Below are 72,089 nucleotides of genomic sequence, written 5' to 3' on the forward strand. Positions count from 1 at the left end.
TGGTAATTAGAGGCTGCTAAAGTTTGAAAGGGGAGAGAAGAAAAGGCTGGTAATCAGCATTTACCTCGGCAGCTGCCCTGTGCAGTGCAGAAAGGAAGAGCTGACATCAGAGCTCAGAGTGAGTTCCTGGTCCTAAGAAAACATTCATGTAAACAGCATTTGGAACTTGGCCCTTCAGAAGTTATACGTGCCAAAGTCAAATGCTTTGTCACAATCACGTTTCAGTTAAAGTTTGTGTGACAACTTTTGACATGAATCACAAAGTTATATAGGCAAAGTACATTCCCTAAGATTTATTTCTAGTTTATATCCTTACTCCTCTTTGAGTGCAAGGATCACTGATATTTATCATATTACTTTAGAGACTATTAAGCATAAACACAGTGCTGCTCACTCAACTTACGCATAAGTACATTAAACCTAACCTGTGCACAGGGCACCTTGACAGAGAACATTCCATTCATCTGGAGGTTGTTGTTCATTTGTAGGATGAGAGCTTTGAGGAGAAAGGGCCAACTTGCAAATCTAAACTTGTTAAATGTTGGCATGTCTTAGGAGGAAGTCGAGATGTATTTGGAGAGGTTCACAAAACAAGCTTGAACTACCCAAGACATGAGCAAGCTAATGCGTTGTCGGTTCCATTTACTTGTTGGACAAATATTCACTGAGTGCATCTGTGTCAGAAAGTGGTCAAGACTCTGGAGACACAGCAGTGACAGAAATGACGAGGCCCTCTGCCTTCAGGAAGTTCCCTTTCTACATACGGAATAACGGGTTTCAACTTCATTCTGAACTCCTGAGAAGAAGGAAATCAAACAGAACTTAGAGGAGTTAGGTAAGGCTTGGGAAGATAGAGGAGAAGATGTTATTAGACAAGGAACTCCAGAAAGAGCACTAGATGGTGAAGAGACAGGGCTGTGGGCAATGAGTGAGCCACAGAGCTGAGCAGGGAAGGGAGGCCGAGTGTGAAGTGCCATCCTGAAAATGTCTATAGCTCCTATGCAAAATAAACCTTAGGGCCATTTTGATACTAATTTCACACAATTAGAGAATACTAGAATCAATACAGGTTTTTAGGAAACTGCTTAGAATATATCAATATTAACAATGTATTAATATTAAATATTAATACGTTTTAAATATAAAATTGGTATAGTCCATTATTAAGGAAAAAGCTCATTTTTAAGAAATGTTACATTAAGCTCCCATGATCATTTTCATGCAAATTAGTAAAGAATATTAATATGTCTTGTTCAAAAAGTAAAAGTTAACATTATAAAAAATGGGGATAATTTCAATAAACTTGAACAATTTAATTTTATTAGAATGTATCTTTGAAAAGAAAAGCGTATCCATGCTGTCCTGGTTAGTTTTATATAAATTCTCTAGCTCAGAAAAGCTCTTTAAACTCCGCTTTCTTACCTTACCGTGGGCAGATGAATAGAAAGAAGGTAATATGTATATGTATATGTATAGGTAATAAATATGTATAAGGCAAGTGTAAATAGCTGTAAGTGTAAATAGCTGACTTCAACTTTTTATGCTTCAAATAATTTTATCTCTGCCTTTTCATAAATTTTGAGGAGATATTTTGTGAAAAACTGTCTCCTGTGTTATGTTTTTCTTAAACAGCAAACAGATTTTGTTCTAAGAAAAGCATTCCTAGTTTATTCTTCTTCTTTAATCGTATATGAAAGCAGATCCTCAAGCACAATAGGTGTATTGATCTCAAAACCCTCCTATTTGTATCAGCCTTATTTGGAAAATCTTTGAAAAGATAAGAATTATTTTTATAATAAACACTTTACTTTATCAATGGTCATCTTCTTACATTTTAGTTTTTGAAGAATATTTTCTAAGTAAGTTCACTTTTGCTAAATTCCACATTTTACGATGGCTAACACTGGAGTATGTCTCAAGATTAAAGTGGTTCTTTTTTTCTTTTTTTTTTAGATGCCAAGTTTTGCTATAATTACATATAATATGGTAAACGGGAATACCCCAAATGATCAATGTAATTGCTGCTGGCCTTGTTGAAGTTTAGAATTTGGTGCCATTGGAAATAAAATGTAATTGAAAATATGTGATTAGGGAAATAATAATATCTTTTTAGAAGTGTTTGTAGACAACTAATCCTGCAATACCACATTAGGTGAACTGGAGAGAAGAAAGGAAGGCCAATCAGAAAATAAATAGGACAGCAAATATGGGTGGTAATCTATGATACATATATATGTTTTAGATAAAAATGTGCTTTAAACAGCTTAGTCAGTTTAGGTGATATTGAGGGCTGCTCAATATACACTTTGGTAGGTGTATAAATATGTCCGAGGAATCCCTCATCTCTATTGTTACATGATTTTAAGATGAAATAGAGAAAAACTCTCAGGTCAAGTTACTTTATGTATAGTTTAGTCACTGCATTTTTGTCCTGTCTTTTAGTTGTCTAATAATAATTATAAATATGTATAAGGATGATATATATGTGAATATATAAAATAATCTAGGTCGTTGATATTTGCTATTCCCATGGAATTATGTAATTCACATTGTTCATCTAAAGCACCAGTAGGTTTCACTTACCACGTATCAGATATGGTGCTGAGATGCTGGGTATTTGAAACACCAAACAGATTGATCCCTGGCCATTTGTGAGACACAGATAAATACAAATACGCAATTAAACGTGTGTATAATCATGAATTACGGTAAGAGTGATAAAGAAAATCATAGGGTGTTATGAAAGAGAATGCTTAGAGAGACTTTCTTAGGAAGGGATGATCGAGCTACCATTGAAAGATTCGGTAGGAGTGAGTAAGTGAGGAGTAGGGGTGGTGGTAGTGATGGAGAAGGGCACCAAATGTTCCAAAAGGTGTTCACGACTCTAGGCTATTAGTTAAGCTGAAAAAACAAGCAAACAAACCCCAGACTACCTGGAACATGGTAAGTGAGAGGAATCAAAACAGAATTTGAAGAGACAGTTGCCAGATTATGCAGCTTCTTTAGGTGACAGTAAATGTCTGGAATTTATTAGAAGTTATTAAGTGTTTTTATACAGGAGTGATATAATCCTGTTTGTGATTTCCTTTACTAAGAAAAGAATGGATTGATGGTTGAAAACATTAGATGTAGAAAGACAAGTGAGTTGGCTGGGTATTTACCCTAAAGATACAAATGTAGTGATCCAAAGGGGCATGTGCACTGAATGTTTATAGCAGCAATGTCCACAATAGCCAAACTATGGAAAGAACCTAGATGTCCATCAACAGATTAATGGATAAAGAAGATGTGGTATAGATACAATGGAATACTATGCAGCCATCAAAAGAAATGAAATCTTGCCATTTGCAATGATGTGGATGGAACTAGAGGGTATTATGCTCAGTGAAATAAGTCAAACAGGGCAAGACAATTATCATATGATCTCTCTGATATGAGGAATTTGGGAATCAGGGCAGGGGGTTTTGGGAATAGGGAAGAAAAAAATGAAACAAGATGGGATTGGGAGGGGGACAAACCATAAGAAACTCTTAATCTCACAAAACAAACTGAGGGTTGCTGGGGGTTAGGGAGTAGGGAGACGGTAATTGGGTTATGGACATTGGGAGGGTATATGCTGTGGTGAGTGCTGTGAAATTGTAGGCCTAATGATTCACAGACCTGTATCCCTGGGGCAAATAATGCATTATATGTTAATAAAAATAATTTAAAAAAATGTTAATAAAGCTGTCACACTGTTTACAAACAAAAATTAAGGTTAGAATTGAATTATGTCTAAAATATCACATTTTCAAATAATTTATTTTTATGTTCCTTAAAATATATAGAGCAAAGTTATTGATCCAATTTTATTATTGTCAAGAGTTGTTAAAGATTACCTTAAGTTCTGAGAAATCTTTTGAGAAAACCAAATTTTTTTAGTATCACCATTCTTTTGCCTAATCAAAGTAAATACACTTTCCACATTTCCCGTGTTCATAGCTAAAGGTTAAAATATTGGATTGCTGAATACATTGATCTTTGATGTGTAAGTTAAATGTCTTGGAGAGAATTTACTCAGGTGGAAAACACATTAATTACAATATTTGGCAAATTTCACATATAAGAAGTAGAGGTGAAAGTTCAGGGCTTATCTCTGAGTTGTGGGCTTGGGCTTTTGTATATACCTCCTGTATTTTCGGCTGCCTTTGGAAAACAGAACACCTGGAAAAGCAGGCAATTACCTTATTATGCTAATTGAGAAAATGAAATTCATTTGCCGTCCCAAATCCACTTTGAAGATTTGTATTATTTGGAAAGTTTATATTATCACATTAAGCAAGACACTGCTTCTAGTAGCGGTCTTCACTCTTTATTTTTGCTTGGGCATTGCCTAATAGAATTTTGAAAATACATGTTCTTTTGCACACTTTTAAGCTGACCCCTAAAATTTCATATTATATTTTTAAAATGCAAAGATATAATTTACACTGTATTACAAATATTGAGACTTTAATATAAATTTGATAAAGCTTTTTTATAACTGTATCCAATGAAATCTAAGAATCTTTATGATTGGTACTCATCAACATGCTTTTTAAAAATATGTAGAAAATATAAAAATAAATAAAAGTACATAGACAGGTTTTCTCTAATAGCTGGGAAATTTACATTGGTTCTTTGTTTCCTGGAAGTCATATTTACATTCCACTTTCTTAATGGACTTTTGTTTAACTGTAATACAGATTTTTATGGCCGAGAGTATTTTATCAATTATCTTATCATAATTTCTTTGCAGTAAAAATAATGTGTTTATTTTGAAGTTTTAAAAGAATTTACTTCTTATGATAAAAAGACTGCAAAACTTTTAAATGGTTAGGTTATAATAAGAATTATTAGTAAGTACACACTATTTTGATTTTTATTAAAAGTGCAAAGCAGTATTATTGGAAATACTTCTTGAAATGAAATTAACTGGAAGAGATCTTATACTAATTTGATTAAAGGAGATTGCTGTTAGCAGTATTTCAGTTTCTCTATTTGTTTGATGACCTAGAGATGTTTAGACATTTGACGAATGCAACATAGTTAGGTGGGTGGGTTATAAACATCCTTTCTGGAGGAAGAGAGAAACAGGCCATTATTAATAGTGAGTTGGAAGAGTAGATCCATGGCAAATCAGATCTCAAGTGCATCAGTTTTAGGAAAATGCACTAAGGGAAGGTGGGTGCTCTAAAATTAACTCCTTAAACCCAACTCTTTGTCTTGGGAAGTCTCCTGTCTACAGAACACAATTCTCCAGCTGTTGCTAAATTAACAATGTAATTTTTACATTCACCCTTTCCACTGTGGTTTTTGGTCACAAGGAAATGACTTTCAAAACTGTAATTCTTGTGATGTCACAGAGAAAAGGTGTAAGTATTTTAAAATGCAGGGATTTTGATTTAATACTTCTGGTTCAATTTTTAGGATTTAAAATAGGTTAATACTTTTCTCATCTATGGGAGCAGAAACACATTTTGTTTTAGTGAAAATCATGAGCATTATTAAGCTTCCTGTAATTTTGCATGAAGAATTATTTTGTTATTTTTTATATTTAATGCTAGCATTGTTCATGTCGTACAGAGCTGTGTATCTGTGGCTATGGTTCTTGATTCTCTGCACAGTACTTTTAGTCTCCATCTCATTTCACTACCCCACACCTCTCCTCAATCCCTCATTTCCTATTCTCCTTGATATAAAAACAATAAGAATGTGTACACACATTGCAGACATACTGTGAAGTGTCATTCTTTTTTATGAGTTCCTAAATATTTCTTGTCTTGAAAAAGAGATTATACTTAAATATGGTTTGTTTGTCCTATATGTTTCTTTTTTCAAATTTCAATCCGATCAATATATCTCTTGAATTTTCACAGATCTCCAATATGTTTGATGAAATGTTAAAAAAAAATTTTGTTCACTAGCTATTACTCAGAGGGGGAAATTTATAGGAAGCCCACTGGGTTTTCCCCAGGTTCACGAGTAGAGAAATAGCTAATGGTTATGAAATGAGTGTTTAGAAGATAAAGTATAGAGACTTAAATTCCAACTAATTTAGTGAACTATAAATTTAACTTTAAAAAGTTCTTTTTATATGGCTTTTGCTTTATCCTTTTCTCCCAATACCCTAATGTAAAACTCTATTTTTTTTAAAGATTTTATTTACTTATTAGACAGGGAGAGAGATCACAAGTAGGCAGAGAGGCAGACAGCGAGAGAGGAGGAAACAGGCTCCCCGCTGAGCAGAGAGCCTGATGCGGGCCTTTATCCCAGCGCCCTGAGATCATGGAAGGCAGCTATGCTCACCACTATACCACCAACGCAGACGAGATCATGACCTGTGCAAAAGGCAGAGGCTTAACCCACTGAGCCACCCAGGCACCCCCAAAACTCTATTAATAAGCAGAAAGTAAAGGCACAAAAAGCGTCCTTACTTATCTGACGATCATTTTTACCTCTCTCAGGCTTATTATGTAACTGTATAGGATGGCATAGTTTTAGATAAAACAACATAATATTTTTTAAAAGGAGCAATTGTACTTGCAAATAAGCTTGAGGGCATTCTTACCTATGGTAGTTCTTTGGAATTTAAAGTTAATTCTTAAATAAGTGTATATGGCTGCAGATTTAGATATAGGAAAAAATGATGATACACTACAGAATTCTTAGTATAAAGGAAAGGAGAAACAACTACAATGGTAGAAGTCGAACCCAATTCACTGCATTTTTTTCAGGACAGTGCCCCAGTGTGTCACATAAGAGACAGTCAGGATATATGTCTTAAAGCTAATTGATAGTCATTCCTCTCTCACAACCTATTTCTATTTAAATATGAGGAAAATATAATCAAGTTGACAACACTAAACTCAAGCAAGACAAAGAGAGAGTAATAGCCTAGTAATCAGCAGTTATCAGGGCAGTATGGAAACATTTCTACTGAGAAATTTCCAGTCATTAAAGCCACTGCACAATAAACATGCAGATAAAAGGAACGAGATCAGCAGTAATAACAGTTGACAACTTTTACATTTTATTGGTAACTATTCAACAACAACTATTTTTCACCTTCTTTATCTCATCATTTTAACCAGCAGAAGCATTTTGTTTCTGTCTCCACTGAGAAAGATAAATGTTTATTACTGAGAGGAAGGATTTTCACTTTTGTTGTATTTTTAGCTCTGAACACTGCCAATGGCACCGTAAATCTGCCGTGACAAATCCTTGTATAATACTTTAGGTACCCTGCCCTCTTGCCTTCCCACCCAGGGAAACATCATTGCGGCTGATCACAGCAAAACATCGAGGCAATCTTTGAAGCTTCAGAGATAGAGATGAATGGGTTGCACCTCGGGCATGTTTGTGCCAATCCATGTATTGCCTGCTGTCCAGGTTTAATATCCTTTTACTCTCTGGAGTTTCTTCATTTGGGCAATAAATGATATGATCATCCTACTTATAGGTGTAAAGAGGAACATTACCTGGCCCGATTAAATTCAAAATGTTTAGAAATCCTTTTTTCATAGATTATACTATATGAGAATTAGTTGAGCAATAAAAATAAGTACTAACTATTCTCTAATCTACCAATATGGCCTCTCGATCTAATTTAAATAAATTGACTTATTTACATATGTATATAAACCCTAAAGAGTTGTTTATTTCAGATCATAAAACAAGACACCACAGATTAGGACACTACTGTTAATGTGTAGAGTGGAAAATTTCCCATCCTTTATATTCATGAACAGTCATACACAAGAAACTCATTTTTAAAATATTTCTGTGATAGCTTTTCAAGAATGTGCAGATTTACCTTTCCTCATCATCTAAACAGATCCAAACTCAGAAATGATAAACATGTTTATCTTTTTAAAGGGAATTGTTGTTATTTATATCTTTTATTCACAATTGCTGCTGATTTGTCTCCCAGAATACTATGTATTTTGTTGTATTGAGATAGTAGAGATTAGATAGGTCTTACTTACTATTCTGTTTTGTACATAGAAGGCTATCTGGCACAGAGGTGCTCATTAGGTGTTATTTACATGAAGCTTGATAGAAAGTATCATAAATATTACATTCCCTTTAGACTGAGTATATTACATGTATTATAATTTATATATTATATATGATGTAATAATTATACACATACACACAAACACACACAACCATTCTCAGGGACATCAGTGTAACACTTTGAGTAAGCCCTCAGGCTTTGAGTAGTGTCAACCCATTTAGAATCTTGGTTTTTTCACTTCTTAGAAGTGAAGCTTTTGGCAAATTAGCCTCTCTAAATCATGATTTTTTCTACTTTTAAAACGGAGTGGTTGGAAGGATTATGTACTGAAATTCACATTGAAAGCTAAGCATTGTGTCTGGCACATTGCAAATTTACAATGGTGCCTGTCTTACTATAAATCTTACTTTATCCTCAGATTTGGTTCCAGTGGGAGTATTTCAAAGCCTCACTAAGAAATAGCTTAGTTGTTTTTGGTGCTTTTTCCTCTTAATACTCAAAGGGTGAGCTAAGTGTCAAGAGCTTTCCAAAAGTAAATCTGCCATATTAACAATAAAATAAAAGGCACGAAGTTAAATTGGAATTTCATATAAACAATTTCTTTTTGTGTAAGTATGTTCTGTACTTTTGTTTGAATACCCTATCCTAAAGGCTACTCCAAACACGTCATAGGATTCTTCAATTGTGGTCTCCATCACGACTTGGACAGTGATGGATCAGGATAAGAGAACTAAAATTGGAAGAGCAGAGTTTAGTCATTTATTTGATCTGATATAGTGATATCTGATATAAAGATAAGTGACTTTTATTTAATTAATTGAGTATAATCACTATGATGATAAATTGACTTGAAATAGCCACTGAATTGTGAAATAGAACAACACTTTTTACTATTATTAAGGAAAATTAGAAAACTAGAAAAGAAATAAAGGTTATTATAACAATATGATAATGGCCAAAGAATAAATGTATTCCTTTAAACAACTATAGAGAATCTAATACTCTTTATGTATGCTTGAGACTTCAAGATGTCCTTTAAAAATTAAGGAGAGATAAAGACTCTTCTTAGATAAACAAAACTTGAGAGAGTTCATCAACTCTACACCTGATTTATAAGAAACGCTAAAGAATCCTTCAAGTTGAAATGAAAAGATGATAAACAGCAACATGAAGACATATGAAAGTATAAAGTTCACTGGTAAAGATAAATATATAGATAAATACAGAATGCTATAATACTGTAACAATGGTGAATAAAACATTTTTAATGAGATACAGGAGTTAAGGATAAAAGTACAAAAATAGCTGTAAAATATGTTAGTAGATATATAATAAAAATATTTAATTTGTGACATCAATAATATAAGTGTGTGTGGGGAGAAGAAAAAGTGTTATTTTTGTGTATGCAATTGAAGTTAAGAGGTTATCAGATCAAAATTGATTGTTACAACAACTAGTAGTTGTCATCTTTGTTGTTTTAATAGAAGTCCCATGGACCACAAAGGAATTACTTAGAACCTACACAAATGAAAATGAGAAAGGAGTCAAAGCATGCCAGTAAAGTAAACAAAACATAAAGGAAGACAGCAAAAGAAAAGAGGGACAAAGGATCTACAAGATTGGCAAAAATCAGCAAATCAATAGTAGTAAGTCCTTCATTATCAAAAACTACTTTAAGTGTAAATGAATTAAGCTCCCCTGTAAAAAGGCAGACTGACTGAATGGATTAAAAAAAGCAAAGCCAATTACATGTTTTTACAAAAGACTCCTTTTAGATATAAAGACAAAAAAAACTTTAAGTCAAAATGGTCACAGAGGACAAAGAAAGACATTATATAATAATAAAAGTCTCAATTTACTAGAAGATATAATATTATAAATATATACATGCCCAACATTATAGCACATTATGTGAAGCAAACATTGACACAACTGAAAGGAGAAATAAACGGCAACATAATAATAGTAGGAGACTTCAATATCTCAATTTCAGTAATGGTTAGAACATCAAGACAGAAGATTAATATGGAAATACACAACTTAACTATAAAAGACATACACAGGACATTCCATTTGACCATAGCATGAGTAACATTTGTACCAAGTGCATATGGAACATTCTGTAGGACACATCACGTGTAAGGTCACAAAACAAGTCTTAACAAATTTGAGAAGTTTGAAATCATGCCAAGTAACTCTTTTAATCACACCAGAATGAAATTAGAATCAATAGCAGAAGTGGAAAATCTATAAATTGTAAATATTAAACATCACACTCTCTTGAACATCCAATGGATCAAAGAAGAAATCAAAGGAATAATTAGAAAATATAGTGGGACAAATAAAAATGAAAATGCAAAATCCTAAGACCTATGGGATGCAGCCAAGCAAGAATAATAAGAGGGCAGTTCATACTGGTAATAGCATACATTGAAAATGATGAAAAGATCTAAAATAAACAATTTAATGTTACACCTCTAGTAACTGGAAAAAGAAGAACAAATTAATCTCAAAGTTAATAGAAGGAAGGAAATAAAAGATTAGAGAAGAAATAAACAAAACAGAAAATAGAAAAAAACAGAACAAAATCAACAAAATTAGAGTTGGTTTTTCAGAACATCAACCAAATTGAGAAATCTTTAGCTAGACTGAGAAAACAAGAGAGAAGACTAAATTAAAATAAAAAATGAGAGAGGGGACATAACAATTGATGCCAAAGGAATGAAAATAAGAGACCACTAAGAATGTTATATGCTAACAAACTCGATAACCTAGGAGAAATGGGTAAATTCCTAGAAAAATACTTACTGAGACTGAATCATAAGGAAAGAAAATCTGAACAGACATATAACTAATAAGAAGATTGAATCAGTAACCAAAATGTCCAACCAAAGAAAAATGCATGACTAGATGGCTCATTGGAGAATTCTACTGAACATTTAAAGGGGAATTAACACCATTTTCAAACTCTTCCAAAAAAGTAAGAAGAATAGAATGCTTCCAGACTCATTCTATAAGGCCAAAATTACCCTTATACCAAAATCAGACAGTCACAAGACAAGAAAACTTCAGATCAATATCCCTGATGAATATAGATGCAAAATCTTCATCAAAATTTTTGCAAACTGAATTCCAGAGCACATTAACAGAATCATACAATATGATTGATTGTGTTTTATCCCTATGATGCAAAGATGGTTCAACATAAGAAAATCAATCAGTGTGACATACCACATTAGCAGAATGAAGTATATTTTTAAAAAAATCACATGATAATAGATGTAGAAAAAGCACTTGACAAAATTCAACACCATTTTGTGATAAAAACACGCCATAAACCAGGAATAGATGAAAGTTACCTCAACATAATAGAGGTCATATATGAAAAGCCCACAACTGATATTACACTTAGTGCTAAAAAAATTAAAAGCTATTGCAACAAGTTCAGGAACAAGGCAAGGATGCCCACTCTTATCACTTCTATTCAACACAGTACAGGAAGTCTAAGCTAGAGCAATTAGACAAGAAAAAGAAATAAAAAGCTTCCATGCTGGAAAGGAAGAAGTAAAATTATATCTTGTTTGCAGGTATCATGATCTTTTATATAGAAAACCCTAAAGATTCCAATAAAAATGTTAGAATTAATAAATTAATTTAGCAAAGTTGTGGGATTCAAAATCAGCATACAGAAATTAGTTTCAATTCTATATGCCAAAACCAAACGGTCTGAAGAGGCTATTAAGAAAACAGTTCCATTATAAAATTTATTTATTTATTTATTTATTTTTTATTTGACAGACGGAGAACACAAGTAGGCAGAGAAGCAGGCAGAGAGAGGAGGGAGCAGGCTCCCCACTGAGCAGAGAGCCCAATGCAGGGCTTGATCCCAAGACCCTAGGATCATGATCTGAGCTGAAGGCAGAGGCTTAACCCACTGAGCCACCCAGGCACCCCAACAATTCCATTTATAATCCCATCAAACATAATAAAATATATAGTAATAAAGTTAACGAAGGAAGTGCAAGACTTGTACGATGAAAACTGCAAAACATTGTTAAAAACAATGATAGAAGACACAACAACTCAATTGAAAGATATCTCATGGATTGGAAGGCTTAATATTGTTAAAATGCTCATACTACCCCAAACAATATGCAGATACGATGCAATTTGTATTAGAATCCTAATGGCTGTTTTTATAGAAAAGAAAACAATCCTAAAATTCACATGAAATCACAAACGACTCCAAACAGCCCTATCTTTTGAAAGATGAACAAAGCTGAAGGCCTTATACTTTCTGACTTCAAAACACATTACAAAGTTAAAGTAATCAAAACGATATGCTACTGGGATAAAGACAGATGTATAGAGCAATGAAATAGACTATAAAGCCCAGAAAACAACAACAACAAAACCCTGTATATGTATGGTTAAATGATGTTTACCAAAATACACAAAGGGGAAAAAGTCTTCAACAACTGGTGTTGGAAAAACTGAACAGCCACATGCAAAAGAATGAAATTAGACTCTTACTTTACATTATACATAAAAACCAACTTAAAATGTATTAAAGACTTAAACATTCACACTTGAAACTATAAATCTCCTAGAAGAAAACGTAAGGGAAAATTTTCATAACATTGATCTTGATACTGATTTCTTGGAAATGATATCAGAAGCATAGCCAACACGAAGCAAAAATTGACAAGTGGGAACATATCAAATTAAAAAAATTCTACACCGCAAACAATCCACAGAAATAAAAAGAAACCTATGGAATGGTATAAAACACTTACAAATAACATATCTCATAAGGGATTAATATTAAATTGTGTAAGGAATTCCTACAACTCATTATTAACAAAACAAGACAATAACAAAAACTGATTTAAAAATGGACAAAGATTTGAATATACATTTCTTCAAAAAAGACATGTAAATGGGCAGCAGGCATACAGAAAGATGCTCAACATCACTAATCACAAAGAAAATGCAATTCAGAACCTCAATGAGCTATTGCCTCATGACAGTCAGAATGGCCATTATAAAATAAAACAAAACTAAGTAGGTGTTGGGAAGGAGTTGGAGAAATTGGAATCCTTGTGCATTATTGCCGTCTATAGAAAACAATATTAAGTGTCCTTAAAAGAAAAACAAAGCCCAAAAATGTACCGATTGTGTAATTCAGCAATCCCACTTCTGGGTATTTATCCAAAAGAACAGAAAATAGGATCCCAAAGAGATATTTTGCACTCCTGTTTATTGCAGCATTATTCACATAGTCATGAGGTTGAAACAAGCTAAATGTTAGATGAATGGAAAAAGAAACATGGAACATTCATACAAAGAAATATTATTCATTGTTTAAAAAAAAAGAAAAAAAATCTTGTAATATGCTTTGAAAGGACGTTAAGTGAAGTCAAGCATTCACAGAAGGACAAATACTCCTGATTCCACTTGTATGGCAGGTGTAAAGCCGTCAAACTCAGCTGTAGAAAGTAGAATGGTAGTTGCCCACACAGGAGGAAGGAATTGCTGTTCAATGGGTATCAAATTTCAGTTAGGCAAGATGAAAATGTTCTTCAGACCTTCTGTACAACATTCTCTTTCTAGTTAACAGTACTGTACTCCACATTTAAAAATTTGTTGAGAGGGTTGATTCCGTGTTTTGTTTTTTCACCATAAAAAAAAGACTTAAGGGTAAGTAGAAAAGGTTAACTTCCTTCTCATATCCGGTTCCTCTTTTTTAGGGAAGTGAAATTTTCCTCTATTAGGACTTGAGGGTGTCTTCCATGTGATGCTTGTTGAGTCTAAATGGCAGACAGTGACTGTTTACTCTCGGATAATCAAATATGTGTAACTGTAGTCCTTATGACAATATAAAGTGATTTTGTTGCTAATATAAACACATTAGTCACACTCTTTAGTTGCAACTACTGTTATTATTGAATTAACGTAGCTATGAAGAATGGCAATGTTAAAATTTTCCTGTTTTCTGAAGACTGGAATATTTCACAATGAGCTAAAATATCAGTTTGACGTTTATGGGTGTCATATTCCAGTCACATAATATGATAATAAGGGATGTTTTACTTTGTAGTTGAACTTTAATCAGTCTTAATAATTTTGTTGGTAAAAATGAGCACAAATAGACACTATTTAATCTAATTATCCTAATAGAACATTTAAGAACATTTATCTTGTTTAGAAAATAAGAGAGCATAAAAATACATACCAAGTTGATTCAGACGTAAAGTTGAACATGAAAATTCTAATAAATCAGCAATTTATTGCTCTTTCCTAAGCATAGAGACAACCAATAATTCCATATATTCCAAAGAATACAAGGACAATAGTCTCCTAATCGGAGTGACAACAGTCATAGTTTTTGTCTCCAGGAACAGTTCCTTGGAGGACAGGACTGTTATCTGTAGGCAAACAAGATACTTTTGAAGAAAGAAAAGAAGTATAGACATTGATATTACAACTTAGTCATTAAAAAAAGACCTTGGATTTATCTGCAGTTATTCTTAGACCTGACCTAGCAACACAGTACCAGGCTTTTTCTTCTTGTAATCTTAAAAGAAGAGGGAGATGAAGAAAGGGAAGGTAGAAGGGGGGTGTAATTTTCTTAGTACAGAAAATTGAAAAGGAGAGGACTACTTCAAACAATTACAATGCAAAAGATTTCTCCTTTTTTAAGTTGCATGACAGGGCATTGTTGAGGTGATTAAAAAAACAAAAACAGCACGATCACAGATTACTAGGATATTCTCAGCAATTGTTGAAAATAAGACAGATGAGGATATGATATCAGGTCTGAATTTCACCATATTCCTCTACTAGCTGTGTGACCTAGGACATATTACTTAACTGTTCTTAATTTGGAGGGTTTAAAAATTTTTTTTTTCCATCTACAATATGGGATAATAATAGTACTGACTGGATTGTTGTGATCATTAAATGAGATCATGCATACAGAGCACAGAGTAGAGGTTCAGTGAGTCTCTGCTTTTTTGGTAAAAAAAATATTTTTATTAGCTTAGGTCTCAAACTCAAAAATGAAGATTAATCTGAATACTTGTCCTGCCTATCCATAGCCTAGTTAGTAATATCAATGAGATTATTTATGTATATATTCTCTCTTTTTATAAGATTTAGGTGCTATTACTGGTATTTTATAGAAGTTGGATAGGTTTTTAAAACATAATGGTAAAGACTGTGGGAATAGTAAAATAATTTAAGTCTTCATACAAAATGCTCTTATGAATGCTTACCCACTTTCTTCCAGAACATGGCAGGGTCAAACTTATTCAATTAATTACTGCACTGTAGTGCTTCAACTAAGAAATTTATAAAAGTGAACCTTTGCGATATTACTAATAGAAACAACTGTCTTTTCTTCATTTGGATTTATGTCTAAACTTTGAAACACCGGAGGGTCCTCCTTGGATACAATCCATCATCCACTGGCCCACAGACTATGGCAAATAGGCCTGGGGCTGGATTAGACATTTAGAATAAAGATCTCCATGCCTCATTCTCCCTCTCTGTGCCACTTCCACTCTTGGAGGCAAACTCACACATGAAATGATACTTAGCTTTCTGTTTCACAAACAAAACCCTCCAAATCCTTTGTGTGTTTATTATGTCTTATACCCGGATGAATATTCATCTTGCTTTCTGCAGAGATAAATCCCAGTGATGTACTTTACTCAATTAAAAAAATACTTAATGAGTGGCACTTGGATGGCTCAGTGGGTTGAATGTCTGCCTTGGGCTTAGGTCATGATCTCAGGGTCCTGGGTTCGAGCCCCACATCGGGCTCCCTGCTCATTGGTGAGCCTGCTTCTCCCTCTCCCTCTGTTGTCCACCCAGCACTAGTATTTGCCCTCTCTTTCTCTCTCTAGTAAATAAATAAAGTCTTTGGGAAAAATATCTAATGAATTGTGTTTGTTCTGGGCCTATACTTTGCATTTGATGCAGCAGATAACATAGTTGGACACTATGTTAAGTTCCTGACTACAAAAAGTTTGCATTACAGTGGGTGAGTGTAGCCAATACAATAATATAAAGACAGGGGGTACAGAATTATACAGAAGCAAAACCTGGCCTAAATTTAGGACTAAAGACAGTGATCATTGAGATATTCAAGGAAGTAATTTCTGAGCTGATGTTTGAAGAATGAGTCAACATGACTCAAGTAAGAGGTAGTGTGGATGTGTTTTAGGGCCACTGGACTTTGTGGTGGAGAGAGTTCTAGGTCAAGGAAACAGCATGCTTGGAGTTCCAGAGTTAAGAGGGCATGGTGTATTCAAGGAACCAAAAGAACTAGTTCAGGTGGAACAGAGAAGGAAGAGGGGAAGAAGGGATCAAGTTAAGACTGAAGAGAGCTGAAGCCTGAAGACTGAAGGCTGAAAAGAGCAAGTGTCGGAGCATAAAAGATCTTGTGAGGAATGTAAAATTTGGATTTTATCATACAAACAAGGGGGATGGGCTTTGTAAGATTCTATGTACTGTGGTAAAATAATCGGACTTGTATTTTAGAATCTTCAGGTAGCAAAAAGAAAAAAAAAAAACTAACTGTCATGAGTCACAGCTAGGGTAGGAAGCCCCATGAGGAGGAGTTAGGGTAATTCACCTGAGCCAGACTCATGCCCTGAGTTAGGGCAAGGGCTAGAAAGAGCCCCGCAGATGTGAGCGACAACAAGAGGATCAGTTGGAATCAGTAATATTGTGTCTGGCCTGGGAAGAGAAGTCTGTGAATTCTAGCATGAGCTAGACACAGCAGAATGCTTTCTGGATAGGCATGTCCTTAGCATCTAACCAGTGCTCTCCTTACTCTGCAAATCTGTCGATGTGGACAGACACTCTTGAAAATTCTAGCTTTTCCTGCCATTCTTGCATTAGCTTCGGTACAGTCCACCAACTGTTTATTGAGTGTTTCCTGGGTAGAAGGATAGTGTCAGAATGAGTGAGATCCCTTTTTCACAAAGCTAATAGTTTTCTGGGAGATCCTGACAAGTAAGTCAGCAGTAGAGCAAGATAAGAACTACAAATGAAGCATCCGTGGGATTTTAGACAGACCCTTAGCATGTAAGGAAGAGAGCCTGGTCTCAGCTTTCTCACTCATTTACCATGTACTGTCAAGCACATCTCCCAGAACTTGAACTGGAGTCAGCTGCCTCCTCCAACTACATGACTCTGCTGTCACTCTGCACATTCTTGGCTTTGCTTCTTTCTTCATCTGGAAGACAATTCCCTCTCTCCTTAAATACAATTCTTATTTCTGCTTCTTCAAAACTTTGGTTTATTGTAGCCTATCAAAGCCCTTCTCTCCAAATGTCTTATATTTAAAATTATAAACAAAATCTAATAGTCGCATCTAAATGTCTTTACATTGAGAACATCAAAAGACCTATGCTTTTGCTGCCCTTGGACCCTCTGCCAACTTCTGGTCTAATTATAAAACTGGGTTAGATAAAAGCCCATTACAGTCACATGGTCCAGAATTTGACCCCAAAGGACTGGGGTTCTTTGCAGGAGATGGAGGTGTGTGTGTAGCTGTCTTCCTTGGGGTCAACTTATTCAATATATAACACAGAGAATCGTAGCAGAGCCATGGGATAGCCAATATAAAGTACATGTGTGGAGGGGGGAGTATGTGGAGCTAAAGAAGTTGACGGAAGGAAAAATGTCTCAAGGTAGATGATATTTAGTTTGATTCTTGAGCGAAAAGAAGGATGGAGAGGGGTAAAGAAAAGCACCTTTGTTAGTGGTCATTTCCATTGTGAAGGCATGAAGGAGTGAGAAAGCAGGCACCTTCAAGGAATAGGGAAGTCAATATGGCTGATTGTTCTCGCTTTCAGTCAGCTAAGGAAATGTAAACACTTGGCTGTAGCAGGGTTTTTCAAACAGGACTCTGCGACCCTCAGGGAAGGGGTTCAGTTGCTGTAACGGAGCCACGAACACTAGCAAATTTTCACGTAAAGAGAAAATAAAAAAAGATACAGCATTTTTTCTTTTGTATTTCATGTCCTGGGCCTGCCGTAAACAAATACCACAAACTGGGTGACTTAAAACCACAGAAATCTATTTTCACAGTTCTTAAAAGCCATGGTGTTGAGGGCACCAGGATGGCTCGCTCAGTTGGTTAAGGAGCCTACTCTTAACTCTTGATTTCAGTTCAGGTCATAATCTCAGGGTCCTGAGATCAAGCCCCTGCTGGGGCTCTGCACTCTGCTGGAACCAGCTTAAGATCCTCTATCTTCCTCTGCCCTTCCCTCTTGCACTCTTCCTTGCTCACTCTCTCTTTCAAAAACAAACAAACAAACAAGCAAAAAGTCAAGGTGTTGGCAAAGTTGGTTTCGGCTGGAGACTTTATATAAGGGAGAAACTGTTCTAGGTTTCTCTCCTAGCTTCTGGTGGTTGCCTGCAATCCTTGAAATTCCTTGAACCACAGCTGAATCACTCCAATCTCTGCCTCTATCATCGAATGATCTTCTAATAAGGACACCCGTCATGAGATTTATGACCCACTCTAATCCACAATGACCACCTTTTAACATGATTACATATGCAAAGACCCTATTTCCAAAAAATGTTACATTCACAAGTGACAGGTGGTGTGACTTCAACAAATCTTTCTGGGGGATACAAATCAATCTATGATAAGCCATGCTTCTTAAATGAGAGTCCGTGATTCTCTAGGGAGTGATTTGGTCGTTGCAATGGGTTCATGGAGACGACCAAGTTGTAGCCTTCTTTGTTTTTAAGGGAAAGGAAAAGGGAAGGGATATAGCAGGTACTGTATGTACATATGCATGTGTTGCTATTGAATACTTGTTGATTTCCTTTGGCCTTCAGACATGCTTTTCTTTTGATGGCTGCAAGAAGCATTAAAGTAGCAAGTTGGCCTAAGAATGTGCCTTATGTAGACTCTCCTATTTTATTGCATACAGCTATGCCAGCCAGGTCATTCATATGAGAAGCCTGAATGAAACCATGAGAACAACATAAGCACTGTGTCGAGTGGAAGGAGAACAGTTGTAAACATAGAATGTAGAGGAATGCTTCCGAAGCCTATCGGCTCAGAGCTTCCAGCCCTCTGATGTAACTGCTGACAGCAAAGCTACGCATGGAAGACAAACCACAGCAGCGTGTCACTATACAAAGAGAGGTAGCTCAAGTCCAGAAATGGTCTCCAATGAAAACAGAGGCACTCCAAGAAACACTAAGTCTGAGAAGCACAGTCACAGAAGTCATGGGCCTTATGAGCAGTTTCTATAAAATACGCTCTTAGACTAGCATAAGGAGATTAGGAGGGATGCCCAGGGTCTGCTCCCATCTGATTTTCCAGGAAGCGTACCCTGTCTGAGCAGTAGCTCTGTGGCATTAAGGGTTTTCCCTCTGAAGTCTGCTCACAGAGCAAGTCATAGCATAAATACCAAATTAGATGATAGTAATCCTCGTTGACATGCAAAGTGTGCAAGTCTCACAGCTGGTCCTCAGCAACACAACATAAATTCTCCTATCTCTGAAGGAGATTAATCTGCATTTCTAGTTCATAAAGATGTTTTTGGTAGATATTTTGGCTCTCAGAAAAGAATATGCCTCAAAAACTCAAGCAACCAACTTCTGTTAGAAAATGGCTCCCCAGAGTGAAAGAGATAGTGACATTTTATTTCTAAGCATAGTTTTCTGTATAATATTCTTAGAAAGGCCACCCAGCTACAGGCTTTTACTGAACAATGCTCAGTCTCATCAATAATCTATTGATGATTTTATAGCAGGATGCGTGAGCATCATTCTGGAAAGACAAAAAGGGGTAAGGAGGACACCTCTCACATTCAACGCCCTGTGTGACACTCTCACTTGGATGGGGAGTAGCCTTCTCAAACTGAACATTTCTAACCCTGACAAATTTCCTACAGAAGGGCTTTTTCTGAAATTTTGCAAACTCATTCTTCCATTTTCTCAGGCCATAAATCTTGGAGTCATCCTTGACGGCTCTCTTTCCATTAAAGTAGTGTATAATCCATCAACTCCTTCCGGCTCTCTAGCTTTGTTTCTTTTTGGTTGAGGAGTTGAAGGAGAACTCAGCACTAACATCCCTATTCGAAGCCACCATTTTTCTCACCTAAACTCTTGAAACCTTCTGGAGGCTTTCCCTGATTCTGTACATGGCCCCAGCGGGCTTTCTGGCACCGGAAGCCAGAGTCCTTTCATAGCCCACGTCAGACCATGGGGCTTCTGAGCTCGGAATCGTCATCTAACACTTTGTATTGCTCAAAGTACGCTCCAAATTCTTCTTGTGGCCTCTGGGGTCCAGTGGGATTCCGCTATGGTCCTTTTACTCATGTCTCTCTAGTCCCATCATCCTTTGCCCCCACCTTCCTGGCCTGCTCTGCCCCATTCGCATCCACTCCTTGTTTTCTGGCTCTCTTTTAGATATTCCAAAGCATGTGTTTCCCTCAGCTCTTCAGTATTCTCACTGTTGGGGTCTCACGGTCACATGTCTGACTCCCTCAGCTCCCTAGACCTCTCTGCATTAGGCCTTCACTGTGCATCTGTAGTGGGACAGCGATTCCTTCCTTTTCCTTCTGTGTTTTATTTTCCCTCACCCTATTTTATGTTTCTTCTTAGAAACATAAATATTTACTGTCACCTTAACATTTTCTATATATGTGTTTTTTGGTCCATTCGTTTCCTGTCTGCTCACTCGAATGTAAGCAGAAACTTGATTTTGTTCATCACTGTATCTCATTCTTTAGTAACTACAATAGTACCTGGCACAGAGTCGAAACTCAGGTTTCTTGAAAAAAGTGGATAGGGGAATTATTGGTTAAGTAAATAAATATATAAAAGGGAATTTCATACATTTGCTAAAATTGACTATTTCCCCCTCTATTTTAGTGCAACAGAGACATCTAAAGGTGTAAAGAAGACTAAAAAGGCAAGGCTAACATGAGAATATTACAATGGTTGCTGTATTATGTGTTAGAAAATACCCACAAATCTATGAGCCCTGTTCCTATTAGTTGAGGAAGCAAATAGCCTAAAACACAACCTTGGAGGTTAACCATTTACTTAATTGTACAAGACAAATAGAAATTTAATCAATGAAAGGTTTATAGCCATGGTGCTTTTATTTGAATATTTTTGTAACTGATAGATATTGACCGAGTGGGAATCAAATGCACATAAGGTGCAGTTTGAGGAGGCAGAGCAAATCCTTGTCTCCAAAAGATTTCAGCTTGTTAAGGGGACAAAACATGAAACACATGAAGTCATCCAGAAACAGCCCATCTGAATATCACAATGAAAATAACATAAGGAAAAATTAAACCAGTAAATTCTTAAGGAGCTTTCAAAGAAAGAGGTTATCAGCTATCTCAGGTGCATTTTGAGTCCCTCAAACCAAGGTATACATAATAAAGTGGTATGTGAGAGTAAATACACATTAGGGAGGGAAAAACGTGGATGCGTTGATTCAAAATGCATTTATGGGGCGCTCACTGATAGCAATCATATGCTACACACTGGGTAAGAAAACAAAATACAGCTTGTGTCCCCACTCTATGGTGAAATCCACCTCAATCAGTGATTTCATAGCAATGGGAAGTATTCAGTGGTTGGCATTTGACCAGAGTCCTACGGGAGCACAACAGAAGGGAAACTGCCTCTACCTGGGAAGGAGCAAGACCGGGCCGAAATGTCACTGCAGCTGAAACTTAAGAATGAAGAGGAGCTGGCAAGAAAATAAAAGGTGGGAGTGTGAGTGTGTATGCATGTGTGTGCGCATTCATTCCAAGAAGAGAGGCAGCAAGTACTTAGGTGAGGAGGCAAGAAAGAAGTATCATGTGGGGGAAGCTGGGAACAACTGGATGCTGGTCTCTACAGAAATCAGAAAACAGAAGTCACAGGCCAGATTAGGAAAGGCTTTGTTAATATGGCTGGAGAGCTTGAGGATATTTCTTTTTAGTTTTTTTTTTCTTTCTTCTTTGCTTGCTTGCTTGCTTCCTTCCTTCCTCTCTCTCTCTCTTTCTTTCCTTCTTTCTCTCATTATTTTAACCATTTTTGATTGTACAATTTAGTGTCATTCAATACAGTACCATGTTGTGTAACCACCACTAGTAGCTATCTCCAGAACATTTTATCATTTAACCATTTTATCAAATGGAAGCTCTGTAGGTGTAAAATCGTTGCTCCTCCTCACAGGCCTTGTTTTTAGAAATTGAAGTGATATGTGGGATATAAATTGGAATAAGGTAAATGAGAATAATATTGCAAATCAGATTTCAGTTGTTATGTTTTAAGTTGTGCTTTTAAGCTATTTTTGAGGAAAAATCATTTTTTTTAAAGATTTTATTTATTTATTTGACAGAGAGAGATCACAAGTAGGCATAGAGGCAGGCAGAGAGAGAGAGAGGAGGAAGTAGGCTCCCTGCTGAGCAGAGAGCCCGATGCGGGACTCGATCCCAGGACCCTGGGATCATGACCTGAGCCAAAGGCAGTGGCTTAACCCACTGAGTCACCCAGGCGCCCGAGGAAAAATCATTTTTGATGTCAACTTTATTTTCAATGGGATTGTCAGAAAAGTGCCATTTTTAAGCTAGTATAAGCAGAAAATCATATTTAAAAGATTATTTTTATGCAATCATATTCTTCAACTTGTTTTCCGTAGGGAACTATTGCTTTTTAAAATAAACTAGGCTAGTTTGGTGGAAAAACATTTTGATAAGATTTTGAAAAGAAATCATACCTAATTTTATAATTAAGAGACTGGATTTCTGCCAGATTTTATTTGATGTAAATTGGTTTTGATTAAAAATCCAGTTACTCAGTCTTGTTTTTGGAGTGTAAAAGTAGTTAAGCTAGTTCAATTGAAAATTCATATTTATAAACTCTGTTTGTGAAGACTCATATTTTCTGAATTTTCTGATAAAAATTTAAGAATTTTTTTGTTCAGAAATACTAAAGTTTTAAACCATTTCTAATTAAAATTTATTCCCATGAGTTGTTTGTATTAGAATGCATGTATCCAATCACATTTGGTAAAACTTACTTTATTTCAAACGTATATCTAAAAATACTTGGTGATTAAAGAATTAACAGAAAGAAGTTAACTTAGGATTCTAAGTAAAATAACCACTTCTATTAAAATTCAATTCTTAGGATCATAAATAATACACAGCATCATGAAAATTTAGATTGGGATATTCTTTATGACTTCTGTGACTTTTTCATTCTTTCCTAACTTATCTTCCATTTTTTGGTCTTATTTACAGATTTCTCCCTCCTGTTGCTTCTTGGACAGTCCCTCTTTCAGTCCTTATTTTTCCTCTTATTTTTCTCTATTCTCTTTCCCTCAATGGCTAGAGTTGACTCTGATGGATTTGAGTAACTCTCAGGTTACCCCATGGTCAACAAATTAAAGTTTCCTTGATGCCCAACTTTGTATTTTTTTGCTTGGTTGGACATCTTCGTCAGAACATCCATGAATGACCCTGAGAGTATGTGCAAACATGTCAAAATTCTCTCTTATTATCCTCCAAAGCTCCCCTTCTTTTGAGTGCTGTTTTCCATCACTACCTCCTTTACGTAGTTCTCACTAAGGTATTAAGCCCAAAGAGCTTCTGTGATGTCTTTCATATTTATTCCCTCTTTTATTTCCCTACCAAATCTCTGTATGTCACGATCTCAATATTCATGAACAGAGCTCTATCTTCTTAACTTTCTCTATTTCTTTCCTGAATTTGTCCCACCAAATCTATTTTTTTTTAATTTTTTATTTTTTATAAACATATGTTTTTATCCCCAGGGGTACAGGTTTGTGAATCACCAGGTTTACACACTCCACAGCACTCCCCAAAGCACATACCCTCCCCAGTGTCCATAATCCCACCCCTTCTCCCAAACCCCCTCCCCCCAGCAACCCTCAGTTTGTTTTGTGAGATTAAGAGTCACTTATGGTTTGTCTCCCTCCCAATCCCATCTTGTTTCATTTATTCTTCTCCTACCCACTTAAGCCCCCATGTTGTATCACCACTTCCTCATATCTATTTTATTCATTGTAGCTAGAATAGTCTTTATAAAGTATGACTGAGTAGTCCAGAAATTTTTCCGTGCCACTCTGCAGGGAGGAGAACCAAGGCACCAAACTGGTCTCATACCTTAGTCCAAAACCTAGTTCTTTCTCTTGCATTCTACATTTCATGAGATGACATCCACGACAGAACATACATAGCTACGTACTTGTTTTGCTCCTTTTCCTCACCACCTAAGATAGTATTTGTCATCTAACAGGCACTAAGAGAGAATTTCTGAATGACTTTTTAAATTAACATATAATGTATTATTAGTTTCAGGGGTACATGTCTGTGAATCATCAGCCTTACACAGTTCACAGTGTTCACCATAGCATATCCTTTCCCAGTGTCCATCACCCAGCCACCCTATCCCTCCCCCCACCCCCCAGCAGCCCTCAGTTTGTTTTGTGAGATTAAGAGTCTCTTATGGTTGTCTCCATCCCCAGTCCCATCTTGTTTCATTTTTCCCTCCCTTTCCCCCCATGAACCCCTGCCCTGCCTCTCAAATTCTTCATATCAGAGAGATCATATAATTGTCTTTCTCTGTTTAACTTATTTTGCTTAGTGTAGTATCCTCTAGTTCCATCCATGTTATTGAAAATGACAAGATTTTGGTTTTTTTTGATGGCTGCATAATATTCCTTTGCATCTATATACCACATGTTCTTTATTCATTCATCTGTTGATGGACATCTAGGCTCTTTCCATAGTTTGACTATTGTGGACACTGCTGCTATAAACATTAAGTGCACGTGCCCCTTTGGATCACTACATTTGTATCTTTAGGGTAAGTACCCAATAGTGTGATTGCTGGGTCATAATAGGGTAGCTCTATTTTCAACTTCTTGAGGAACTTCCATACTGTTTTCCAGACCAGCTTGCATTCCCACCAATAGTGTAGGAGGACTCCCCTTTTTTGAATGACTTTTGGGATCCTCTTCCATATCTAAGCAATCAAGTTTTATATATTTTATATTCCCCAAATGTTTCTATTTTTCCTTTCTAAGCTTTCTACCACCAATCTGCTCAGTTGTCCTTATTTCTTGCTGAGGGTGTATGTCAATAGCCTTCTTACTGATGACTGTTTTACCTCATGAATAGATAAAACCATGTCATTTTTCTGTTTAGAGTTCATCAGTGGTTCCTGAGATCAGGTCCTAGACTTTTAGCCTTGAATCAAAACTCTCTGATCCAGCATGTGCCTACTTCTACAGGTTTATATTTTCCCACTCCCTGCTTTATCTTCATATTCTGCCTTATGAAAGTTGTAGCCTTCTTCTGTCCATTCCTCCCAACCAACTGTCTCAATTTGTCCAGGACTGAGGGGGTTCCCAGGACACAGAATTTTCAGTGATATTTGGGAAAGTAAGGGGAAAACCAGGATGACCCCAAAACACTTGAGGCAGTTTCCAGCTACTATACCTTTAGGCCGTAAGTCAACTCTCCCTGGAATTTGATTTCTTCCCCTCTTTGTCTAGGCATCACTGATCCTTGAAAATTATGCCAGGAGGCACTATAGTTAGCCCCCCATTAACCATGGGCCAGGGGAATCAGGCAATGACTTCTTCCCAAAATGCAAACCCTGTCATGTTTCTCTTTAAATTCCTAGAAACTTTTTATTGCTCAATTTTTTTTAAAGATTGTATTTATTTATTTGAAAGACAGAGATCACAAGTAGGCAGAGAGGCAGGCAGAGAGAGGGCGGGGATGGGGGAAGCAGGTTCCCTGCTGAGCAGAGAGCCTGATGCAGAGCTTGATCCCAGGACCCTGAGATCATGACCTAAGCAGAAGACAGAGGCTTTAACCCACTGAGCCCCATAATGCTCAATTTTTAAAAGCGATTAATACATATGCATTAAATGAGTAAATTACTCACAACAGAATAAATTCTAAAACTTGGACAATTTGACTTTCAAAACCTCCCTGAATAAGCCCATTTTAACAATTAATTCATTTCTTTCTTTTAGACTTGATGTAATTATTTAATTTATGGAAGATTTATTGAGTGTCTACCGTTTTCAAGGCTTAATTCTCTTCTGTATTACTTTCTATTATTTACTCTCAATGGAATCTTTTTTTTTTTCAAATGTGCCATGTTTCTTTCAGTTTTTTACCTTTTATTGTAAGACCATACTCAAAATATATTTATCTATATCTTTACCTCTCCAAATTCATTTTATTTGCTGAGGTTCAGATTAGATGCAATTTTCTCTATGAAAACTGATTTGATTAGCAGTCCAAAATAATTTCTGTAATCTTGGGCTATACATCGCTTAGGTCATTTTTACATTCTTTGATACTTTTTGAATTGTGCTGTATTATTTGTACTTTTTGTCTCTTCTTCCTTACTAGATTGGAAATCCTAATCTCTGTATCTTCATCATGTAATTCAGTGTCTTGTGTATTCAATGAATTAAATATTAATTTGTTTTTTATGAATATAACAAGAATGTGGCATAATTTTTGAAATCCAAATGAATAGTGGAAATGTCTATGCCCATTGAACATGGAAATTATTATGTTCCAGACCATCTGGTGAGAGGTAGGCAGATTTAAAAGCATTTTAAATTTGTTTTTGTAGTATGAATTAGGACATTTCTTCTATAGGTCACTAAGTGTAACCTTGACAACCAGCTTTCCTGTATTTATATAAAAAAATAATCTATACAGAAATGCTTCTTTTTTTATTTTTTAGCAACTGAAAGTCAAATACCCTTTCTTTGAATTTAAAATTGCTTCAACTTACTAAGTTTCTGATTCTTTTTTATAAACTGTTGCCATGGAAACAGTGTTTCAGATGTTTTGTCTTCCTTCAAATTTCACATTTGCTATCATGCTATATATATATATACTTCATGCACACACACACACACACACACACACACACACACACACACACACACACACAAGAAACAGACCTCTTTGCTGTGGAGATCCAGGTTAATGTTTTACAATGTGAATATATAACCCTTTATACTTGTGGCTAACATTTGGAAAATAACTGGGGAACAGTGGAACACTTGATTTAAAAATATTTATTAGAGGTAATTTATAAACTGAAAAACAAAATGAGTTTTGTTTCACTAAAATATTATTTTCAAGTATTCAAGTATATAGTTCTGTTATTTTGAAGTGCTTTGTGCATTTGCTCTTGCCTTTTAGACTTACTCCTGTAAGTAATTGCCCCTTCAAGTCCTGTCAGTTCTATTAAGGACCCTCACTCCTCCCTCCTTGAATTCCTAGTGTAGCCTTTGTACCTTTCTCACCCATACAATGAGATGGCAGAATCTATCCTTTCCCCTCTGTACTGCCATATAATTACGCTCTTAATCCCTTTCATAAAGACATGACTTGACTGTTTATTTTTCTTTTAGACTAAGAATATGTCACCATCACCAGGTAAAATGCACAGAGGAAAGAGCCAAAGATAAGATGTGAAGAATCCTGACTGGTAGCCGTTGTGTTGAAATACGAGTTTTCAGCATTCAGAGAAATCAGCAAGGATTAATATCTGCTAGGCTTTTTCTTTAAAATCAATTATGTGACCAACAGCTCAGATCCATATCCTCCACTGGGTCAGCAAATCTGTTATCATTCAAAACCTTACCTCTTACATGCTTTGTGCCCTGGAGTGAATCTCAGGTATGTGAGTTCTGCACCTTCCCCCACAGCTAATTCCTACTGCAGGGTCTCCATGATCATGAATATTTTCAGAAAGACTACATATGTAAATGATCTCAAAATGAATTATTCCTTCTATGAGTGGCTTTCCAAGTAAACCCAATTAACTTAATTGCTCAATTCATTTACTCAGATAACAGACATAATGTTAGTACCTTCCCTAAAAAAACTCTAAGGAGTTTTTTAGCATAGTAGGGTATATAAGATGGAACCAAATAGCATAGTAAATGAAAACTTGATAAGCATCACAAAAATATTCAAAAACATTCTTAGGAATTCAGTGGTGCACTTCTGACTGGGAGGATCACGGAATAGTGTGAGCAAGGGCGGGGAGGTAAGACAATGCCTCGCCTTGAGGCTTGACAGAATATTCGTGCCAATTACAGACATGACAAGTGAAGAGGAATTTCTGGTTAAGAGGATATCCTCTCAGATAGCCTTTTAGACATATTAAGTTTGATTTGCTATGAAAGAGCCAGGGATATCTCTCTAGCATGTAGTTATGAAAGCAAAGCTGAAGTTCCTTAAAGAGATTAGACAATGATATACAAATATGACGGTCAAGTGCACTGACAGGCTGGTTGAAGTTTTAGAGACCAATGAATTATGAAAGATGACAGTATTAAGATTCGTAAGAAGATAGTATAGAGGTTACTAAAGAAATAGAGAAGAACAAGCAAACAGACAAATCCAAACCAAACCAAACTAAAACAACAGCAACAACAAAACGACCAAACAAAAAACAAACCTACCAAAACCCTGGGAATGTTGAAAGACAATATAGAAAGAAAGTCAGAATGAAAAGCGTGAGACTAGGGCCAGCTGGATGGTACAGTTGGTTAAGTGTTTAACTCTTGGTTTTTGCACAGGTCATGACCTCAGTCATGATCAAGCCCTGCTTCTGGCTCTATGCTCAATGGGGAGTCTGCTTCAGGATTCTCTCTCTCTCCTTCTGCCCCTCCCTCTGCTCATGCGCATGGATGCACATGCTCTCTCTCTCTCTCTCTCAAAAATAAATAAATCTTAAAAAAAAAAAAAGGAATAGCATGAGAATATAGTACGATGGGAATCAACAAACCTTGTGGAAAACATACAGGAAGAAAAGGGTTTGTCACCTCCTCAGTTGGAGGAGAAGAATGAAGAAGTGACACTTGGTTATATTTTAGAGATCAGATGGGCTGAACTACAGGGGAAAGAAGATTGTATGGGGCTACAGGCTAAATGAAGGAGCAAGTATGAACTATCATTTGAAAAAGTTTCAGGGTGCATGGGTGGCGCAGTCGTTAGGTGTGTGGCTTCCGCATAGGTCGTGACTCCAGGATCCTGGGATCTAGCACCCTATTGAGCTCCCTGCTCGTTGAGAAGCCTGCTTCTCCCGCTCCACTCCCCTGGTTTATGTTCCCTCTCTCGCTGTGTCTCTCTCTGGCAAATAAATAAATAAATCTAAATAAATAAATAAATGAAAAGATTTTGATGAAGAGAGAAAAATCTAGTAGATGTGTGTGAGCAGGAGAAATTGGAAGACCACAGAGTTTTGTAATGATCAATTGAAAATAGAGAATTACATTCTTATATTTTTAAACTCTCATTTCTTTCCTGGCTGTAATGTATCAATATGGTACTGTTTGAGTTTTTGTAAGATTTGTGCCATTCTGTCATGCTTATTATTATTATTATTAGTGTGTGTGTGTGCGTGTGTGTGTGAGGATACAGTTTACATTGCCTCATAAAATGACCTATCTGCAGGATGACCACAACAGATCTTAAAGCCTGGCCAGTGTGCCAGCTAGTAGGCTGCAAAGGGAGGCAACGTCTCCATGTTTACGTAACGTAAGAAATTGTAATGACTTTAATAGGCCAAGAGTTGACAGCATCCCCTCTATACTTTAATATTACGTATTTATTTCTAAGTATTTGTTTTTTGAATTCAAAGAATTTATTTTTCCACCCTTTATTCGTTTGATATGCAGCTTTTCATTGTAAGAATTCCAGATTTTTTTTTTCAGTGAGAATCCAAAAAATATTTTTATTCCACCCATAAGAGATTATCTGTGTTAAAACATCTATGCAATCTGGGCACAAAAATCACATTCACAAAACATAAGGAAGGACTGAAAAAGAAACAAAACATTCTGTCATATTTCTCTCATTTTGCTCATAGAATGTATAAGGTTTTAATAAAAATCAATTAAAAATTTTCTCCCAGGCTTCCGGCACCTGAGAAAATCATGGAAGTCTTTAGAACTTTGGTGAAAGATTTTTTTATAAACTTAGAAAATGGCTTTATTAAGTCAGTTTGTCCTCTGCGCAACCTGAAAGCAGCTTCCTTTGCTCTTTGAAGCTTCCATCAGGCACCCTGCCAGGTGCGACACAGACCTCATTCCAGGAGCTGAGATCTTCTCTCATTGTGTTTGTGCTTCAGGGTACGTTTCAAAACTGATAGATCAAATTCTTGGTTCAGCTAGTCTTTAAAAAACAGGCAATTTATAAATGAGCTATTTTAGCCCTGAGAAAGAAGTATTTGTTGGATCATTACTTATGGAATGTTCTGATCTTTAATTCTCTGCATAGCATATTTTGTAAAGTTCCTGAATCCTGAATTATCAAGTGGATTTTATAGAGAAGGAAAGAGAATGAGAGAATAGTTAAAAATTTTTTGTTTTGTTTTTTTTCCAATCTGTCAAAGCAAATATTGGAGACCAGAAAATCCATGCAGTAATTACATATCATATAAATTTTGACAGCCCTCGAAGTGTGTGACTTGAGAGGAAAAGAGGCCATGGTGGAAAATATTCTATGCTTTTTTTCTTCCTTTTTTTTCTTCTCAATGTAAGAAAAAGCAGGTTCCAGGAATGTGTTTAAAGGTTAAAAATGTTCATAAATTTAAAAATCAAGGAAAATAAAATGAACCTTGAAAAGAATTCTAGTATTTTGTTTGGAGTATCTTTAAAATAGAAAAACAGATAAAGATTATTTTTTTTTCTTTAAAAGGAATGAAATGAGGTAGAAACACCCTGAATCATTTATTATAAGAAGTAGGTGCATCACAGGCTAAATTCTGTAAGTTTCTCTAACTCTTTTGAATTTTAGAATTCTAGGATAGCTTTAAAATCTTTGTTGCTTTGCCTAATACAAGTGCTGTGAGAACCAGAGATTTGTCTGCTTCTAGAGACCAATGTCCTCTTAATTTTTTTTAAGTATATTTTGCTGTAATATTACCTATAACTGTGAAAATCTGTTTTATTTATTTATTTTTTAAAGATTTTATTTATTTATTTGACAGAGAGAGATCACAGGTAGGCAGAGAGACTGGCAGAGAGAGAGAGAGAGCGGGAAGCAGGCTCCCTGCTGAGCAGAGAGCCTGATGCGGGACTTGATCCCAGGACCCTGAGATAATGACCTGAGCTGAAGGCAGCGGCTTAACCCACTGAGCCACCCAGGCGCCCCTGTTTTATTTTTATATAGGGACAAGATCTCCAACCTAGTATGGAGCTTCAAGAATAATTTTTATAATAGATTCCGTATATTATTCAGGATACATATTTTTGTTTTAAATTTTTAAACAGTGTCTGGGGCATTTGGGCGGCTCAGTCAGTTTATCACCTGCATTTGCTCAGGTTATAATCCTGGGGTCCTGGGATTGAGCCCCATGTTGTGCTCTATCTATCTCCCCCCCCCCAGTAAATAAATAAAATCCTTAGAAAGAAACAAAAACAAAAACTTAAACAGTGTCATTGTTGCAGTTAAGTTGCTCTTATCACTTTTGAGCAGTAACTGTACAATATTTGGTTGTGAGTCATTTGCCATCACATAAAACTGTATTGTGAGGCAGCGTTTCGCCAATATAACAATGAGTTACTCAAACCTAAATATTTTTAAGGAAAGCCAAAAACATTTTTTTTCAGACCACAATTTATTGAAAAAATCATCTACAGGCCATCACTACTTGCTCTTCCTTATCTTTATCAGCTTCTCATTGTTATTAGTATCTGAAATTCTCGAACCATTGGAACTTCCAGAACTTTTGAACCGAGACATGATATTTTTATTCCAGTCACTGGAAGCTTAGTCATGAATATTATTTTGGGAATTCATCTAAGATTAGTTACAAAGTTTTAAGATTCTAAAGAAATTCCTGACCCCTAAACAGCACAGGTTCTCTTGGCAGCAAGTCTAATAAAAGGCCTATAAAAGGAAATAAACTTAAGTAGAAAGAGGACATTTGCATATTTTTAATGTTTAGTCTCTCTCTTGGCCATATTGAAAAATTTGGGCCAGCACATTTCCAGTAACATTTAAGAAGAAAAAGTGTTTTTTTTTTTTCTCACTTTTAAACTTCTTTTTAATGTTACTGCTTCTTTTGCCTTTTAGATATTTTCTTTTTCATAGACTCTTTCAATTAATTTGTTCCTTAGATTTCTTCTTTGATTCTTCACAAATTTTCATGTGATTTAAATTCATTGAGGATTTTCAGTGCTTACTTAATAATTAATATATACCAATTTTGTGACCTGAAGTTTTTGAAACTATTTAAAGTCTGTATTATCTAAATTTCAGATTTGGATATCAAAACATGAGTGGATAAAGTAGATTTATAAGTTCAACAAGCTTTTACTGGATCACTACTATGTTCAAGATTTTTAGTTTAATGCCACAAGTACAAATAGAAAAATAGTTACATAAGAACTTATTATGTATGTAGTTGGGATATTGTACCTGAAATACAGTTAGAATAAATTAACTGCCAATGTGTAAGGGTTTTAAATGGTTGAGAGAATTAGAAAAGACAAATCTGAAGGAGGTGAAATTTGAACTAGTGGTCTTTAGAGATAAGTAGAATTGACGTGATGTCTGGGAGGGAGAAAGAGGTAGCAGGATTCCTGAGAACAGATGAAGTGTGAGTAATGCCTCAAAAGAAGAAAATGGTAGGAACACATTTATAGCTTTGCATAGCTGGATTATTAAATATTCGTCAGGGATCAGTGGGATATAAAGCAGGGAAAGGAGGTAGAGACCACTTTGTAGAGGACTCTAATATCTGATTGCAAGGACCCAAAGAGGTAATTGAGTGTCCTTAAAAAGAGACCAGGTAATTTAAAAAAATAATAATTGGACATTGGCATTTTCAGTGGATTAGAGCAGAAAAGCCTGTAGGCAAGAAAGCAATTTATGAGGATTTACAATAAACATTATGGTTTAAGTGGGATTGAAAGGCATTATGGACACAGATTTTATAGGCTTTTCAGTTGTGTGAATATGGCCCCAAATGTCATAAATGATCAAAGGGCTGTGCCTTGGTGAATAGAAGCAAATAGAAGCACCTTAGAAAGAGATAGATAGGTCAGAAGAAGGAATTAGTTCTGATGGAGTAAGTGTAGTTTTCTTTGGTCCTACTAACTTTGTGGTTGCAGTGGAAGCATCCAACAGACAAATGTCTAATACCTTGTTGTAAGCATAGTCCTTGAGCTTGGCAAAGAGGTTACAGGAACTGGAGATACATACAAGTGAGATAGACATTTCTACAGACAAGATTGCTAAAGACCATGAGATGAGAACAGAGTTGTGTACTCTGAGGGACAGAGTACTGAGGGGAAAGACATGTATACTCACAGGACAAACCTTGAGAAATAGATTTAAATGGGGATGGAAAGAAAGTAAATGGAATTGCAGAGCAATTAAAAAAGAAGTAGGAAAATTTTATGGGGGGGAATTCAAATGAGTCTGTCATAGAGGTATGGAATGAAACAGTAGGGGGAATAAAGATGAAAACAACTGGGAAAAGCTCTCTGGCCTTGGAGATGAGGAGGCCTGGATATCTTAGTAGGAGGAGTCTCAGCAGACAGGAAGAAAGGAAGAGAGACCATGGGAAGGGAACGGAAGAAAGCCACAGAATTAGAGGATGAGAGAAAGAGGATAATTGAATAACCAAGTACGTAAAAGAGGGAGTGATCCAGAGTACAGGCAACTGAGTTGTATATCAGAGCACCATTTCTTTTTCAGAAAATAAAATAAAATAAAATAAAAAATAAAAAAGTGACTCTGAGAAGGTGTGTGTGTGTGTGCGTGTGTGTGTGTGTGTGTGTGTGTATATTAATGGATGTTTTTTCTTCTCCAGTACTAGCTTAATCTCAGCAAAGTAGGGCATAAGATCCTGCTGAGATTGATAAGATCTGGATGAGGTTAAGGATTTGTGTGAAAGGTTTTTAAAAGTGTTATAAGAAGCATCAATCTAGGACTAGAGTGAAGTTTTATGTTACCTCTTGACTATGTTCATTGTTATTTTTCCACTTAATTCTTGTTAGAGACTTCTGATTGTGCTCAAAATAGAAATAATCAAGTAATTTTTTTTTTTTTAGCGATTCCTAACAGTGAAAAGATTATGTAAATTTACTAATAAAACACCTTTTTTTTTTTTTTTCTTTTTTGGTAACTTTGGCTAGACTTCAAAAATAATTTTCAACTCGGGCACCAGGGTGACTCAATGGGTTAAGTCTCGGCCTTTGGCTCAGGTCGTGATCTCAGGGCCCTGGGATCGAGTCCCACATCGGACTCTCTGCTTTGTGGGGAGCCTGCTTCCTCGTCTCTCTCTCTGCCTGCTTCTCTGCCTACTTATGATCTCACTCTGTCAAATAAATAAATAAAATCTTTAAAAAATATAATTTTCACCTCAGTTTATTCTATAGATATGCTCTCTTTGTGTTGATTTAATTCTTAGAGTGGATGAAGTCACATATTAGCAATATTAAAGAAATTAACCATATTTATGATTATCCATTTAAATATTGTGGTCCATATATGTATATCCATATGCCATATACCTTTGTATAGGAAAACCATAAAATATACCATAATTATCAATTTAAATTATATATACACAGTATAATTATCTTTTACTCAAAATTCAGTTAATTGCTATGATTGAAACTATCATGATTTATCAAGTACTTGCAAGGAAATGCAACTAGATATGCTAGAGATATTCTGCTAAGAAGGTTTTCTGATTTGAACATCTGGAATTACTATCCACACTCATACACAGAGACACCCACAGTGTCTTAAAATTTGATGAGAAAATATATTAAACCAGTTCTAAAAATAATTTTATTTCTTGACCTTTGAGTTGTAAATGCTTTGTCACTCTTGCACTTTTCAAAGACAACATTTAAACTTGAAAATAATGACCAATGGAACCATACTATAAAAGATCCAAAAAATAATTTTTGCTAATGTTTACAAATATCCAGTTCTCTTCAACATCTTAACTGACAATATTCTACATTCCTTGGTCTTCCTTGTACCTAGATGGGACAATGTGATACAGTTTTGGACCATGTTACAAGAGGAAAACTGACAGACTCCTACATTTCCAGGCTCAGCCATAAAACATCCTGTGCCCACATGTAGAGACCAGACTCCTGTCTCTACCCAAACCCTGATGGGAAATAGCAATTCACACTCTCACTTCCGGCAAAGAAGAAGTTGCAGGGTCCCTGAATGTCTGTCCCTGTGGGAGTCCTATCTTTCTTAACTACCTGCTCCATTGGCATACGTAAAATGGCACAGCCTCATGGGGAGGACTGTGCCACTCTCCTGCTTTGTCATTGTGGAAACTAAGGGCTAGTTGTGGAATTTGCCTCCGCATCCTGTGACTTCATGTCTGGAGCCCACAGCTGTGTGCTGTGCTCTCAACTTTCCACCCTCCCTCATGATCATCTCCATGTGTAGAATACCATGATTTCTTCTGAGCATCCACTTTCTACCCATGCTCCAGACCTGCCTCAAGTCCTTCCTCCACTCCCAACCTCTCTGACCTACCCCTTCTCCAAGCCTCTCTACAATATCATTTCACCAGCCTACTCTGACCATTCCTTACTCCTGTCCCTTCATTTCCTCCATACTTACCATTGACAAGCATTTTGGCTTTCTTATAGTTCTTCAAACCCAGCAGGCACGATTGAACTTCTAGGGCCTGTCCCTTGTTATTTCCTCTGCCTGGGACTATGTCCATCTGACTTAGCTCCTTTAAATACTTCCCTGACCCCACTCTCCTTGAAATGTTAACTCATCACTCTCACCCTTGGAATTCCTATCCGCTTCTCTGCACATAGAGATTACTATTCAGCATACTTAACACCATCTAATGTACGAATGTTCTATGTATTTACTTATTGTCTGTCTCTGCCCAGTAGAACGTAAGTTCGATGAGGTCAAGGACTTTTGTCTTTCTATTCATTGCTCCATAAAGGTCTGGTGCACAGTAGGTGCTCAAAAATATATCTTTGAGTTAATGAACTACTACATTTTACACAGAACCCAAAGTTAGAGCTAAAACTTTGTCTTTTTTATGATATGTTTTACAATATGTTATGATATGTTCTTTCTTTAGTCAGTTGAGCTTGGAAGAAAAAATCTCCTAAGATGTGGGAGATGGAAGGACACTAGATATCTCATATATTTCTTGGGGGAGAACTATCTAAAAGAGGTCCCAGATGAAGGTCATTGACTTTGGATTTTATGCTAATAAGAAACAAACATTTGACCAACCAAGCAACTATAAATTTAGGGTTGCTCATTAAAGCAGCTAACATTACTTATCCTAATACAGAATATCAGTAAACTAATTCTGCTTCTCACAAAAAAAAAAAAGAACTTCAGTATTCTTGTACATTAATTATTTTTCTAAACTTAAAACTTTTACTAACACTTACCCTTAAATAAGCCTGAAAATTATGGGAGAGCAAAGTGAAACATGTTTCTTTACTGTATGGCTTCTTGGACTCTCATGTCATTATAATTATTTAAGAAGGAAATATATCAACATTCCTAATCATATTTATCCAAAAGAGCACTTTGGTTGAAGTTACCTTTGTTAACATCGACCAGACAATATTTCTCCCAAACAGTCTGCATTTAAAAGATGGCAATAAGTGAATTTTACTGCACAAGATTATCAAAAGATTAACTGTTTGCAATGGGGCTAAATTTTTAATTACACTGAAATACATGATTTGGCATTACTTTAGAAATAATAAACAGGAATCCATCAGAATCCTAGAGGAGAACATAGGCAGTAATCTCTTTGCTATCAGCCACAGCAACTTCTTTCAAGATATCTCTCCAAAGGCAAAGGAAACAAAAGCGAAAATAAACTTTTGGGACTTCATCAAAATCAAAAGCTTCTGCACAGCAAAGGAAACAGTCAAAAAAACAAAGAGGCAACCCACGGAATGGGAGAAGATATTTGCAAATGACAATACAGACAAAAGGTTGATATCCAGGATCTATAATGAACTCCTCAAACTCAACACACACGAAACAGGAAAATACATCAAAAAATGGTTAGAAGATATGAACAGACACTTCTCCAATGAAGACATACAAATGGCCATCAGACACATGAAAAAATGTTCATCATCACTAGCCCTCAGGGAGATTCAAATTAAAACCACATTGAGATATCACCTTACACCAGTTAGAATGGCCAAAATTAACAAAACAGGAAACAACATGTGTTGGAGGGGATGTGGAGAAAGGAGAACCCTCTTCCACTGTTGGTGGGAATGCAGGTTGGTGCAGCCTCTTTGGAGAACAGTGTAGAGATTCCTCAAGAAATTAAAAATAGAACTTCCCTATGACCCTGCCATTGCACTCCTGTGTATTTACCCCAAATATACAGATATAGTGAAAAGAAGGGCCATCTGTACCCCAATATTTATAGCAGCAATGGTCACGGTCGCCAAACTATGGAAAGAACCAAGATGCCCTTCAATGGACGAATGGATAAGGAAGATGTGGTCCATATACACTATGGTGTATTATGCCTCCATCAGAAAGGATGAATACCCAACTTTTGTAGCAACATGGATGGGACTAGAAGAGATTATGCTGAGTGAAATAAGTCAAGCAGAGAGAGTCAATTATCATATGGTTTCACTTATCTGTGGAGCATAACAAATATCATGGAGGACAAGGGGTGTTAGAGAGGAGAATGGAATTGGGGGAAATTGAAAGGGAAGGAGAACCATGAGAGACTATGGACTCCGAAAAACAATATGAAGGGTTTGAAGTGGCGGGGGGGGTGGGAGGTTGGGGTACCAGGTGGTGGGTATTATAGAGGGCACGGATTGCATGGAGCACTGGGTATGGTGAAAAAACAATGAATACTGTTTTTCTGAAAATAAATAAATTAATTTAATTAAAAAAAGAAAAGAAAAAAATAAATAAAAGAAATAATAAAAATTCTACTGAAAGCGTTTTTATTATGCCTATAAATGATACATAATACTCAAATGTGAAAAATTTCCTTTAAATAAACAGTATACAGTACAGATCAATAATATAGCCTAAACATAAATCAATAATAATAAGACATGAAGAAGCAAGCTATAATCCAAAAGTGGAATAAGCATTCCGAGCTGGCAACCCCGACACAATGACCATTCATATTGTTATGCATGCCCTGCCTTAGGCAAAACATTTCCAGTGTTGTTTTAAATAATTTTATTTCTCAGTAAGATGTAGAGGAATAGATTAAAAGATAACGCAACCACATTTTCTATTTGTAATTCTATGAATTTCCTGAATTTTCTTTTAGACAGCAAAAGTAATACCATTTTATGTTTAATTCTGTGCCTCTGAATGTAGCCCACTGCCACATGCTAACATGTTAGTAAGAGAAAGAAAAAAAAATTGCTCAGATCATTAAAAGGTATAATTTAGTGATAATGATTTTCTCCATTCCATTTATAAGCCAGGCGGAATTTTAATAGAAATAGTTGAGAAATATGAAAATTCATTTTACATCTTCATGTCCACTGACTCTCATTTAGAGAACAATAGCAAAAATAAGTATCTTGCAGGCGCCTGGGTGGCTCAGTGGGGTAAGCGTCTGCCTTCCGCTCAGGTCATGATCTCAGGGTCCTGGGATCGAGTCCCGCATCATGCTCTCTGCTCAGCAGGGAACCTGCTCCCTCCTCTCTGCCTGCCTCTCTGCCTCTTTGTGATCTCTGTCTGTCAAATAAATAAATTTAAAAAAAAAGTATCTTGCAAACTTGTTCCAACTGGATGGTTCCTCAGTTAACATTTAGGAGAAAAAAATGTATATATAAATTTTTAGCTTAAAATTTCTAGCTTAAAAATAACCTTCTTGACTTTTCCTTTTAAGGTAACTTGTTTCTTATTTTATAGCTTTTCCTGGTCCTTCTTTGGGAATTTCTTTAAGTCTAATATTTTTGAGTCCATTAGTTAAAACTAATTCATAATTTAAACTGGAATTCATGAAAGTAAGCTGAACTTTGTAGTACTTTGCTGTGAGGAAAAAAGAGGAAGATACAGCAGAGGCGACGGGGAGAGAATACTAACCACAGATAGCTAACTTGTACATACACAATTATTGTATCACACAATAATATCTTCAGTATTAATAAAAAATATATATTCTTTCAAATTACAATCAGGTGCACTGGTAGATAATGCAAAGAATGCCACTACAGGATCTACCTGAAGGGCAAGTCCAGTGAAAAGTCTTATTATAATCAGTGCTGTTATTCGCAGCTTAGCTTGACTGAGAGGTTGATAATGAAATAGCAAATTCTTATCACTTACACATCAAAGATTCACATGACTTCTGCAGAGTTTGCTTTTAAGAAGTCACATTGCGTTTCAATACTGAAACCTTTTTAAATATTGAGACCAAGGACATGCTAATCTCAATCGGTCACAAGGGTACTATAAACTGCAAGGGCACTATAAACTGCTGTAAACACCAAGGTTAACATCCAAATACTTGGCTTTTTAGGCTGTGTTGAAAACCTTTTTTTTTTTTTTTTGGAAACCTGATTATACATTGCATGGAAAGGAAGCAAGTACAAGCCAAGTAATAGAAATACCATAAACGTTATTAACAGAGGATTTTAGTAGCATTCAGTGTAGAAATTAAAATTTAGTTAAAAACTAAGGACTCTTATGATTAAGAAAATTGATAATTTAAACCTTATCAGGTAAAAAAGTAATAGAATATTGAGGGGAATAGAGACTTGAGTGCTCAAGTAATAATTAAATCTCTGTTTCAACAGGTGTCATAGGAAGTTGTTTGAGACCAGATTTCCTCCACAGGGAGAACCAACTGCCAAAATAACTTATTTCCCTGGGGGACTGCTACATTTGTTAATTTTTTTTTTTTTTTTCATTTTGTTCAATCTAAATTTTCCTTAGTTTTACAACATGTAATAATTTCAATTCTGACTTCAGGAACAATTGAGCGGAAATCTGATCAACCTTTCATAAGCAACTCTTAGTATGTCCGAAGACATGCTACATTGTGTCATTACATCTTCCATTCTCCAGGCTCAATAGCTCCTATCTTCAAGGCTATTGCTCTTGCAACATTATCTGAGTCATCTCATCTCACCAGTCATACTCCTGTGTGTCTCCTGTTTGCAAAGCACTTTGCAAGTGGAAGTTTCTAGAATTTTGATGCAAAACCCTGAGTGTGGTTTTACACAGGCAAAGTTTTATTTGGTGGCCTCTGGACACTGCTATAGATAGTATTGTCTATCCTGAAAAGTATATAAAATGGAAGAACACTGAGGTTTTGATTAACTGAAACATGTACTATTAAGCCATGTCTTTATCTTCTAATACTTATGAAACTGAATTTTTGACTTGTAATGCAAAATATTATATCTATTAAATTTCAATTGCATGGATTTAGCCAACTGTACCAGACTGTTGAATATTTTTGCCCTTTCTATGACTAGTAATGAAAAGGTCATCAAACTTCGGCCTGTGAACCAAATCCAGCTTAGTGCTTTTTCTATAAATAATATTCCATTGTAAAAGACCCATGTTGTTGTTGTTCTTTTTTTTTTTTTTTTTTTTTTTTAAATGCATGGTCTATGGCTGTTTTTATGCTGTAAGTGACAGCAGAGTTGAATACTTTTGACAAAGACTATATGGTCCATAGGATGTAAACTATCCACTATTTTGTCATTTATAGGAAAAATTTCCCATCCCTGAGCTTGTACATCAGTTGTCCTTTCTACTTTCCTGCAGGTTCAGTGAGAATGCATTTATGTCCTGGTGAAGACTGTGGATTAAAAGGCTGGACTGAGTAGGAATATTAGAAGCAAAAATTCAACTGAACACAGATACATAATCATTATTTTTGTATTAACTAATTTAATCTGATGTGTTCCCAAGTAATTAAACTGTCACTCAGCCCATGTTTCTTGTTCTCACAAAGGAATGCTTTGTTGAAATGCAGATATTCTCTCTCTGCTACACTCCTGAGCATACCATTCCAGTAACATTGTGAAACTGGAAATGAGTTAACTCTAATGGCTTCTTAAAAGCCCAAGTTTGCTCTTAGAACTCATCATTTTTCTAAGTGCCAGCATTAACCCATTTTTCCCCTCAAATGTATTTCTCAGAAAACTAGCCCTTGTAAGACCTTGAATAACGGCTTCCGAAGCCAAACAACTTGATGAAATAATATATTCTATACACTTTCTGAAGTCTCAATACACATTAGCATGTTAAAGGGTATGGAGACTTCTACAAGAAATGTATCTGGTTAAGGGGAGTCAATACTTTGCTTCCCCACATTATTTAGCTACAGCACACTCTTTTCTTCTTACATATTTATCCAGAAACTTTGGTGGAAGAAAATTTAGAAAAATTTATAAATTCCCTTGAGGAAGAATGTAAACTCAATGAGCTTCAGATGTTGAAAATCTATTTCCCGAGGGCATCATAAGTGGGAGGAAAATAAGCAGGAATAGTTTAAAGTATGAAAGTGTCACAGAATTATAAAAATAATAATATAATTCTAAGAATGAATGTCCATTTTGCTGTTTTACCTGAATTTACTAGGCTGAAGTGACACTAGTTGAACTAATGGTAAGGGTAAAGAATAACCTTGATTTTATAAGAGCAGCTAATTATTAATCATCACAGATATAGCAATAGGCATGAACAAAAAGAGTAAATCATATCAGAAATGTGAAAATCTTCCATGAAGGCTGGAGTTATTTCTTCCTTATAGTAAATCCACAGCTCATTACCTTGCAAGTAGTAGGCACTTATTTAATTGTTGTTGAATAAGTTGGCCAATAAATAAAAGCAGAAATTATATGGTATTATGGTTCAACCAAATGTCATGTAATAGCGATACTTCTGGTAATGCAGAAAAATTTCACTATTTTTTAAAGACTTTTTATTTATTTATTTGACAGAGCAGCCATGCAGGAGTCGCTGTGGGTGCAGCAGCTGGCGGAGGAGCAGAAGCGCCAGGCCAGGGAGCAGCTCATTGCAAAGAGAATGGCCAAGATGCCACAGATGATTGAGAACTGGCTGCGGCAGCAGCAGGAGCGCAGGGAAAAGGAGCAGGCCGACAAGGAGCGGCGGGCCCGACTGCAGGCTGAGGCCCAGGAAGGCCTGGGCTACCATGTGGACCCGAGGAGTGTCCGCTTCCAGGAGCTGCTGCAGGACCTGGAGAAGCAGCAGCGCAAACGCCTCAAGGAGGAGAAACAAAGACAGAAGAAGGAGGCACGAGCTGCTGCACTGGCTGCTGCTGCGGCCCAAGACTCGGAAGCCTCGGTGGCACCCAGTTCCTGAGCTAGCCTCTCCCAATAAAATCTGCTGCCCGACAGCCACCCTCCCCCCCAAAAAAAAGCCGGGGTGGGGGGGGGATCAGGCTCACCGCTGATGTGGGGCTGGATCCCAGGACCCTGGGATCATGACCTGAGCCGAAGGCAGAGGCTTTAACCCACTGAGCCACCCAGGTGCCCCAAATTTCACTATTTTTAATTGGTTTTTCCATCAAAGTAGAAACATATATACAGGCACCCCCAAATAAAAAATGAAAGAAATAAGAGTTTAGCCATAAACTCATTTTGTTTGTTTGTTTAGCCATAAACTAATTTGTTTGTTAAACAAACAAAACTTTACCTTTGATTCAATCAGAGCAGTCATTTTCAGTATTTCTGTATTCATAGCCATGGAAGCAGAGCTTACGGATCAATAGCCATCAAGCTGTCTGACTTCTTAGTTTGAATTTTAACATATACATAAATGCCGGCCATAAAATTCAGTAACATAAATGTGCAAATGTCGCAGATAAGGACCTTCAGACTCCACCCTAAAAATACTTTGGGACATATAATTTCGGTACTTCTTTTTTAAACATTTGAGCGCACTATTTTTAAATGCATATTTAAACATAATGTTTTAAAATATTTATTAATCACAGTGATATCTCTTAGGAAACCACAGCCTAGAAAAACCCACTGAGTCTTTCTCTGAAAGAAAATTCTGATATTTTAGCTCTTTATGACACTAGCTTTTCAAAATACCTTTAAACATTTTGAGTATCATATTCAAATTTTGTGAAAATAAATCTACTTATTTACTTGAATCTGAATTATTTAGTGGGGGAAGATATATTATAAGGAAGTTTTGTTTGTTTTTATTTTAGAAACTGGATGTCCTAGAAACTGTTAAAAGAAGGTTATGACTCGTTGTGACATCTGACACTCCACTGATCAGTAGGATTAATTTGACTAACTTGCTTGGTTAAATCAAAATACATGTGGTTTGTATCACATAATCCTGCTGTGAACACTTAGTCTTAAAAAAAACTTGGCTTCCACATATCCTGTTTTGGGGAAGAATAATTATTAGGTAACTCTTATTTTACTTTTTATAATTATATCATAATATCCACCCCACCACACACACAGTATTGGTTTTTGTCATTTTCTACAGAAAGGTTTTTTTTTCCCTCCATCTTAAATTTTATGTTAATTACATCTCGATAAAAAATTAGTATAAGGGCCAAAATTTGGGAAGATGGCAGAGAAGTAGCAGGCTGAGAGATGACATCAGGTAGCAGGAGATCAGCAAGATAGTTTATCAAACCATTCTGAACACCTAAATCCAACAGGAGATCTAAGAGAAGAAGAGCAGCAATACTAGAAACAGAAAACCGACCACTTTCTGAAAGGTAGGATCTGCGGAGAAGTGAATCCAAAGCCACAGGAAGATAGACTGTGGGGGGAGGGGCCAGCTCCCTGCAAGTGGCAGAGTAATGGAGCACAAAATCAGAACTTTTAAAAATCTGCTTCACTGAAGGGTATTGCTCCAGAGACTAAGCCAGGGTGAAGCCCATGCGTGGTCTCAGGTCCCGCAGGGTCACAGAAGGATTGGTGGTGTCTGAGTGTCACAGAGCTCACAGGTATTAGAGTGGGGAAGCCAGCTGCAGAGGCAGAGCTGAGGAGTGAGCTCTCAACTTGGGGTTACCTTAAACTGTGATCTGTGGCACAGTCAGACCACTGCTCTTTGAGCAGGGACACCACAAGATCCAGGGAAATCCCCCTGGAAGAGCACAGGGATCTGCTGGGTTTGGAGACTTCAGGCAGGGCTGTGTGCCAGAGACAGAGATGCTTGATCACAGGCTGGGTAAGCTTGGAGAGCAGCCAGAGGCAAGGGAGACAGGAGTGATTGAGCCCTTTTCTCTAAGGGTGCACGTAGGAGTGGGGCCCCGAGCTCTCAGATCCTCCGGGCCGGAGATTTGGAGGCCGCCATTTTCATTCCCATCCTCCAGATCTCTACAGAAAGTGTTCAGGGAACAAAAGCTCCTGAAAGTGAACCTGAGTGGATTACTTAGCCCGGCCCCTGGCAAGGGCCATGCATTTTCACCTTTGGCAAAAACCCTTGAGAATCACTACAATAGGGCCCTCCCCCAGAAGATCAGCAAGAAATCCAGCCAAGACCACGTTCACTTACCAAGAAGAACAGCAGAATTCCAGAGGAGAAGATAGCAAACATGGAATTCATGGCTTTCTTTCCATGATTCCTTAGTCTTGCAAAGTTAATTAATATTTTTTAATTTTATTTTTTTCTTAAGCTAAATTTTTTTTTAACTTTTACTCTTTCCTCTTTTAATATTTTTAAAATAGTTTATCTTAACAATACCTTTCATAAAAATATTTTTTGAAACTTCATTATTATAGTCATATTTTATCCTTCATTGTATCTAACTTTATTTTTTGTATAGACATAGGGGTTTTCCTTCTAAAAAAATTTGGGGTAGAACTTTTTCTAATAGATCAAAATATACCCCAAATCTAGCACACGGCTTTGTTCTAGTATCCAGCCTGAACAAATAATTCTCTCCAGTTTCTTTTTCTTTATTCTCCTAACCAACTTATCTTATCAACTTCTTTTTTAGAAAATTAAAGGAAAATTTTATCTTTATAGTCATATTCCATCCCTTCATCATGTTTTCCCTTATTGTTTGTGTGTATACATATATATGTACATATATCTGTATATACGTATATATACAGATATAATACATATACAGTATATATGTATAATATCTGTATATATACATATATCTGTATATATATGTGCCATATATATGTATATATCTATATCGATATCTATATAGATATCGATATAGATATAGATATATATGTACATATAGATATATGTACATATATCTCTCTATATATTTACATTCTTTAAAATTTTGGGAGGTAGTTTCTTCTAAGAGACCAAAATACTCCCAAAATTAAGTGGGTGACTCTGTTCTATTCACCAGTCTAATTTTTTCTTTTTTATATTTTTTCTTAATTTTTTTCTTTTTTAAATTTTTTTCTGACCCTCTTTTTGCCCCATTTCTTCCCCCCACAATTTGGGGTCTCTTCTGATTTGGTTAAAGCACATTTTCCTGGGGTCTTTGCCACCCTTTTAGTATTTTATTCATTCCTTCATATATTCTTATCTGGATAAAATGACAAGGTGGAAAAACTCACCACAAAAAAAGAACAAGAGGCAGAACCAAAGGCTAAGGACCTAATCAATATAGACATTGGTAACATGTCAGATCTAGAGTTCAGAATGATGATTATCAAGGTGCTAGGTGGACTTGAAAAAAGCATGGAAGATATTAGAGAAACATGGTCTGAGAAATAAAACCGCTTCTGGAGAAATAAAAGAACTAAAATCTAACCAAGCTGAAATTAAAAAAAAAAAAAAACTATTAATGAGGTGCAATAAAAAATGGAGGCTCTTACTGCTAGGATAAAAGAGGAAGAAGAAAGAATTAGTGAAACAGAAGACCAAATGACAGAGGGTAAAGAAGCTGAGCAGGAGAGAGACAAACAAATACTGGACCACGAAGGGAGAATTCGAGAGATAAGTGATACCATAAGGCGAAACAACATTAGAATAATTGGGATTCCAGAAGAAGAAGAAAGAGAGAGGGAAGAGCAGAAGGTATATTGGAGAGAATTATTGTAGAGAATTTCCCTAATACAGCAAAGGAAACAAGCATCAAAATCCAGGAGACACAGAGAATCCCCCTCAAAATCAATAAGAATAGGTCCACAACCCATCATCTAATAGTAAAATTTACAAGTCTTAGCGACAAAGAGAAAATCCTGAAAGTAGCCTGGGACAAGAAGTCTGTAACATATAATGGTAAAAATATTAGATTGGCAGCAGACTTATCCATGGAGACCCAGCAGGCCAGAAAGAACCAGCATCATATATTCAGAGCACTAAACGAGAAAAACATGCAGCCAAGAATACTATATCCAGCTAGGCAATCACTGAAATAGAAGGAGAGATAAAAAGCTTCCAGGACAAACAAAAACTAAAAGAATTTGTAAACATGAAACCAGCTCTACAGGAAATATTGAAAAGGGTCCTCTAAGCAAAGAGAGAGTCTAAAAGTAGTAGACCAGAAAGGAACAGAGACAATATATAGTAACAGTCATCTTACAGGCAATACAATGGCACTAAATTCATACCTCTCAGTAGTTACCCTGAATGTAAATGGGCTAAATGCCCCAATTAAAAGACACAGGGTATCAGAATGGATAAAAAAACAAAACCCATCAATATGCTGCCTACAAGAAACTCATTTTAGACCCAAAGAGACCTCTAGATTGAAAGTGAGGGGATGGAAAACAATTTACTATGCTAATGGACATCAGAAGAAAGCAGGGGTGGCAATTCTTATATCAGATCAATTAGATTTTAAGTCAAAGACTACAATAAGAGATGAGGAAGGACAACTATATCACACTCAAAGGCTGTCCAACAAGAAGATCTAACAATTTTAAATATCTGTGCCCCTAAGTGGGAGCAGCCAACTATATAAACCAATTAGTAACAAAATCAAAGAAACACATTGACAATAGTACAATAATGGTAGGGGACTTTAATACCCCCCTCACTGAACTGAAATGGACAGATCATCCAAGCAAAAGATCAACAAGGAAATAAAGGCCTTAAATAACACATTGAACCAGATGGACATCACAGATATATTCAGAACATTCCATCCAAAAGCAACAGAATACACATTCTTCTCTAGTGTACATAGAACATTCTCCAGAATAGATCACATCCTGGGTTACAAATCAGGTCTCAACCAGTATCATAAGATTGGGATGATTTCCTGCATATTTTCAGACCACAATGCTCTGAAGCTAGAACTCAATCAAAGAGGAAATTTGGAAAGAATCCAAATACATGGAGACTAAAGAGCATCCTTCTAAAGAATGAATGGGTCAACCAGGAAATTAAAGAAGAATTGAAAAATCTTCATGGAAATAAATGATAATAAAAACAACGGTTCAAAATCTGTGGGACCCAGCAAAGGCAGTCCTGAGAGGAAAATACATAGCAATAAAAGCTTTTCTCAAGAAACAAGAAAGGTCTCAAGTACACAACCTAACCCTACAAGTAAAGGAGTTGTAGAAACAAATCAACAAAAGCAGGAGTTGGTTCATTGAAAGAATTAATAAGATTGATAACCCCTTGGTCAGACTTATCAAAAAGAAAAGAGAAAGGACCCAAATTAATAAAATCAAGAATGAAAGAGGAGAAATAACAACCAATACCAAAGAAATGCAAACAATTATAAGAACGTATTATGAACAACTATATGCCAGCAGATTTGACAGTCTGGAAGAAATGGATACATTCCTAGAGACATATAAACTACCAGAACTGAACCAGGATGAAATAGAAAACCTGAACAGACCTATAACCAGTAAGGAGATTGAAGCAGTCATCAAAAATCTCCCAACAAATAACAGCCCAGGGCCAGAGTGCTTCCCAGGGGAAGTCTACCAAACATTTAAAGAAGAACTAATACCTGTTCTCCTGAAACTGTTCCAAAAAATAGAAATGGAAGGAAAACTTCCAAACTCATTTTATGAGGCCAGCATTACCTTGATCCCAAAACCAAAGACCCCAAAATACGGAGAATTACAGACCAATATCCTTGATGAACATGGATGCAAAAATTCTCACCAAAATACTAGCCAATAGAATCCAACAGTACATTAAAAGGATTATTCACCACGACCAAATGGGATTTATTCCAGGGCTGCAAGTTTGGTTCAACATCCACAAATCAATCAATGTGATACAATATATTAATAAAAGAAAGAACAAGAACAATATGATACTCTCAATAGATGCTGAAAAAGCATTTGACAAAGTACAGCATTCCTTCCTGATCGAAACTCTTCAAAGTGTAGGGATAGAGGGCACATACCTCAATATTATCAAAGCCATCTATGAAAAACCCACTGCAAATATCATTCTCAATGGAGAAAAACTGAAAACTTTCCTGCTAAGGTCAGGAACATGGCAGGGATGTCCATTATCACCTCTGCTATTCAGCATAGTACTAGAAGTCCTAGCCTCAGCAATCAGACAACAACAAGAAATTAAAGGCATCCAAATCGGCAAAGAAGAAGTCAACTATCACTCTTTGCAGATGATATGATATTATATATGGAAAATCCAAAATACTCCACTCCAAATATGCTAGAACTTGTACAGGAATTCAGTAAAGTGTCAGGATATAAAATCAATGCACAGAAATCAGGTGCATTTCTTTACACCAACAACAAGACAGAAGAAAGAGAAATTTAGGAGTCAATCTAATTTACAATTGCACCCAAAACCATGAGATACCTAGGAATAAACCTAACCTAAGAGGCAAAGAATCTATACTCAGAAAACTATAAAGTATTCATGAAAGAAATTGAGGAAGACACAAAGAAATGGAAAAATGTTCCATGCTCATGGGTTGGAAGAACAAATATTGTGAAAATGTCCATGCTACCTAAAGTAATCTACACATTTAATGCAATCCCTATCAAAATCCCATCCATTTTTTCCAAAGAAATGGAACAAATAATCCTAAAATTTATATGGAACCAGAAAAGACCTCGAGTAGCCAGAGGAATATTAAAAAGAAAGCCAAAGTTGGTGGCATCACAATTCCAGACTTCAAGCCCTATTACAAAGCTGTTATCATTAAGACAGTATGGTACTGGCACAAAAGCAGACACATAGATCAATGGAACAGAACAGAGAGCCCAGAAATAGATCCTGAACTCTATGGTCAACTAATCTTCGACAAAGCAGGAAAGAATGTCCAATGGAAAAAAGTCTCCTCAAAAAATGGTTTTGGGAAAATTGGACAGCCACATACATAAAAATGAAACTGGACCATTTCCTTACACCACATGCAAAAATAGACTCAAAATAGATGAAGGACTTCAATGTGAGAAAGGAATCCATCAAAATCCTTAAGGAGAACACGGCAGCAACATCTTCGACCTCAGCTGCAGCAACTTCTTCCTAGGAATATTGCCAAAGGCAAGGGAATCAAGGGCAAAAATTAACTATTGGGACTTCATCAAGATCAAAAGCTTTTGCACAGCAAAGGGAACAGTTAACAAAACCAAAGGACACCTGAAAGAATGGGAGAAGATATTTGCAAACAACATATCTGATAACTGGCTAGTATCCAAAATCTATAAGAACTTATCAAACTCAACACCCAAAGAACAAATAATCCAATCAAGAAATGGGCAGAGGACATGAACAGACATTTCTGCAAAGAAGACATCCAGATCGCCAACAGACACATGAAAAAGTTCTCCACATCACTGGGCATCAGGGAAGTACAAATCAAAACCACAATGAGATACCACCTCACACCAGTCAGAATGGCTAAAATTAACAAGTCAGGAAATGACAGATGCTGGCAAGGATGCAGAGAAAGGGGAATTCTCTTATACTGTTGGTAGGAATGCAAGTTGGTGCAACCACTCTGGAAAACAGCATGAAGGTTCCTCAAAAAGTTGAAAATAGAGCTACCCTATGACCCAGCAATTACACTACTGGATATTTACCCTAAAGATACAAATGTAGTGATCCGAACGGGTACATGCACCTGAATGTTTATAGCAGCAATGTCCACAATAGGCAAACTATGGAAAGAATCTAGATGTCCATCAACAGATGAATGGATAAAGAAGAAGTGGTATATATACACAATGGAATACTATGCAGCCATCAAAAGAAATGAAATCTTACCATTTGCAATGACATAGATGGAACTAGAGGGTATTATGCTTAGCGAAATAAGTCAATCAGAGAAAGACAACTATCATATGATCTCCCTGATATGAGGAAGTGGAGAGGCAACGTGTGGGGTTTGGGGGATAGGAAAAGAATAAATGAAACAAGCTGGGATCAGGAAGGAGACAAACCATAAGAGACTCTTAATCTCACAAAACAAACTAAGGGTTTCCAGGGGTACAGGGATAGGGAGAGGTGGTGGGGTTATTGACATTGGGGAGGGTATGTGTTATGGTGAGTGCTGTGAAGTGTGTAAACCTGGTGATTCACATACCTGTACCCCTGGGGCTAATAATACATTATATGTTAATTAAAAAATTAAAAAAAAAATAAAAATTGCTATAAACTAATTTTGTCAGATTGATAAGTTTCCAATCAATCAGTTAAAACCCATTACTTTTTAACTGTATGTTGGCTTCTCCACTAAGTTTCTAATCTCCTTTTGCTCAGACACCAGGCTTTATTTATCTCAGTATTTCTCATAGCATCTGGCAAGTAGTTTTTCAAAAATATGTTTTAATGATTCAGGAATGACACATACACTTAAAATATCTTGTGGTAGAACATACCATGCAGTAGACAATAAATATTTCACTGGAAAAAGAGTACTGTCAGAGTTTTTTGACGAGTCACTGATTGCTTTTTCTGAAGCCCTGAGTGCTTGTTAGTCATGGCCCAAGAATATCAAGATTTGTATTCAAATACATCAACACTCTTGTCCATGTACCTCTTCTGAACTTCACTCAAAGCATGTGCCCTGGAACCCCCTGGTTCAATCTTATTGCCTCCTCCTAACTGCTGTGGGAGCTTTGGCAAGTCACTGAAGCTACCTGACCTAAATATTCCTAATTATAAAATAACCTTCATAGGATTTTATGTGAATTAAATGATCAAAAAGCTTAATGCATGTGATAATTACTCAATTATTTAAGAAGCTACTAGTTTTTAAAGATTTTATTTATTTGGGAGAGAGAGAGAGTGAAAGTAAAAGAGAGAGAGAGAGCGAGCGAACACGCTATTGCATTAGGGAGGGGCAGAAGAAGAAGTAGACTCTCCATTGAGCATTGAACCCCATGTGGGGATCCATCCCAGGACCCTGGGATCATGACCTGAGCCAAAGACAGATGTTTAATGGACTGAGCCACCCAGGTGTTGCAATTAGCAGTGTTTCACTGCAGTGTTTTTTAAGTTAGGTGGATGAAATCAAAACTGTATACACCTTCCTTATGTTTGCTGTTTCCCTCTCTCAATGTATGTCCCTCTCCCAATGTATGTTCCCTGTAGGTTCCATAGCTGGTTTCCTCATGTTTATATTTATACAGGCAGTGAAGCTGTGACCCTTGATTTTGGTGGGCATATGACTATCATAACCAATATTATACTGTTGAAGTGCTTTCTAATATTTCATCTTATTAATAAAGTCTCACTTTATATAGCATCTTTATTAATTTATGGGCTATCATATTCTTTACAGTTTTATACTTTTACTAAGAATATTGTAATATAATAACTGTCCCCGGTGCACATATATGAGAGTTTCTCTAGGCCCACAATACACATCTGAGTAGAATCTCTAGGCCATATCATATACCTTTAAAATTTTTTTCAAGATGGTGGTCCTATTCCTTACTGGTTATGTTCATTTTGGTTTTGGTTACTTTCCTATATTTCCACATGCCTGAAACTGAAATTGGCTCTCAATTATTTTTGTATCCTCTGTAGTACCATGTCTGGCACAGAAAAGTTTCATTTGGTTTTCTTTTCAACTCGTTGGGGTTGGTGAATCGAACTTGGGGCAAATGTGTTGCAGAGAAAAAAATGATATCTGTGCTTTTCCTAACTTCTAAATAAAGTTGAATATTATGTCAATCATAAATATAGGCTAAAAAACCAAAAACCCAAGTAGTATTAGCAGGACCTGTCATTTTTTTTCACCAACAGAAGGCAAAGATATTTTCATATCACATTATAGCCATTGCAGATATATCAAAATATCTCTTATATTTACCATTACTCTAAAATTATGGTAGTTATCAGATCCACCCAAATATCTTGTTATTTAATGTCTTACTAAGGAAGCATGCATATTAGAATGTCAACATTTAAAATATTTTTCTATTACTATATTTCGATGTGCTTGAAGTCTTTTACAATCCTCTGTGTTTTTAGGCATTATCCTGATAAGATTACAGGATACACAGGAGGTTCACAGCACAATAAAGATTAAGAACTCCATTAAATGTTAGTTCTTCAACCTTCTCTTTGCTCTTTTCACTCCCTGACAGTCCTTACTGGAACCTCTTAATGTACTGATAAATGTCAAGTCCCGAGAGACAATTTGTTAATTGAAAAGGAAGCAATGCTACTTAGCTGTTAGGCTGATGTTCAACTATCTGTTTTTGGTGAAGCCTGGATCTCCTTGGGGGTCACACTTTCCACAGAACTCAAAGAATCACACTATGGCTTTCACCTAGAAGTAGAAATAAAAGGAAAACTCTGAAGAATTTACAAAGTTCTATTGTTCAGTTCCCTTAGTAACAGCCCACTTCAGAGACTGGGCTTTCATCTTCATCTCCTTTCCCCACTTAAGGTCTTCAGTCTTTCTTTATTTCTGATTACTTCAGGTGGATATTAGTTCCTGAGTTCTTCTATGGTTTAAGCATTTAAATTAAACTGCATCTGTGCTTTTAATTGCAGTGATTATATTTTCTTTCTTTTTTTTTTTTAAGATTTTATTTATTTGACACAGAGAGATGGGGAGAGAGAGAGAGACAAGCAGAGGGAGAGGAAGAAGCAGGATCTGCACTGAGTAGGGAGCCAGATGTGGGGCTCGATCCCAGGACCCTGAGAACATAACTTAAGCGGAAGGCAGACACTTGACCAACTGAACCACCCAGGCGCCCCTCCATTTTATTTTTTTTTTAATTTATTTTTTATTGAATAAATTCTTCATGTGACTCCATGTAATTTTAAAGTGTACAGCATGTTACTTTGGTACGTTTATATACTGTTACACATCTGCCATTGTAGTGACATTTCTCACATTACACCTATTTATAGCACAACATTATTGTCTATATTCATTCTGTTGTTCATTAGATCTCTACGGTTTACTTACTATTCATTATAAGTGACAATTACATTTTAAAGAATATTTCTTCAGAGGAAAAATATTTTTTAAATTTAAATATTTTTAAATCTTTAAAGAGAATATGGGGTGCCTGGGTGGCTCAGTGGGTTAAATCCTCTGCCTTCGGCTCAGGTCATGATCCCAGGCTCCTAGGATTGAGCCCCATATCAGGCTCTCTGCTTAGCAGGGAGCCTGATTCCTTCCTTTCTCTACCTGCCTCTCTGCCTACTTGTGATCTCTCTTTGTCAAATAAATAAATAAATAAATAAATAAAATCTTTAAGAAAAAATGGAGAATATTTATCTCCCACTCACCACAGAAGATATTTGGCCTTCTCACCCCAGACCACAGTGATTTCCACTGTTGATACTTAAGGCAACCAAGATTGGGTCAGCTAACTTTGCTAGGAAATAGCATGGAAGAAACTAGTTCATCCTTTCAGCAATTCCTAAGTAGAAGTTTTAGTACTTTCCTGTTGAAAGCTCTGGCAAAGACTAAACTTTGATAATTTTGGATATCTTACTCTGCAATGGAAAACTTGTGCTTCATGAGTTTAGAAACTTGCAAAAAGTCAGTCCCATTATGCCCCTTATTTTGAGATAGTCATTTTCATTACTGTACTGCTTTCTTCAATGTCTACTTCACTGTTCATTCTACTGCTAACATCTGTCCATTTGTATTAGGTCTGGGATTGCCAGAGAAACAGAACCAATAGAAAATAAATAAATAAAATAAATAAATAAATAAATAAATAAATAAAACATATATAAACCTTATGAGCTAATTCCTTATAATTAATCATATTATATAATGTCATAATAAATCATATTACATATAATTATAATAAATCCTATTATATATAATAAATAAATTATATCATAACAATATCATGTTATATATCATTTATTATAGGTACCTGGCTTAAGTGATTATGGAGGCTGAGAAGTCCCACAATATGTACTTGGAAAACTGAAGATCTAGAACAGCCAATGATATAGTTCCAATCCAAGTCTGAACCCAGAGTCAGGAGGAGACTGATGTCCCAGCTGAAAATGGTCAGAAAGAGTGAATTCTCCTTTCCTGAGCCTTTTCTTCTATTTAGGCCTTCAAAAGATTAGATGAGGGCCACCCACATTAGGAAGGGTAATCTGCTTTACTCAAATTCAATTCAAATATTAATCTCATTTAAAACCATCCTCATAATAACATGGCGGACATTGGGAGATGGAGAAGATAAGAGAGATGGGGGCAATCAGAGGCGGAGACAAACCATGAAAGACTGTGGACTAGAGAAACAAACTGAGGGTTTTAGAGGGGAGGGGGATCGGGGGGTTGGGTGATCCTGGTGGTGGGTATTATGGAGGGCACTGGAGGCCTGGGAGCACTGCATGGAGCACTGGGTATGGTGCATAAACAATGAATTTTGGAACACTGAAAAGAAATAAAACAAAAAAAACCATCCTCATAACACATCTAGAATGTTTACCCACATATCCAAGCACCCTCTCTTTTCTCCCCATGGCCCAGCCAAGTGGATACATAAAATTAACCTTCACATCATTGCTGATTATTATTCTCTTTATGCTAGGTTCACTGTTAGCAAACAGTTCTATGACTTCAGTTTCTTCAGAGAATAGTCAATCTACTGTATTTCTATTTTAAAGCCTAGAGATCATCTGGTTTCCAGAACTTGCCCTTGAAGCTCAATCAAATCAAGGGTGTTGAAACTTCACAAAATACCAGGAAAATATGGATATTCTTCTAGGTCACCACTGAGAATTTTGACAATTATTTTCCCACCCTTCCTTCTTTGAGATTATTATCACTAGATATTATACATTTAGCCCATCTGGGCTGTCATTTACCAACTTTACTCTCCCCCTGATTTAGGAATTTGGTTTCTAGCATATGTTCTTTTCCTTTCTTATATCCATTTTAGTGACTTTAATGTCTTTGTATATGAGTAATCCTACTTCCAAATTTACTGTGCTTCTTGGATCTAAAATTTTGCTCACAGTCAGTCTTTACCCACACTTTTAGTAGGTCCTGAAACTTGTTGCTAGTTTCAGTAGGTTGCTAGTTTCATTAGGTTGCTGATCAATTTATGAAGTTTTCAACTCTAATATATCAATATTTCATCATATTCTTCTGTCATTCCAGATATCTTTCCACTTTCCTGTATTCCTTTGACACCTGTTCATTGTTTTCTATTTCCCTGAACCTTCCTTTATCTACACTATCATTATTAGGCTTCCTTTCATGACTCTCTGATCCAACTGGTAGTCCAGATCATTGATTCAGTCTTTTTAGTCCCAACATCTTTAAAGCTGTCACCCTCTAGATTTCCAGGATTTTTTTTTTTTTTTTCTGAGAACTCCTAAACTAAAATCATTTCAATCACTTGCCATCTTTCCCTCTGTATGTGGGGTGTTGAGTAATGTTTAAGAGAATCATATTTCAAATGCAGAATGGTGTCTTTACAAGCATAGAATCTGCATTGGCTAAAGAATAAAGGTCTACCTCTCAGCAAAGCATAAAGGAATCTGTGATGTAACCCCCGTTCACCTCCTTTTCTGGACATATTGTTCAGTAAATCCCTTCACTTTCCTGTCAAGAACTGTGTAGGATCAGAAACTTTGCTCTAATTGCAAGCTAACAAAGTAGCCTACCACAATCTCATAGATGTTGGCAGAAAACACAAGACCTCTGGAGTAGAGAGTGTAGTAAAGAATTTAATCTTGACCCAAAAAAGGTCTTTTTATTTTTTTAAATTTATTTTTATTTTTATTTTCTTTCTTTCTCCCCCCCCCCTTATTCCTGGGGGTAATCTCTAACCCCTTAGAATGTATTCCTTGAAAAAAATAATTCTTTGTTTACCTGGGAGCATTGAGCCATGTAGCTAGGGTGGCAGCATGATTTATAATGGGGTTTTTAGATCATGTTGCATAACTAGATCTCTGAAGGAGCTAGAGTCTAAGCTTGACCACATGAGAAGTCAAGCCTATCTATAAGACAGAGCTCCTTAAAGAAATCTGGAAATCAAGGCCCAGGTGAGTTTCCTTGGCTGAGAATATTCAGTGTGTATTATCACACATCACTATTGAGGAGTGGATAGATATATGAGTCCACTGGGGGAAGGCAGCTGGAAGCCCTGTGTTTTGGACTTTCATGAAGATTGATTGATTTATATTTGTTTATTTGACAAGGAGAGCACAAGTGCAGGGGGAAGGAGGAGGGAGAGAGAATCCTCAAGCAGACTCCCCACTGAATAGGGAACCCAATGTGGGGCTCAAACCCAGGACCTTGAGATCATCATCTGAGCTGAAACCAGGATTTGACCACTTAACTGACTGAGCCACCCAGGTACCGGAGACTCCTTTGGATTCTGCCCCATGTATCTTTCTCCTTGGGTGAGCTTAATCTGTATTCTTTCCTTTAGTAAACTGTAGCTGTGAGTGTAACAGCTTTCAGTGAGTTCTGTGAGTCCTTTTTAGTAAATTATCAAAACTGAGAGTGGTCTGCGGGACTCTTAAATTTTGTAGCTGTTATCAGAAGTGATGGTGGTCATGTGGTCTGTCCCCTAACTTTACAGTAATACAAAGAATTTTATCAGAAGTCATTACACAGGGACGCCTGGGTGGCTCAGTTGGTTAAGCAGCTGCCTTCGGCTCAGGTCATGATCCCAGCGTCCTGGGATCGAGTCCCACATCGGGCTCCTTGCTCTGCAGGGAGCCTGCTTCTCCCTCTGACTCTGCTTTCCACTCTGTCTGCCTGTGCTCGCTCTCGCTCGCTCTCTGTCTGACAAATAAATAAATAAAATCTTTAAAAAAAAAAAAAAAAAAGAAGTCATTGCACAGTAAATAATATGACTTTCAAGTATATAGTTTTCCTTGTCCTCCCAATTCCATTGGAGACACTTGGAGTGGTCCAAGTGGATGCTACACACAAACTGGACTTGGAGCAAAGCTGAGGAGCCGTGAACTTAGGGAATTTGAATCTTTTATACTGGATATAAACATGCCTATTCAGAACACATTATCTTTATCTTCTAAGGTTGTGTATACACCCACCCTTTGCTCTAGAATGAGTCACTATCTGTAACTTCCAAGGTTATTTGTAACAGTCAACAAAACAAAGAGGCAACCCACGGAATGGGAGAAGATATTTGCAAATGACAGTACAGACAAAAGGTTGATATCCAGGATCTATAAAGAACTTCTCAAACTCAATACACACAAAACAGACAATCATATTAAAAAAATGGGCAGAAGATATGAACAGACACTTCTCCAATGAAGACATACAAATGGCTATCAGACACATGAAAAAATGTTCATCATCACTAGCCATCAGGGAGATTCAAATTAAAACCACATTGAGATACTACCTTATACCAGTTAGAATGGCCAAAATTAGCAAGACAGGAAACAACATGTGTTGGAGGGGAGGTGGAGAAAGGAGAACCCTCTTCCACTGTTGGTGGGAATGCAAGTTGGTGCAACCTCTTTGGAGAACAGTGTGGAGATTCCTCAAGAAATTAAAAATAGAGCTTCCCTATGACCCTGTAATTGCACGTCTGGGTATTTACCCCAAAGATACAGATGTAGTGAAATGAAGGGCCATCTGTACCCCAATGTTTATAGCAGCAATGGCCATGGTTGCCAAACTGTGGAAAGAACCAAGATGCCTTTCAGTGGACGAATGGATAAGGAAGATGTGGTCCATATACACTATGGAGTATTATGCCTCCATCAGAAAGGATGAATACCCAACTTTTGTAGCAACATGGACGGGACTGGAAGAGATTATGCTGAGTGAAATAAGTCAAGAAGAGAGAGTCAATTATCATATGGTTTCACTTATCTGTGGAGCAAAACAAATAGCATGGAGGACAAGGGGAGATGGAGAGGAGAAGGGAGTTGAGGGAAATTGGAAGGGGAGGTGAACCATGAGAGACTATGGACTCTGAAAAACAATCTGAGGGTTTTGAAGGGGCAGGGGGTGGGAGGTTGGGGGAACCAGGTGGTGGGTATTAGAGAGTGCATGGATTGCATGGAGCACTGGGTGCGGTGAAAAACAATGAATACTGTTATGCTGAAAATAAATTAAAAAAATTAAAAAAAAAAGAAAAGGATCCTTAAAAAGGTAGTTTGGAACAAAAGGGCAGTTGACGTCCTTTTGCATGATGTATATAAATATTTGAGACTTATGGAGAACTGTGTTCCCACAATTCTGTGCTTCAGTCACACCCACCAGACTATCTACACTTGTCCTAAAGTATCTTCCCAGATCTGTGTTTTGTTTGCATTTTCATTTTACCTGAAATACAGTGATCACTGTGACAAATATTATTCCTCCTTCAATATTCTTTTCAAGGGTATCATATCCAAAAATCACTTTTCAATACCCCTTTTGCCTGTCCCTATCATTAACCTCCCCTCTTTGAGGCTTTACTTAATTTTCTAGCATAAGGATGCTAGAAACTTCTAGCATAAGGATGACGGATGACATCACTCTGTTGTCCTTATTTGTTTAAATTACTTTTTTTTTTCTCTGCTAAAACATATAAGGACTAGTTCTGATTTCTCCTTTTACCCCCTGAGTAGCATTGTTCTGCCACATAGTGTCTACTGTAAAATTTGTTGAAATGAAGAATATTAGAATTATGGAGAATATGGAGAATATGGAGAAATGAGAATATGGAAAAATCTCCATGGAGAATGTGGAGAACATGGAGAAATATGGAGAATATGGACTATTCCATATTCTGATAAAACATAATTTCTATTTTACTCAGAAAGTTTAATGATTAAGATCAGGACAGAGCACAAATAAAGTTGGTTCTGATTTTTCCAACTACATTCATGCTATTGAATGGAAATAGAATTATTTAGTAACTCGAGACTTCAATTTGTGTCTATAAGGGTCCTCTTTTTTTGTCTCCCAAACAACAGAATTCATACAATTTTTTCCATGAGCCCTTATTTCCTAGAATATAGCTATTTTTCATCCTTTTCATTTCTACCACCTGAGTTTAAAACACTACTTTTCATCTACTTTACTTAATAGCTTCCAGTGTGTCATCCTTCTACATTTGCCCTCTAGAGTCACATTACAGCAGCCAGATTGATAATTTTAAAATATAAATCCTGTTCCTCCCCTACTTAAAACCTTATAATAGTTTCCTCTTATCCTCATAGTAAAAACCAAATTCTGTATAATGACCTACTTAAGGCTATTGTACACATTATTTTCCCTGCCTAAAATGTTCTTCCACCAGCTAATTCGTATGAATAACCACTAAATTTAAGTATCACTTACTTAATGAGTACCTGCTTAAAGATGATTGTCCTAAACTCACTACTAGAATTATGAACTGTGACCACAGCCCAAGCATTCTTAGTTTTACTTAATGACTTTTCCTTTTTTTTTTCAGTAATATTTTCAATGCTCTACCATGCTGTATATAATTTAATGCTACCATGCTCTATATAATTTGCTCTTTTTCTTTCTTTGTTTACTGTTTTATGTAGATTTTTCCAGAATGTAAGCTCCATGAGAGCAGAGATCTTTGTCTGTTTTTCCACTGATGATATCAAGGCACACAGAACAGTGTCTGGTGCTGGGTAGTTTATCAATAGATATTTTTTCTGTGAATCAATCCATGAATAACTTAGGCACACTTAAACGATTGTTATTATTATTTATATTGTTTCCAACTAGAAGAGGGGACCCTCAGGGATGGAATGAGAATAAGGATAAGAATACATTGTGAAGACTGAGCTCAAGGGATATTCTGGACAATGTGAGTCTATAGACACTCAGAATCAACCCACCTAGTACCCCCTCTGAGGCCCTCTGATAATGGTGTATGTTAACATGACACCACCTGTGTGAATCTACATGAACTGACCATATTGTATGGGGCTATCTCTTTCCAGAGTAGGAGAAAAGAATGATTTTTGGCATATGAAGTACTTTTTAATTTAATACTATACTACTAACAATGTTCCTATCCTTCCATTACATATATTGTCTATTAATTTTAATTTAATTTTATTATTTAAATAAAAATTTATCATTTTATTTAATTTTATATTTATTTTTCTGTAAGGTAGGTAACCTATTTCCTACATTATGCAAATCTGTCACTTTCCTTTCCTTAGAAATCATATAGTCTGGTACTAATTTTTGCTCTGTTAGCTGTAGGAGAAACCAAAACAGAAATACGTCTCAAGTGAAGCAATACATAAACAGGGTGTGGTTTCTTCTGTATTAGATAATCATGCCTTTAGGGTATTACAAAGCAGGAAGCATAATTCTGAGATCTTGATTTTGGGGGTATGTGGTTTTCCATGGATCACACACTGGAAAGATGTAGGTGGGTGGTTATGAGGATATACACATTGTTGACCCTTAGAAATTTATTTTTACTGTAATAGGTAACTAATTACTTGTGAATCACTGAGCTAAAGTATAGATGATATTTTATCATGTTTTATAATAGTGAGATTTGTAAGTATTTCCTCTGTAAGATTGACTCAATTCATTTTTTGTTAGTTCTCCACTCTTTCTTCAAGCAAGTAATCTGATTCTAGGCATTTTCAAAAAAATTAAATCATCCTTTCCTCCTCTTTCATAACATGCAATTTTAATATAATATTTCAAGTGTTTTTTTAAGTTTCATCAATAAGACTTTTGTCTTCCCCAAATTAACTAAGAGTTAGTAATTAAATAAATTGTTGAGATTTTTTTTTTTTTTTGCCTATAGTTTTCCAGTGTCTTGTTCTTAAAAGCCAAATTACCAAGCTTCATTGCACTGTGCATATCCATATATTGAATTATTATCTATCGAGGTTAAAGCTGAAAGACAACATTTTAAGCAATCCCTGTTGTAAGACCAGACAGAAACTACGCTCAATAGTGTTAGGAACAAGTCGTTGCATGAACTTGTTCTGCAAACAACTTGGTATTTCGATCTAATGAATATTTCCCACTTGGAAAGTAAATTGCTGATGTGCTTCCTGGCACTGTCTTCCTACTGCCAGAACACATCATGTTTTTCTTTTGAAAGATCTTTCATAAAAGGATCCGTACCTTCAAATCAATTTGAGCTAATCCTTACATGCTGTGTTCCATTATTGCACACTAGAGAAAAATAAACACTGAGTTTCATATTATGAAAATGAACCCATGTTCTCTCTGTTGTCAAATGTTTCTCTCACTTTGCTTTCTCTCTTCCTCCTTCCCCTCCCTTCCCTCTTCTCCTTCCCCATTCCATCCTCTTCCACCTCCTCTTTTCTTTTCTCCCTTCTCTTTCTCTCTTCTCTTTCCCTCCCTTCCTCCTTCCCAATCTCCCTTTCTCCCTGTCTCTTTCCCTCTGTCTTTCTTCCATATTTCTGTATTTGAAAGAGTCAGAAATGTCCCTTGCAGTTCTTCCTATAATTTCTAATGGGGAAGGTGATATTTATGTACAGTTACAAGTTCCCACGCCTTCAACAAAGTAGAGTACTGTGTGTAATAATATCAGTTGGTGTTTGTGACCATACCTACACTAACTCAAAATAACAAAGTCAGTATGGAAAACTATGCTGACAAACATTCTTCCATCTTATTGTTTATCATTAGTTGCACAGGATAATCCATTGATTTAGATACAGGAGATGGGAATTAAACTCCAAAGGGTTGAAATAGAATATTTCAATATGTGTCCTGAGAATTCATTTCCAAGAAAAACCTGAGGGATGCTTCTGTTGTTATTCTTGTTGTTGCTTAAAAATTTCTTGTGATTTTTTTATAGTGACCTCATAAGTCAAAATGTTCTAAGTTCAGTGCCAATTATTTTAAAATAATAATTTATTTGATAGAATTTTGGGTAACTAATAGTAAAAACTGTAAGTTGTGAAGTATGTTATAAATATCCCGTGATTTTACGTGTATGACCTCAGATGATCATCACAATAATCTGGTGAAGACAAATAAGTGATTTTCTCCACATCAAAGAATTCCCCAGTGGCAAAATGAAACTTTGCCCTGGATCATCTGACTGAGAGTTGTGGATGTCATGTCTAGACTTCAGAGTCTTCTAGGAGAATCTTTAGTTCAACAAAATGATGGCTTCCAAGCCTTCTCAGTCTCCATAATTTATTATCAACAGGAATACAGCAAATATATAGGAATTCATCACAAATAAAAGAATTTATTCCATTGTTAGAAAGCACTAGCTTTCAGTGATTTGCAAAGTTGAGTTTAAAATACCTTCTGGAAACATTCATACATTTGAGTTCAATTTGCTTGCCAAAGGAATATTTGACTACATTAAGCTCCTAACTTAGCTACTCCACTGTACTTTAATCTAATCTTAGTGTGAGATATTTTTTATAATTTTCACCATCATTGCCTTTGACTTGAGCTTGAAACAAGTAGACTTGAATCACTTAATGCCCCTCAACTTGAATTTCTGAAATTGAAGCATTTGAAAAATGGGGCAATTAGGTCAGACCAATGTTTTCCCAGCCCGAACTGCACTGCAATGTAATGATCAATGAGAATAAGTCAGAGCAAGTAGGAAGAGACTGCCGAGAAGGCACTGAAGTAGAATCTGGGTAGAGGTAGCGATATTTGAACTTGGCTGGCCTTACAGAGAGAGGACCACTTCTAGTCCTAAAATTTGATGATTTTGTGAAGTCTACCTTGAGCACTTTTGGAACTGCTTTGGTGCTTTATATGGTATTGAGATATTTGTATGGAAAAGAAAATTCTCACTATTTCAATGATACAAAGACAGGTAAAGTAAAAGGTTCGTGTATCTTCAGAGGCAACAACTGTTAAGATACACATCTTTATTTCGTATTTTCTCTTTCCTTTTAGAAACTTCTATTACTTCAGAAACAGTTATTTGGGGATGATGATGAATATATCTCAAACGATTAGAAAATTATTCAACATTAAATAACTCATGCTTAAGAAATGACCTTGAAGATAGTGGCTGTTCATTATTAAATTGTTGTTATCTTTATCAAAATTTGCATTTCAGAGGGGGACGCCTGGGTGGCTCAGGGGGTTAAGCCTCTGCCTTTGGCTCAGGTCATGATCTCAGGGTCCTGGGATCAAGCCCTTCATTGGGGTTGATGCAGTGGGGAGCCTGTTTCTTCCTCTCTCTCTCTCTGCCTCTCTGCTTATTTATGATCTCTCATTCTTTCTCTGTCAAATAAATAAATAAAATTTTTTAAAAAATTACATCTCAGAGGAATCTTCTTAAGGAAATCAGTGTGTTAAAATTTCCTGTAAGTGCTCATTCCTTGTCTTGCATGACAGACTTCATGTTAAAAGAAATCCTCATCTCAAATATCATCTCTTCTTAAACTTTTCCCAAGTAGGGCTGGTCACTGCCTTTTTTTGTGTCTACAGCATTTTGTTCCTATTTCTTTTATATGGCATATATGATTGCATTGGGATTATTTGTTTGTCATTTCTACTAGACAATTTGGAGGAACAAAAAATATTACTTCTTTTTTATCTTCATTCCTGTCACATTGGCAATTTCCACCCATATGCCCCTTTTCCCTCAAACCAGAGAAAGAAGATATTTTTTAATGGCTTACAATACATTTCTAAATATAGTATATAGATTTTATAAGAAATGATAAAACCAAAATGAAAAAAAAAAATGCACCAGGGAGTCTAAAATCAGTAGGATGTGACTCATTTAAGAAAATTTTAAATGAATACTCCCTTTATTTAAAAAAAAAAAAAAAAGGCAAAGCAAAGCTTTTTAAATCCCAAAGTTTCAAGAGGAAAGGAAGTAAACAGAACAATGCCAGTGAGCTTTGGATGGGAGTGAAGTGGAACAAACTAAAGGGAATTACAGAAAATGTCTAATTTCGCTCATTGTAGTAAATATTTGTTTAATTTTTATTGTTGACTTGTTTGTGTTTTTCTGTTTCTGAATTCTCTCATTATATCTGAGGACTATTTTTCTGTGTTAACCCTGCTGGGACAGGTCTCATGTCTGCTACAGAAACTGAAAGTCCCAGACAAGGTGCTCCCTCATTTACCACCTGTTTAGACACTTGACTAATTTTTAGCCAATCACACGTTCCCACGTGCACATTCGAATATAAAGCAAATGAGCTCAGAGCGAGGGCAGAGCAGTGACATCAGTGTTTGGTTTCCAAAGGTAGTAACAGAATTGGGGTAGCAACTGAACCCATGTCACATGCCCACAGAGGCGGTTACCAACAGTTGTATTGAGAGAACAGTACTCACAGCAGAGTGACCTTAATTAGGTTCTTCACGTCAGCAGATTTTGGATCTAAGGGTTTCTGCCTGCTTTTTTAACGTTTTTGTTTTTGTGTTTTAGTCTTCCTATTGATTCAGTAAGCTATCCACCCTCTTTTCAAAATATTTCAGTTATAGGAGTCTGCTTCTATTGAATACAAGAAAGAACAACAATTCAATCATTATCAAAGAAATTCTAGGTAATTTTAGGAATGATTTTATTTTCCTAAAATACTAGCATGCATATATATATATATATATATATATATATATATATCACCATATATTTTTATATATCTCTATCTATATACATATGTATATAAATTTCTTATATGATTGCATTATCCTACATCCTATATCAATAATTTATATTGCATTATCCTATATCAACAATCTGTGCATAGCATTGCAAACTGATATGTAAGTAAAAGAATGATAGCTGTCTAAACTATTTTGATCTTAATAGTTTTTCTCAGTTAAAATAATTTCAGCTTCCCAATATAAAATCATGATATTTCAAAACAAAGATGTTTTCAAAATCGTAGGATAGAATGTTTTATTTATTCAATGAATTGCCTGTACTCTAAGACACTGCTAGCAATAGGGTTGCCTAGATGAATAATAAGTGGCTCCTAGGTGAATAAAATAGAGACATTTATTTACTATAATATTGGAAGGCAATATGGTAATAAGTATTGGATCATTTTTTTAAATTTTTTTAAAAAGATTTTATTTATTTATTTGACAGACAAAGATCACAAGTAGTCAGAGAGGCAGGCAGAGAGAGAGCAGGAAGCAGGCTCCCTGCTGAGCAGAGAGCCTGATGCTGGGCTTGATCCCAGGACCCTGGGATTATGACCTGAGCCGAAGGCAGAGGCTTAACCCACTGAGCCACCCAGGTGCCCCTGTATTGGATCATTTTAATATTCATGTTCTTGATCCAGTAATCCACTACTGGGAATTCATACTAAAGGAATAATAACAGAAAAAAATGCCTCTGAAAATATTCATTGTAGCACTCCCTCAAATTGCAAAAAGACTGAAAACAAATTAAATGTCTAAAAATAGGTGAGATAGTTATTAACACTGTTCAAAAAACATGTTTTTTTCCTTCTTTCCCGGCACATGGTGAAATTGTATTTCCTTATGCCCTTGAATTTAGGAAGGGACAAGTAAATGTGGACGGCAGTGACATACTTCACTTCCAGGCAGAAGCTCTAAACCAGGGTGCGAGTCTTCTTCCCCCAGATCCTCTCCCAGCCTGCCTCTCCAAGTGACAAGTCCTAGAGCTGAACACCAGGGAACCTACAATCAGCTGTGGAGTGAGAGAGAAATAATCCTTTGTGATTACAAACCCTTAACATTTTGGGGCTGAATGTTACCATAGAATAATCTAGTCTATTTAGAGTGAATGAATATGTTAAATAAATCATGATCTTTAATGATATAAGTAAAAGAAGCAAAATATCAGCAAATTATGTGTACCTTTGGAAAAAGACCTAATAATGAAAAAATAGAAATAATTTTAGTATGGCAGATTATAATGTGAATTACTTTTTTATACTCTAAAAGTCTACATGATAGTTTATGCTTATAAGCTACCTAGTGTCCTTGAGAAATATTTCACAGGTAAATTTAAATTTCTTTACATGTGTTGAATTAATATTACAATTGAATAATTAAGTTAAAAACAAATTTTTACATATCCTTTAAAGTTTACATATCATGATTTTTAACTCACTCCTTGATAATTCTATTCCTTACCTGAATCTGTGCAGATATTCACTATGTCAAAATGATACAACCAGCCTCCTTCAAGACCCTTAGACTTTTTATACTTCCTCTTTCCATGAGGACATTATGCACAGTGATTTCTCTGCTTAGGTAATTTGCCTTCCATTTTTTTCTTCCCTCGGGTAATTTCTAGTTTTCTTTCTCCTTTAACCTCAAGACAGACTTCTTGTATAGATCAAAGTCCCATTGGTAGCCATGTGCACTGACTTTTTATACTGTGTCACAGTTTTGAGTCTACGTTAGTCTGTGACTATTTAACTGAAATCTCTTTCCACTTAGACAACACCACCATAACGGAGGGAGTGTGTTCCCCTCTATGTTGCTGGTGACTGACAAAGTTGTTTCTCCCCAAGAGGTGCTCAGTTGACATTGATTCAGTGAATGTGCGAACAGTAATAAGTAAAACTGTTAAAACATGGAATGACTAAATTGAATTCATAAATTTCTTATAACTGATTTTTCAAAATTAATAACATTACGATGTCATGTTACAATGGTATCCTATTACAGATCTATTCTAATATAGTATTACAGATACCATAGTAAGGTCTCATTAACCGCATATATGTTAGACTATATCTTCACAGATTGTAGATCTAGATTATTGTCAATCTTAGTTTCTCAGTTTTTCCTTTTAATGTTAAAAATAATTTTTTTTTCCTGTCTCTTTTTCAACTAAGGAGCCAAGGACATGAGAGCCAACCATTCCAGCATTACAGAGGAGATGCTGGACCGCCGAGCACGTCTGAAATAGAGATGCCAAACCAGTTTTGTGAAATTTGCCTAACATGTATCTTCAGGTTATACAAGCAAAGACTAAAAATTCAGCCAGAAAATGGAAGAATAGATATTTTTAGAGAGAATTGTCAGTGTGCCATGGGCAGATGCCGAGCAATTGGAAAGTTCGGAGTAAAATAAGAATAGTCTGGGTAAACCTGGTGATTCACAGACCTGTACCCCTGGGGATAAAAATATATGTTTATAAAAAATAAAAAATTAAAAAAAAAAAGAATAGTCTGGTTTCACAGAAGACAAGTAAGGTGGGTCTTTCAAAAAGATGGAATGGGGGACACAAAATGCTGTTGAAATTGAATATAATAACTTCTGAAATGTATCTCCCAGATTAATTAACATGGAGGTCTCATCAAGAACTAGTTTGCTGAGGTAATAAAGATAGAAATCATATTATAAAGGGTAGAAAGAGAGGAAAGGAAGAGAGAATTTATGTCATGAAAAAGAGTTGTGATCATGAGGCAGAAGTTTCCTCTTGCATCAACACCTGTTGTCATTCCTGAGGTCCACTACCTCGTGCTTATTCACCTTCTAGCTCTCCCTAGTTGGTCACTGCCATCCCTGCCCAAACCCCCCACCCCCACCTTAAAGTGTAGATTCCCAGACAAGAGTCAGTATTCCACTGATACTCTCCAAGACATAAAACAGGGAGGGATGTTCATCTCTTTTGTTCTGGATGTCCTAGAAGTAGTGGATCTTCGCAATAACATTTTGGACTACTGGTTTACAGTACTGACTGATTTTTAACTTAAAGTCGACTGAATCGTACAGATTTCCTTCTCCTTTCCTCCATCCTTTTTTTTTTTTCTTTCCTCTTTTTTTTAGGTAAATATTGTTCTTACACTGAGTCATCCTAATATTTAACTTGTCCAGTTGTCCTTTGTTCATATTTTTGTGCACTTCTTTCAGAATATACTTACTCTTGATATGTTTGGTAATTATGGCCCACATTTAGCTGAGCCATGGATTTTTGATGCCTTGCGAATATGTATGGCATGGAGCCAGGGCATATCCAGCCTGTGGGGACATGTCATCCACATAATTTGTCTCTGTGATGGTACCTTCTATTGTACTGAGACATAATGGATATATATTAATTTCCGGTAAGCAACATAAAGATTCTACGTTTCTATATATTGTGAAAAGATCACCACAATAAATCTAGTTAACGTCTGTCAGCCCACAGAGTAACACATTTCTTGAAAAGTGATAAAAACCTCAAATAGGCAGAAGACAGTAGGGTTTGAGGACAGGCTCTGGAATGACTCTAAATAACCCCCTTTGGGGCCTCTGGGTGGCTCAGTTTGTTAAAGCCTCTGCCTTCGGCTCGGGTCATGATCCCAGGGTCCTGAGATCAAGCCTCGTGTTGGACTCTCTACTTGGTGGGGAGACTGCCCCCCCCCCCCGCCTGCCTGTCTCTCTTCTTGTGATCTCTGCCTGTCAAATAAATAAATAAAATCTTTAAAGGAAATAAAAAAAATAACCCCTTCACATCAAATGTAATGAAAATAGATGAAAAATGTACAAAACAAAATATACTCATATTTATACCTCCCTGGACAACAACTATTAGCTCTTTATATTATATTGTTCCAAATATAGTCATTTGTATAAAAAGCATATGCCTTTACCCATACAAGCTAGGGACAATACCTACATTTTGAGTTCTCATTAGAGACTGTATCTTCAAATCATTCAATATACATCTTTTACCAAAAGATCGGTTATAAAGAGGGAAACTTTAAAGGACATGTAATCTATACATCCTATTCATTTTGTTCTTGATTATTTTGGTAACAGTTAAGTGCACATTTGAGCCAGATTTTATAGGTCTCCCCCTGCATTTCTTCTGTGACTTATACTTTTATTCTTGATGAAGTATGTAAGTTACTTGTGTACAAAATCTACTGTTGCTTTACTTGCCGAGAGATTTGTGAAGAAAACTATCCACTACATTAACCATAAAAACACGTTATAAAAAATAAGTGGAAGAAGATATGTATTTATTTTACACATTTGTTTCATATTTTATAAGGCAAGATGTGAATTTTACACATAATTGACTTTTCTTTAATTTTCTGACAAAGAGGCTAAGTGCAATTCATATTACTATTTCATAATTGTATAGCATCCTTTGGCCTGTATTTATACATTTAGTTCTGGTAATATTTACTTTCATCAAGCTAAACATTAACGGCTCTGCTCTTTTTTGTTTTATCATAACCCACCTCAAATCTTTGATAGATAACAGCAGGACACAGTTAAGTAGTTAGATGGGAATAAGTAATATTATAAAACTGGTAACTCCGTAAGTACTTACTGAGTAATTATTAATTAAGAAAGTCATAAATCTCATTGTCTCTACTTTTTAGTGAGACCTGAGTTTGTCTGAATCCCAAGTCTACTCAGATTCACATATTTGATCTTCTACAGACACCTTGGTTACTCATTACTGTCAGTGGTAAGAGTGTCTGGCATAGTGAATGTTCAAGAAATGTGGATTTTCATGTCTCTTGTCTTACAACAAATGCCACATTATCCCCCTCTTTAGATTTCTGTGTTTTGAATGTACTCTGAAGACTATCACACCATACCATCTGTGACTTCTCGGATTTTGTGACCATTTATTTCCATTTATCTAAAGATTTCTAAGACATTCTTCAAATCTGGTGTTGTCTCCTATCACATTAAGAAATGCTATTTAACATTTCCTCTACATTTTCCCCCTGACAATTAAAGCTGTTGACAGGGAAAAAAAAAATTCTGGGGGTGGAAGATAAAAATAAAGAGCTGTTTCAAGCCTATCCAAAGATGTGCTACTCAAATCCTTTGTGTAGTTAAGCACCTGGCATTTATTGTCTAACTTGAAGCTTGGAGAGCTTAATTTCTTTTCATAGCATATTATAAAGCAGTGGCTCAAGGAAGAGTCCTAGAAATTGTTAGAGATAAAAGGAAATAGAGAAGAAGAGAGAGAAGGGAAGAGGAAGAAGCAAAAAAGAGGACTGGAGGGCTTGGGTGCTGCCTATGGCAATGAGATCAGTAAAAACAGTACCAGCTGGTTTTTGGAAGAGGGACAACTGAGCTGAGATTTCAAGTGGTTTGTACTGTTGCCCTCTACCTTGCCCCTACTCCTGCTGCTTTAAATTTTAATAAAATCTTTTCTTCATCTATTGTCTTTGTGTGTTTATGTATATGTGGATCTAATAGATGACTTGAATTCTATGTGTAAGTTTCCCTGGTACCTAAAAGGGACAATTTTCAGGGGATCTGAGCAATCCAAATCATTGTCTCTCTGAAACGGAACTTCTGGAATGTCATCTTCATACCGTGAGTCTCCGAGGGCTGGACTTCCTGCAAAGCACACCCTGAAATTTCAACCCATTGTTTCAGAGGTATCTTGTTCTTTAATGAGAAGTGAGAACCAGCAGACATTTGGCTTGCATTAGGAAGTATTTTCATTTGTTCAAAAATAAGCCTATTCCAGCAATCCACCATCACTCAGAAGGTGTTTAGTGACCAGCAATTAGCTTCCTAATACTGTGGTTGAACCCTCAGAGGTCCTAAGGCTCCTGGCCTTTAAGGGCCGTAGAAAACAATTCCAGCGAGATTAGTGATTCACAAGAAGCAATTTGAGGATAAGTCAATGCCAAACTGCCTTGTGCTCCTGCAAGTATAAAGAAAACCAGGAGCATTTTGTCCACAATGCCTCTCATAAAGTTTGACTCTAGTATCTATTCTATATTCTATCTCCAATATTTGGCCAAAGATTTGATATGGTGGCCAGGAAATACTTTCCATGTGACTATGTTTACAACATCTCTTGCATTTCAAAAGGTCTTTTAATAGAAGATGAACTGCAAAAGGAAATTGCAGAAGAGCAGAAAAGAATCCATTGAGAAAGCAAACACAAGTGGAACAAGGGATGTTTTTGAATTTGAAATTCCAGCTGACTTAAAGTCTTAGATGAGTTGTTTTAAAAAGAATCAGAGATAATCAACTAATCCTCTTAGTTTTATAACTGACAGTATGCAACCTCCTAGCAGCACTTGGAAATGCAAGAGGGCTGAAATGTGTGGGTGATGAGGAAGACCATATTTTTTGAAATAGCCCCAAAAGAAGACAACTAGCAGTATTTGAAGAGATGGCCAGGAAAAACATTGCTGGGTCAGTCTAGGTCAGCCAGATCTATGGTTTTGGAATGAAAACACAGTAGAACCATTTGTGGATCATTTATTGTGGGTTGCAGCAGAGTTTTCATTCAATCCATGGCAGCAAATTTGGCTCTATGAATTGCTTTTCTTAAATCCTAAGAAAAAATATATTTGTGGATTTCTAAATTTCAGTGGTATTCAAGAAATAAAATTTAACAAGTGTGGCAATGATGGGGAAAGTTTGTTTAGGATGCTACCACATAAAGAATATACTCACCTGGGGATGACCAGAACATTCCACTGGGCTCAGACACCAGAGCACAACTGCTTCCCACTAACTCCAGCAACAGAGGCAGCTATATCTTTCCCTGATCCAACTATCTTCTTTCTTCCTTTATCACAGCTGTTATTAGCATCACCTTCTATCGCACCTGTTTTTCCTCTTAATACTTCTTTTTCCTTGGTCCCATATATATATTGACAAACCAGAGTGTAGGTGACAGCTTGTTAATCTTAAAAAGAAAAGAAGAGTGGTACCATTTTCTTTATGTGTGCCTATTTCTTTCTTGCTCTCTAGAAGAATGGGGGTGTAAACAGAAGATGGTAGAATTATTCAAGATACCTAGGTAAAGATATATGAGGTAATATCTTTTCATAATCATCAAAGCCAA

General features: G+C 36.2%; 1 protein-coding gene and 1 long non-coding RNA gene across 2 annotated transcripts; one reads left to right on the forward strand and one right to left on the reverse strand.

Annotated features, from left to right (window-relative positions):
* The first annotated feature begins 42,051 nt into the window (after positions 1 to 42,051).
* LOC116583116 (growth arrest and DNA damage-inducible proteins-interacting protein 1-like) lies at positions 42,052 to 42,460 on the forward strand. Its single transcript, XM_032331123.1, has one exon. The coding sequence runs from the start codon at positions 42,052 to 42,054 to the stop codon at positions 42,424 to 42,426; it is 375 nt and encodes a 124-aa protein (XP_032187014.1). The 3' UTR covers positions 42,427 to 42,460.
* Positions 42,461 to 44,192: 1,732 nt separating this feature from the next.
* LOC116583120 lies at positions 44,193 to 54,783 on the reverse strand. The gene is made up of 3 exons (XR_004282622.1): positions 54,770 to 54,783; positions 53,165 to 53,174; positions 44,193 to 44,324 (listed from the first exon to the last, which is right to left on the reverse strand). It is a non-coding gene; the product is annotated as an uncharacterized LOC116583120 (long non-coding RNA).
* Between the last annotated feature and the right edge of the window lie 17,306 nt (positions 54,784 to 72,089).

This window comes from Mustela erminea, chromosome 2 (assembly GCF_009829155.1).
Source record: "Mustela erminea isolate mMusErm1 chromosome 2, mMusErm1.Pri, whole genome shotgun sequence".
Taxonomy (NCBI): domain Eukaryota; kingdom Metazoa; phylum Chordata; class Mammalia; order Carnivora; family Mustelidae; genus Mustela; species Mustela erminea.

Bases quoted from the DNA above. Each gene is read 5' to 3' on its own strand.
- LOC116583116 (XM_032331123.1), top strand. From the start codon at position 42,052: ATGCAGGAGTCGCTGTGGGTGCAGCAGCTGGCGGAGGAGCAGAAGCGC.